At 62.1% G+C, this 61,194-nt stretch overlaps 3 protein-coding genes across 9 annotated transcripts in view; 2 read left to right on the forward strand and 1 right to left on the reverse strand.

The window, feature by feature from the left end:
* GPR4 (G protein-coupled receptor 4) overlaps positions 1 to 9,413 on the forward strand; it is a 23,257-nt gene extending 13,844 nt beyond the window's left edge. For all 5 annotated transcript variants that reach the window (XM_074937202.1, XM_074937204.1, XM_074937203.1 and 2 more), the window contains one exon: positions 7,745 to 9,413. In XM_074937202.1, the coding sequence (XP_074793303.1) occupies positions 8,039 to 9,142 (1,104 nt within the window). In that variant the 5' untranslated portion in view covers positions 7,745 to 8,038 and the 3' untranslated portion in view covers positions 9,143 to 9,413. The remainder of the gene's footprint in view (positions 1 to 7,744) is intronic.
* An 8,016-nt stretch (positions 9,414 to 17,429) lies between these two features.
* Positions 17,430 to 19,342, forward strand: OPA3 (outer mitochondrial membrane lipid metabolism regulator OPA3). Its single transcript, XM_074937245.1, has 2 exons — positions 17,430 to 17,642; positions 18,791 to 19,342. The coding sequence occupies exons 1-2, from the start codon at positions 17,501 to 17,503 to the stop codon at positions 19,117 to 19,119; spliced, it is 471 nt and encodes a 156-aa protein (XP_074793346.1). The 5' UTR covers positions 17,430 to 17,500; the 3' UTR covers positions 19,120 to 19,342.
* A 7,618-nt stretch (positions 19,343 to 26,960) lies between these two features.
* Positions 26,961 to 39,221, reverse strand: VASP (vasodilator stimulated phosphoprotein). 3 transcript variants are annotated; one of them, XM_074936992.1, is made up of 13 exons: positions 39,138 to 39,221; positions 33,020 to 33,191; positions 32,022 to 32,190; positions 31,716 to 31,779; positions 31,130 to 31,167; positions 30,448 to 30,683; positions 30,032 to 30,156; positions 29,629 to 29,689; positions 29,335 to 29,386; positions 28,988 to 29,033; positions 27,973 to 28,048; positions 27,365 to 27,422; positions 26,961 to 27,095 (listed from the first exon to the last, which is right to left on the reverse strand). In XM_074936992.1, exons 1-13 carry the CDS (start codon positions 39,140 to 39,142, stop codon positions 27,058 to 27,060), a joined length of 1,140 nt encoding a protein of 379 aa, XP_074793093.1. In that variant the 5' UTR covers positions 39,143 to 39,221; the 3' UTR covers positions 26,961 to 27,057. The 3 variants fall into 3 exon arrangements, with proteins under 3 accessions (XP_074793093.1, XP_074793094.1, XP_074793092.1); XM_074936993.1 differs by having other exon boundaries at positions 29,335 to 29,383; positions 30,032 to 30,159; XM_074936991.1 differs by having other exon boundaries at positions 30,032 to 30,159.
* Positions 39,222 to 61,194: the final 21,973 nt, after the last annotated feature.

Here is a 61,194-nt window from a genome sequence, read left to right on the forward strand (position 1 = left end):
GGGGAGGTGTCGGGCTGCTGAGGGGCAGGGAGTGTCAGGCAGCGGGGAGGTGAAGGGGGTGGGGAGCGTCAGGCAGCCGGGTGTGTGTGTGTGTGGGGGGGGGGGTTGGCAATAGGGGGTGGGGTGAGAGTCAGGCAGCCAGGGGTGTGGGGGGGGTGTTGGACAGTGGGGTGGGGTGAGAGTCAGGCAGCCGGGGGAGTGGGGGGGTGTTGGACACTGGCGGGTGGGGAGTGTCGGGCAGCCGGGGGAGTGGGGGGGTGTTGGACACTGGCGGGTGGGGAGTGTCGGGCAGCCAGGGGAGTGGGGGGATGTTGGGTAGTGGGGGGTGGGGAGTGTCAGGCAGCCGGGGAAGTGGGGGGGTGTTGGACACTGGCGGGTGAGGAGTGTCGGGCAGCCGGCGGAGTGGTGAGGTGTTGGGTAATGGGGGGTGGGGAGTGTCGGGCAGCCGGGGGAGTGGGGGGATGTTGGACACTGGCGGGTGGGGAGTGTCAGGCAGCCAGGGGAGTGTCAGGCAGCTGATGGAGTGGGGGGTGTTGGGTAGTGGGGGGTGGGGAGTGTCGGGCAGCCGGGGGAGTGGGGGGGGTGTTGGGTAGTGGGGGGTGGGGAGGTCGGGCAGCCAGGGGAGTGGGGGGGTGTTGGACACTGGCGGGTGGGGAGTGTCAGGCAGCCGGAGGAGTGGGGGGTGTTGGACACTGGCAGGTGGGGAGTGTCGGGCAGCCGGGGGAGTGGGGGGATGTTGGGTAGTGGGGGGTGGGGAGTGTCAGGCAGCCGGGGGAGTGAGGGGGTGTTGGACACTGGCGGGTGAGGAGTGTCGGGCAGCCGGGGGAGTGGGGGGGTGTTGGACACTGGCGGGTGAGGAGTGTTGGGCAGCCGGGGGGAGTGGGGGGATGTTGGACACTGGGGTGGTGGGGGGTGTCAGGCAGCCGGGGGAGTGGGGTTGGGGGGTTGGGCAGTGGGGTGGCGGGATGGGTCTGACTGGGAAGGAAGTGGACAAGTGGCCAGTTTCCTCCCAACCCTGGAAAGTCCCAAAATCTCCAAGGAAGGCGGCGGTCGGGGGTGGGGGGAGAACCAGAATTCTGGAGCAGCAGCTCAGTTACCCCCTCCTCCACAGGGCTGGGGGCTGGATAAGGGTGCGGCCAGACCAGAGCCCCCAGCCCTGCGGTTCCCCGTCCTACAGCCTCCAATGGCCAAGCCCTGCATCCCACAGCTTCCCTCCCCACTGGCCAGGCCTAAGCCGGGTCGCTGGGGTCAAGGGCAGAAGGTACATATCGGCCCCTAGCTCAACCCAAGGGCACTCCCTGCCTTCACCCCAGGTGTCCCTGGCAATGTTCCCAGGGAGTTTCCCACCCAGCAGGGTCCCCCTTTGTCCCACAGGGCTGCCCCCAATGCCCAGGTGGGGGCATCAGGACCCAGGCGTCCTAGCCCCAAGATGCGGTCCCTCCTCAGAAATGGGTCAGGGCTCCCCATCTCCTCCAGTCAGCCCAGAGCCAAACCATGGACCTCACTGGCCCCATGGCCAATCCACCCCTCAGGAGCTGTGTGCCTGGGGCAAGCCAAGTGCACTGTGGGCCATTCCCTCCTCCCCTTGTGTGGGGGCAGGCCAGGTGCATTGTGGGCCATTCCCTCGTGCGGGTGGGGGAGGGGGGAGGCCAGGTGCATTATAAGATATTCCCTCCTCCCTTCATGTGGTGATGAGCCAGGTGCATTGTGGGATATTCCCTTGTCCCTTCGTGAGGGGGCAGGCCAGGTGCACTGTGGGCGCTTCCCTCGTGCCCGGGAGGCCAGGTGCATTGTGGGATATCCCCTTCATTGCTCTTGTGCCCAGGGCCCCCAGCCCTCCCGAGGAGGCCTCTATATCTGGATATCCGCGTTCTATCCCCAAACCCGTTTACAACCCTTGTTAGTGGCGTTGGGGCTGCAGCCCCTAGGGGGGTCTGGCCATGAGATAGGGGGATTGTTACGTTAACAGCCCAGCTGGCACCAGGGCCTGAGCCCAGGGATGAAGCCCAGGGGGCACCTGCTCCAGCCAGTGGGTGAGGGGTGAAGCATTTTCCTTTGTTTCAGTAAAAATTCGGTGTTTTTATTGGAATCTGACCAGCAGCTTCCCTGAGGCCCAATCACCAGGTCCTTTTAGAGACACCCCAACCCACTGGGTGCCCCTCTCCTCCCTGAGCTGGGACTAGAACCCAGAAGTCCTGACTCCCAGACCCCCCAGCTCTAACCACTCACTTTAACCCCCCTGCTTGCTTTATGCCACAGGAGTTTGGGAGCCATGACTCCTGGTTTCTAACCCAGCTCTGTCACCCACTCACTTGATGCGGATCCCTTCCTGCCAATCAGTGCCTCAGTTTCCCCATCTGTGATGTGTGGAGAAGGACGCTGCCCCCCTGCCTGAGTTTGGGTACTCTAAGATCCCCCGCTGGAGGAGGCCAGCCTGGCCAAGATCCCAGCCTGCCCTACCGCAAGGCCCCAAACAATGGGAGCAAAAGCCCCGCAGCCCAGCCCCACAGCCAGTAACCGGGATCAAAGGTACAGGGTGTGCGGGGATGGCGCTATCTAATCAGGCATGAATTGCGATGCAAATAAAGCGCCCATTGCCAGGGAACTGGGTCTGGCCTTGGTTGGCAATAAGAGGGCTGGGACTGGGGGCAGGGACAGATGGAACCACCCCTTCCCCTCACCCTGGTGCTGCTGACCCCTGATCCCCACCAGTCTTCACCCTCTGGTCACTCCATGCTATGAGGAGGGGAATTTCCCCTTCCCAGCCAAGCCAGGTCCATTGGCTTGTGCCCCCCCCCCCCCAGTGCAGATGCTCTCAGACATGAGCTCTCTGTCCTTAGCCCCAGCCAAAGGAGCCAGGTCATGCCACTAATTTTTATTCTATCAACCCTGGGTGGGGATAGAACCTGGCACCGAGGAGCTGCCAGCTGGCAGCAGTAGTGGGCTGTTACCCACCCCAGGGAGTGGCCTGGGGCTGCCGGGCCCTTGGAGAGGAGCCAGGACAGAACCATCAGGGCTGTTGTTGGGATGGGGGGGTGGCGAGGGGCTCTGGCAGGATTGGGCCCCGCTGGGGGTGTGTGGGGCTCTGGCGGGATCAGGCCCCGTTGGGGGGGGATCCGGGGCTCTGGCAGGATTGGGCCCCATTGGGGGGGCTCTGGCGGGATCAGGCCCTGTTGGGGGGTATGGGGGGGCTCTGGCAGGATCGGGCCCCGTTAGGGGGGATCTGGCAGGATCGGGCCCTATGGGGAGGATGTAGGGCTCTGGTGGGATCGAGCCCCGCTGGGGGGGGTGCAAGGCTCTGGTGGGATCAGGTCCCTTGGGGGCAGTACGAGGCTCTGGCAGGATTGGGCCATGTTGCGGGGGGCTCCATCGGGATCAGGCCCCATGGGGAGGATGCAGGGCTCTGGCAGGATAGGGCCCCGTTGGGGGAGCTCCAGTGGGATTGGTCCCGGCACTGGCGCTCTGGGGCCAGGGGGTCCCGTTGGGGCTGCGCTGGGCCCTGGCATCTCGTCTCACGCGGCCGCTGGCTCGCTTGCCTTTGCCCTTTGGCGCCCGGCAGGGGCGTTCCGGGCCGGCCGGGGGGATTAGTGGATTAGAGGCCTTGAAAGGTCGCGCTCACCTGCCTGTGGCTGCTGGCCCCAGCCAGCGCCACTGGGCCCCTTGCGCTTGGCCTCAGCCAGCCCCGCCCTCCTGGCCCCCAGCCATCACCCCCCAGCCTCCTGGCCCCCGGCCACCACCCTCCAGCCTCCTGGCCCCCAGCCCCTGCCCCCAGCCATCACCCCCCAGCCTCCTGGCCCCCGGCCACCACCCTCCAGCCTCCTGGCCCCCAGCCCCTGCCCCCAGCCATCACCCTCCAGCCTCTTGGCCCCAGCCCCTGCCCCCAGCCATCACCCTCCAGCCGGCCCCCACCCTGCCTGGCCCCCTGGGTCCCAGCCTCCACCCACCACTCTCCAGTCCCCCCCCCCCACTTCCAGCCAGCTCCGGCCCCAGCCTCCTGGCCCTCATCAACACCCCTCATTCTCCCAGCCATCACCCCCCAAATCCCTGGCCTAGTCCCCAGCCTGATGCCCCACCCCCTCTCAGCTCCCATCTATTGCCCCTCCTGACTCCTGGCCTCCAGCCTCCCCCGCCGGCTTCCAGCCATCGCCCCTCCCAGCTCAGCCCCTGGCCCCACCCTCGGGTGAAATTCACTTCCCCTTACATTAACTCCTTCTCCTGCCTTGATTCTGAACAGGCCGGAGCCTCCCAGCAGAGCTCTTTGCAGCCTTAACTCTGCCCTGGGCACCATCCCCAGCCGACCTTAACTTTGCCCGTCCCACTCCACTCTTACTTCTGCCCCTTTGCCCCCCTGGTTCCACCCTTAACTCTGCCCCCTGGCAGCTGGCACCTTCCCCAACTGACCTTATCTGCCCCTTCTCCCCGCTCCATCCCACCCTTAACTCTGCCCCCTTCACTCCCCTCCCTGTCACCCCTTGACTCTGCCCCTTCACACACCCCCACCCTTGACTCTGCCCCGGCACTGTCCTGTCAGTTGGACACGCTGTGGTGACATGGCTCCTGGTTTCTGGCTGGTGCTGCTGCCTCGCGGGGTGCCCCCACCCAAGGCGCAGTCAGGTGCCAGCGGAGGGGGATCTGGAGCAGGGTGGGGGTGTCGGGGTGCCTGGGGGTGCCAGGGCCCCGGGGAGGCAGGAAGCCATCGGGAGGGCAGCCCCACACTGCGCCCAGCTAATCCGTGCTAAAGATGCTCGTGCCCATGGTCAGTGGTTCCGGTTTTCCTCCAGCAGCCACACAAGCTGCACCTGATCAGTCCCGGTGGCTCCCCCCCCCACAGTAAGGGGGAGCTGTGGGCAGGGAGAGCCTGGCTGGGGGGAGGACGCTGACTGGTGGAGGGGGAGGGAAGCTGGGGATGCTGATGTTACTGGGTGACAGGTGGTGCTGGCTTGGGGGGGGAACTGGCAGGGGCAGGGGGGGACTCAAGCTGGGGGTCTGTCTGGAAGGTGGCTTGGGGGGAGGAGGAGCTGGTGGGACACGGGGGTTGGCAGGGGTGAGGGGTTCTGGTGAGGGACAGGGGGCTGGCTGGGGGGTTTCGTGGGGCAGGGGGGAATCTAGCTGTGGATTTAGGGAGATCTGGCAGGGGCAGAGGGGGGCTGGCTGGAGGCAAACTATGGGGTGGGGGGATCAGGCTAGTGGGGGCAGGGGCATCTGGCTGAGGATTTGGGGGGTCTGGTGCAGGGCCGGGGGTCTGGCTGTAGGATTGAGGGGGTATGGCAGGGTCAGAGAGGGCGCTGGCTGGGGGGAAGAGGCAGTTGGCTGAGGGTTTAGGGGGGTCTGGGAGGGGGTCTGGCTGGGGGGCAGGGGGAGGTTGGCTAGCGGGTGAGGGTCTGGCTCGGATCCCCGGCCCCAGCCACGCTCCGGGATCCCGTGCAGTGATCAGGTCATTAGCTGCCAGGCCACTGAGGAGAAAGGAGGAGCGGGGAGGCGCCACAGCCAGGGGGGGCAGACGTTTGAGTCGTGCCCGGCCCCAGCCCTGCCCCTCTGTTTGGCCCCGGCGTGGGCTTGCCATCACCTGCCCCAGTGCCCCTCCCCTGCCTCAGTTTCCCCTCCATGGCTCACGGGACGCCCCCAGCCCCGAGAGCGACTGGCCTCCGGCCTGGCCCCGACCACAGCTGGGACACGGGACAGGCCCAGACCCGCTAGTGCCATGTGGCAGCAGCCCGGCTTGTGGGCCCAGCGAGCGGGTGCCATGCTGGGGCTGCTGCGCCATCCAGCCTGCCCTGCGGGGGTGCGCTCCCAGCACAGCCAGGGGGCTGGCGGCTGGCCAGCCTCCCACCCTGGCAGCCGGGTCACGCTGACCCATGGACCGTCCTGCCACGCTCGCTCCCAGGCTGTGTGTGAATGGGCCATGGGCCAAGGGGGCCGGTTGCAGCCTGAGCCCTGGACGTCGCTGCATTCCTGCTTGTGTAAATAAACCCGGGAGGGCTCCACCACAGATCTGCTTCCGAATGGAGAGTGGCTCTGAGGCTGGGGCCCTGCAGTGCCAGGCAGGGCTCGGCTTTGTTATTGTAGGGTCTTCCACGAGTGCTGGGCTCCATGCTGCTCTGTTATTGTTGGGTCTCTTGGGAGCACTGATTGGTTATGGTCGTGTGTCCCACGAGTGCTGGGCTCTGCTATGGTTTGTTATTGTAGGGTCTCTCAGGGGCGCTGGGCTCCACACTGGTCTGTTATTGTCGGGTCTCTCGGAAGCGCTGGTGTCATGGATCCACAGGGTCGGGGCTATGCCCAGCTTTGGAACAGTCTCTGGGAAGCCCCATCAGTGCACCAGAGCCCCTGGGGGTCTCACTCTTCCTCCGGGGCAGGCCCCACGGCTTCATGGCCTCTCTAGGCTGGACCTCTGGGCTGCCAGCCCCCTACTTCCCTTTGTGAGCTCCGCTCAGCAAGACCCACTGAGTCAGGCCCCTGGGGGAGACTCGTACAGACTTGGGGAGCAACGGGCCAGCCCAGAACCCTGGCCCTTTGCCCGCCCCGGTCCAATTCAGGTGTGTGCCCCCGGCTGCTTCCTGCAGCCCACACTTCACCCCTCCCCGCCCCAGTCCAGTGTCCCCCAGCTGGGCAAACCCGGCCAGCATCCCACCAAGAGGGGCCAACCTTGGTGGTCAGTCGCAAGGTGTCAAAGTCCCGGTGACTGGGTTTGCCATTGTCTTCATGGATTCTCCACTGACATGGGGATTAAGGCCCATGTAGTCCCAGCCAGCTGGGTGCCGCTCAGACCTGGGTTTTAGCCTGCCCAGGGAGCCAACAGACCTCCATACCCTCCCCACTCCCCCCTCCCCCAACTAGGTAACAATGCAGTTATAGGGAAACTGAGGCACACAGAGGCTTCATAAAATATTACAAAATTCCCACTTCATCACAGCTGGACTCTGTGCTGGTCCGTTATTGTTGGGTCTCTCAGGACTGCTGGGCTCTGTGCTGGTCTGTTATTGTAGGGTCTCTCAGGAGCACTGGGCTCTGCACAGATCTATTATTATAGGGTCTCTCAGGAATGCTGGACATGGTGCTGGTTTGTTATTGTAGGGTCTTAAGTGTCTGCCTGTGGGGTAGCCATACCAGTGCAGTGCAGGGGACGACCCTGGGGGTTGGCTGTGGGATAGCGGGTAGGGGATCTGCTCAGAGACTCCCAGGTAGATCTGGGGCGTGGGGGGTGGGCAGGCAGTGACTAGTGCGGGGCACATGCCAATTACCAGGCAGAATCACGCGTGACCTGGGAACCCCCAGCGTGGGGGGTCAGGGCTGCCAGAGTGGGGGTGAGGCATTTCCCAGAGCAGGGCAGGCTGACCTCTCCCATGCACAGGAGGGCTGGTAGGGGTGGGGACCCTCGGGCATGGGGCACAGTGCAGCCTGACCCTCACTTCCTGGTCAGGGTCTGGAACCCGCTGGGGATGGCTGGTCAGGGGGCTATCGGGGGTCATTGACAGGGGGTGGGGAGCTGGAGTAAGGCCCTATGAGGGGAGGATGTGGGCAGCTGGTGATGGTTAGGGGGTCATGTGGGGGGGTGGCTGGGGGCAAGGGGTCTGGGGGGGCCAGGAAGCTGGCTGGGGGGTCATGTGGGGGGCTGCAGACAGGATCCCCTGGGGGGCTTGGCAGGGGGTGTTGAGTGAGGGGCCATGGGGAGCTGGCTGGGGCTATGTGGGGCTGCACATGCCCTGGTTGGTACTCCCCCTAACTCTCTCTCCTCCTTTCCCAGGTGCTGTGTCCCAGGCTCCCCACCCGTGGGGCAGGCAGCTCCTCTGACCCCCTGGATCATCCCTGCCAGCTAGACCTCCCACGAGCACCCAGGGCTGCTTCTCTGAGGAGGGCGGATGGGGTTGGGGTGAGGGGGCCCCACAGCAGGGCCCAGCCTGGGGCTATGGAGACCCTGCCCCAGTGCCACCCCCGCAGGACGATCCGCTTGGTCCTGTGGGAATTGCAGGCCCTGCTCTGAGCGGAGCCCCCCCACGCCCGCCGGACTCTCCACGCCGGGGACCCGCTGGCACTGAGAATGTGCAACACCACCCTGGTGAGCTGCAACGTGGATTCCAAGATCGACCACCTCTTCCCCCCCACGCTGTACATCATGGTCATCACCATGGGGCTGCCCACCAACTGCATGGCCCTGTGGGCCGCCTACCTGCAGGTCCGGCAGCACAATGAGCTGGGCATCTACCTGCTCAACCTGTCCGTGGCCGACCTGCTCTACATCGCCACCCTGCCCCTGTGGATCGACTACTTCCTGCACTATGACAACTGGATCCACGGGCAGGAGTCCTGCAAGCTCTTCGGCTTCGTCTTCTACACCAACATCTACATCAGCATCGCCTTCCTGTGCTGCATCTCCGTGGACCGCTACCTGGCCGTGGCCCACCCGCTGCGCTTCGCCAAGGTGCGCCGGGTCAAGACGGCCGTGGCGGTGAGTGCCGTGGTCTGGGCCATCGAGATCGGGGCCAACTCGGCCCCGCTCTTCCACAACGAGCTCTTCCACGATCGCTACAACCACACCTTCTGCTTCGAGAAGTACCCCATGGAGGAGTGGGTGGCCTGGATGAACCTCTACCGGGTCTTCATCGGCTTCCTCTTCCCCTGGGTGCTCATGCTCTTCTCCTACCAGGGCATCCTGCGGGCCGTGCGTGGCAACGTCTCCACCGAGCAGCAGGAGAAAGCCAAGATCAAGCGGCTGGCCCTCAGCCTCATCGCCATCCTCCTCTTCTGCTTCGCCCCCTACCATGTCATCCTGCTCTCCCGCAGCGCCGTCTACCTCAGCAAGCCCTGCGATTGCAGCTTCGAGGAGAAGGTCTTCATGGCCTACCACAGCTCGCTGGCCTTCACCAGCCTCAACTGCGTGGCCGACCCCATCCTGTACTGCTTCGTCAACGAGGGGGCCCGCAGCGACGTGGCCAAGGCCCTGTCCACCCTGCTGCGCTTCCTCACCAGCTCCAAGCCCCAGGAGATGGCCACTGCCTCGCTCACCCTGGACACCCCTCTCTCCTCCAAGAAGAGCAGCTTCTGCCGGCTCCCCATGCTCCCCCAGCCCCCGCCCCCGCCCCCGCCCCCCCTGGGCCCACCTGACGAGGAGCTGCAGATGAAGATCTTGACTTTCAACCCATGAGCGCTCCCCAGTCAGCACCACGGCCCTGGATGCAAACGAGATGTAAATACAGTATTGTTCTTAATGATAATAATGCAGGGGCCCAGTGCGGTACGGCCATGCCCAGTGAGGCCCCGGGGGGACGGCGCGGGAGGGGGCTGCTTGGCCTGACGGGGGCTCTGCCAGGACTGCCGGACACCTGGGTGCTGCAGGCACGTGAGAAAGGGGGAATGGCCGAATTATGGCTAGGTCCTGGGCAGGCTAGAGGAGTGTCAGGGTAGACAGATGGACAGACAGAGAGGTGTGGTGGGGGGGAGGATGGAGGGATGATACAAACGGATGTTTGGTGATGGATGACTGTATGGGATAGACAGATTGACAGAGGTGTGTGTATAGGGATGGATGATGCAGGGTGTGTATGGCAATGGATGGAGGGGTGGGGGGGGCTGGAGGCATGGATATGTGGGGCTGGAGCAATGGATGGAGGGGTATATATAAGGCTGGGTTGACCCAGAGGCTGTGAAGAACGATGGGTGGACAGAGCCACTGGATAGACGGAGGGTGTGACTGGGGATGGATGGATGGATGGAGAGTGTGACTGGGACTGGATGGTGTCACTGGGATGGGGGGTTGGAGGGTGTGACTGGGGCTGGATGGCTGGAGGATGTGACTGGGGATGGATGGTGTCACTGGGATGGGGAGGGTTGGAGGGTGTGACTGGGGATGGATGGTGTGACGGGATTGATGGATGGAGGGTGTGACTGGGGATGGGGCGGGATGGAGGGTGTGACTGGGGCTCGATGGAGAGTGTGACAGGATGGGGAGGTTGGAGTATGTGACTGGGGAGGGATGGACGGATGGAGGGTGTGAGTGGGGATGGAGGGATGGGGTGTGTGACTGGGGACGGATGGAGGGTGTGACTGGGGATGGATGGAGGGTGTGACTGGGGATTGAGAGGAGCCGTCCCGCCATATTTCAGGGCAAAGCTCCTGGCCCCTTCCCATTAATAGCCCCAGACTCAGCCCCACCCCTGCCCCCGTGCCCAGGCTGGTATGGGATGGGGCACTGCAGAGCAGAAGCATCTGGGCAGTGCCCGGCTCTGCTGTGGCTTTTCCTAGTGCCCCTGCCTGGCTGCATCCCACCCAGAGCCGATTTCTCCTACCTCTGCTCTGGAGGCGGGGGCTGGGGCTGCCTGCCCAACTGGTACAGTGCCCCCTGTGGCCAGCCAGGTGAGGGCGCTGCTGTGCAGCAGGACGAGCTCCCAAACACGCACCCCGGAGAAACCGCCGAGGGCACCACGCAGAGCCCAGCGATGCACGGACCGGGGCTGCTGATCAGCCTAGAGACTACCCTGGCATGGCAGACGTCCTCAGCTACAGGAACTGGGCCCTGCTTCCGTGCTGCCAAGGGGGCTCTTCGGGGACGGATGAGTCCCCTGGTGTGGCTGGTCCACAGAAGAAAAGAGCCTACTACTGCAGCCGGCTGAAGGTGCACCTAGGTGGCAGGTCGTGGGTTAGCGGGGAGCCCTGTCCGCAGCGTGGATAGCAGAGGGTGCCCATCCATGCCGATGGGGCTGTCCCGTGCCAGGCAATGCTGCTGACCTGATGGTTAATTAGGGTTATTTATTTCCTGGGGGGAGGCTGGAGGGGCCCCACTGAAGGATAGGGGGCCTCCGTGGGGGGATCAGGGCCCAGACGTGCCAGGCACTGTACATTTCTGGAGCAAATAGTCCCTGCCCCAAAGGGAGCAATTTTGCTGCTAGATCTGGCTATGCCAGGGGGCAGGCAGCGCTGGCCGGTGTGTGGAGGAATGAACAAAGTGGTGTTTTAATTGAACACTTTCAGACTCTTCCTCCCTCATAAAGAAACCAAAGCAAAGGGCACAAGCCCCAAACCTCCCAGAATCCCTTGCAGGTTCGGCTAGCTGGGCGCGAAGGTGGGTCATTAAGGTCCCCCAGTCTGTCCCAGGGATCCCACGGCTACCACCAAAACCCCACAGCTAAAAGTCAGCATGTGGACGGGAACAGCTGCCCCGTTGGCATTCAGTGGGCACAGAATCTCCCTGGGCAGAGCCAGGGCCGACCCAGGCACTTCTCCAATCTACCTGAACTGGGTTTCTAGCTGCCCTGGGGAGCCAGGACACCTGGGTTCCATGCCTGGCTCGGCCCAATGTGCTGGGTGACCTTAGACCTTCCCTTCTGTGAGTCTGCCCCGTGTCCATCCAGCCTGGGAGCTCTCCTGAGCCAGGCTGTCTCCCCCTCAGTGTCTGGGCAGCGCCCGGCCCATGGGGCCCCATTTGGGGTTGGTGCTACTGCAGTCCCCATGGCCTGAGGGCAACCTGAGACAAAGCTGAGGAGGGGTCTCGAGTCTGCCACAGGCGTCTCTCGGTGCCCCATGCTGGCGTCTCCCCATGGCCCCAGCCAGCGCCAAGCCCATGTTGGCAGCAGACGTGGGAACCTCGCGTTGGCACTGGGCGGGCGCTTTCGTCAAGGCCCAGCGAGGGATCGCGCTGGCATCAGGCTGTTTCCGGCTCTCCCGGCTGGGGAGAAAAGCTGGGAAAGGTTGGGGGGCTCAGGCCCTGCAGGGAGAATAAAGACCCCCCCCCACACACACACACACACAACGGTTTGTGGCTCTCCTGATTTCGGAGGCAGTCTGGCGAATGGGGGGCCTGGCTCTGCTCTTCGGGCACCAGCCGGGAGCGTCCGCTCGGCGAGGCCCGGTGGGAATTGGGAGCCTAAAGAGCTTGGCGGAGCTGGGCTGAGCTCCCAGAATGCACCACAGTTGGCAGCATCCCTGGCGTTGGGGTTGGAAGGGGGCTTGGGAACGGGAGGGGCTAGGCGGGGGGGAGGCAGCTGTGCCCACGCATGTCCCCCGGAGTGGAGTGTGCTGCAGGGCACGGTGTTGGCCACTCGTGGGATTTCAGGGGGTGGCTCTGTGCAGCGCTCCCCCAGCACACCTGCTCAGCCCTCCCCTGAGAGAGCCCTCCACTGGGTTGTTATTGTAGGGTCTTTCAGGAGCGCTGGGCTGGACACTGGTTTGTTACTGAGAAAGGAGGCTGCAGGTCTGGCCCATCTGCCCTGGGTGCTGCTCCCCGACCCTGCTCCAGCGCCTGGCTCCAGGTTCCAGCAGACGGGTCGTTAATGCGACAGGGAAGGCAGATGGATGCTGGAGGGGCAGGACGCATCTCTGCAAGGGATGAGAGGGGGGCACCGTGCGCCCAGGCACCAGCCCCGCACCACAAGGCTTCGCGTCCTGGCCCCAGGCCCTGAGAGTCAGGTCAAAGGTCACACAAGAGTCCTGGCCCCCAGCGCCCCCCCCTTCCCCCACTAAACCCTACTCCTCTCCCAAAGCTGGGCGTGGGAACCCAGGAGTCCTGGCTCTCAGCCCCCGTGCTCTAACCTATATTTCTATATTCTGTCTAGACCCCACTCCCATCCAGGAGTCCTGGCTCCTCCAGCACAATTACCAGCCCTCAGACCTCTCCCATAGAGGGGACAGAGAACCCAGGAGTCCCGACCTCCAGCCCTCCCCTGTTCTACCCCCTGGACCCCACTCCCCTCCCTCCACTGCCTTATACGTTGAACGAGGCCCGTGAGCCATCCTGCCTGGTTCTCCCTTCGCTGGAGCAGCCCAAGGAGCTGGTGCAGGAGGCGCAGCGATGCCCCCCCCCACGAGGCTGCTCCCTACCCCACCAGTGGATGGGGGCTCAGGCACCGAGTGGGACCCAGCAGCCACCGAGTGGGACCCAGCCATTGTCATGGGCTGTTCACCCCACGTGAGCCACCCAGCCCCGGCTATGCGCAGGGGCCAGGCCAGGGCCCTCTTTGTCAGAACGGGGGGGGTGGGGGGGCAGAAGAACCAGGGTCCTGCACAGAAGTGGGGGGCAATGGCTGGGTTGGGCCAGGGTTCTGGTCCCAAGCGTGTCCCAGATGTTTCCTTGCCCTGCTGTTGGGACTCCTACACTGCCCACAAAGGTGCCACCCTGGTGCTGGCACTCAGCATGAGCTGTGGGTCATGCCTTCCACACTAGACAGGCAGCTGTATCTCGGCACTAGGCACAGAGCCCCTGTATAAACGGCCCCCGTGCCCCACCCCAGAGGTGGTTGTATCTCAGCACTGCATAACAAGCCATTCTTCGGTCTAATCTTAATAAATCCTCCTTGACCTTGAGCTGACTGGTAAAGGTGCCCCCTGTGCCCCCCGCTGCCTCTCCCGGGGGCGGGGTGAGAGGGTGACAGGCAATGACCGCTCAAGCAGCGGCTGCCTGACCCCGGCGCTGCTCCCCACGTCACCGGGCAGGGGGCTTCGCAATGGGAACATTCCCAGGAATAAACAGGAAGCGCTCAGGCCCAGGAATCTCCCACGCTCCCCGTGCCAGGTGAGGCGCCCCCTGCTGCCTGGTGTAGGGAGTTACCCCACCCCCCTGCTTGCCCCCATGACCCCTTTGCAGCAGCGGTTTCTCCCTGCGTGGTCCTGAGTTGGGGGAAGCGCGGCTGGGACACCGGCGACCTCGGCGCTGCTTCAGCCAGCGTCTTGGCGGTGGAGTCAAAGGGGGAGATTTTCCCTTTGCCTGTTTGTTTAGTTTTCTCTCTTGCCTAATTCCACTTGATCCTACCACCCACCCAGCTTCCCTAAGGTCAGTGCCCTCCCTCGCCCCCAGAGAACCCAGGAGTCCTGGCTCCCAGCCCCCACAGTCGGACTGCCCTGTATGGCAGACACACTGCCGGGTCTCCAGCTTCTGTTGGTGCTGCCCAGATCCGGCCCAGGGCAACGGTGACCCCATCGTCCTCCTCCCCCAGCTGCTCCCCTCAGAGCTCTGCACCCCACCCAAGAGGGCAAGGAACCCCACACAGGCCCTGACGGATTCCTGCAGCCACAGCAGAGAGCCCAGCAGCCAATGGGCCATGGAGCCTGAGCTCCCCACCCACTCCAGGGGACCTCCAGGGCTGGAAGGGGGGCACTGGCCCTGCCATTCCTCTGCCCAGACCTCCTCTGGGTTCTATTCCCAGCTCTGGGGAGGGAAGGGTGTCTAGTGGTTAGAGCAGGGGGGGTTGGGAGCCAGGATTCCTGGGTTCTACCCCTGGCGTGGGGAGTGGGGTCTAGTGGTTAGAGCACAGGGCCTGGAAGGCACAACTCCCGGGTTCTATCCCTGGTTCTGGGAGGGGAGTAGGGTCTAGTGGTCAGAGCAGGGAGGGCTGGGAGCCAGGACACCTGGGTTCTATTCCCATTTACCCTGCCTGTTTCCCTTCACGCACTGGGGGCTGGGGAATTTGTTCAGTGCTTGGAGCTCCCCCAGGGAGAAAAAACCTGGAGCTGAGCCAATGGCTGCGGCCAGCTGGGGGCGGGGAGCCCTGCCGTTCTTCACTTCAACCCTGCTTCCGCCCAGCCCTGCAGCTCTCTCCAGGCTGTTCGCACGGCCCTGGTGACATGGGGCCAGCCCTGAGCAGCCCCCGGCTAGGAGCCACCTGGCCTGGCTGGGCCCTTGTCCTCACATGAACTCCGTGACCCCAGAAAGGGGGTGAGCAGCTGGTGGGGAGCCTGGGTGAGACTGTGCAGCGCTGAACACAGCTCAGCCCCATAGATAGCCAAGCCCCACGTCCTGTGCTGGGGGTTCGGTCTGGGGGAGGGCCCGGCTCCGTTCTGATCAGCCCCAGCAGACTCCAGGCTGCAGCAGCCAGGGGCAGCGGAGAAGGACCCTGTGATGGGGGTGATGGATGGGAGCAGCATGCCCCAGGGAGGCCGGTCCGATCCGGGGCGAGACTCGGGCCGGGAGGGGGCCCATGAGTGCGGGGGTGAGAGGGGAGTCAGGACTTGGTGGGGCAGGGGGCAGAGTGGTCAGTTGGGGGCAGGGGCTTAAGAGGATAAACCCACCAGGGACCCTCCTTTTCCTTTTGTCGCCCTGGGCCCCCAAGGTCAGGGAAGCACCGGGGGGTTCATTACAGCTCATCAGGGGAAGAGACCCCAGCCATAGCTCATGGGCCTCCCCCCATACTCCTTCCCGAATCATAGGGAAACCTCCACAATGCCCCGCAACCCTCCCCAGCCACCAGGGGGCAGTCAGGAGACACAGACCCCACTGAGCCTGTGGGGAGACACTGTGAGTCCAGGGTCCTTCCCGTCCCTGCACACTAGGGAAGGGCCCCAGAACGCCTCCCGCACCACCCCCGGGGCCCTCACCCAGCACCCACATGCAGCCCCCTCTGGGGAGAGGCAGCGGCTCAACAGCCCGGCCCGACAAGGAGTTAGGGAGAATCTCGAAGCCAGGGGAAGTGGCCGAAGGCGGGGTGGGGGGGAAGAGCCGTGGGAGGGGCCTCTGCAGGGCAGAGTCAGGAGCTGTTCTACGGCTCCTATCAAACGCAGCCCCCAACTGCACAGGGCTGGCGGGCTGCGTGGAGCAAGGGGGCCAGCGCTGACAGCCGGGGAGACGCCCCCTGCCGAGCCCCCGGACCCCGCTCCATGGCGGCCCCCCCCAGTCCCCCTGCCGAGCCCCCCGCCCCGCTTCACAGCGTCCCCCAGTGCCCCTGCCCTGATCCACAGCGCCCCCCCAGTCCCCCTGCCGAGCCCCCGGACCCCGATCCACAGCGCCCCCCCCCAGTCCCCCTGCCGAGCCCCCGGACCCCGATCCACAGCGCCCGCCCAGTGCCCCTGCCGAGCCCCCGGACCCCGATCCACAGCGCCCCCCCCAGTCCCCCTGCCGAGCCCCCGGACCCCGATCCACAGCGCCCCCCCCCCAGTCCTCCTGCCGAGCCCCCGGACCCCGATCCACAGCGCCCCCCCCAGCCCCCCTGCCGAGCCCCCGGACCCCGATCCACAGCGCCCCCCCAGCCCCCCTGCCGAGCCCCCGGACCCCGATCCACAGCGCCCCCCCCAGTTCCCCTGCCGAGCCCCCGGACCCCGATCCACAGCGCCCGCCCAGTCCCCCTGCCGAGCCCCCGGACCCCGATCCACAGCGCCCCAGCCAGTCCCCCTGCCGAGCCCCCGGACCCCGATCCACAGCGCCCCCCCCAGTCCTCCTGCCGAGCCCCCGGACCCCGATCCACAGCGCCCCCCCCAGCCCCCCTGCCGAGCCCCCGGACCCCGATCCACAGCGCCCCCCCAGCCCCCCTGCCGAGCCCCCGGACCCCGATCCACAGCGCCCCCCCCCAGTCCCCCTGCCGAGCCCCCGGACCCCGATCCACAGCGCCCGCCCAGTGCCCCTGCCGAGCCCCCGGACCCCGATCCACAGCGCCCCCCCCAGTCCCCCTGCCGAGCCCCCGGACCCCAATCCACAGCGCCCGCCCAGTTCCCCTGCCGAGCCCTCGGACCCCGATCCACAGCGCCCCCCCCAGTTCCCCTGCCGAGCCCCCGGACCCCGATCCACAGCGCCCGCCCAGTTCCCCTGCCGAGCCCCCGGACCCCGATCCACAGCGCCCCCCCCAGTTCCCCTGCCGAGCCCCCGGACCCCGATCCACAGCGCCCCCCCCAGTTCCCCTGCCGAGCCCCCGGACCCCGATCCACAGCGCCCGCCCAGTTCCCCTGCCGAGCCCCCGGACCCCGATCCACAGCGCCCCCCCCAGTTCCCCTGCCGAGCCCCCGGACCCCGATCCACAGCGCCCACCCAGTGCCCCTGCCGAGCCCCCGGACCCCGATCCACAGCGCCCCAGCCAGTCCCCCTGCCGAGCCCTCGGACCCCGATCCACAGCGCCCCCCCAGTCCTCCTGCCGAGCCCCCGGACCCCGATCCACGGCGCCCCCCCAGTCCCCCTGCCGAGCCCCCGCCCCGCTCTACGGCGCCCCCTCCCAGTCCCCCTGCCGAGCCCGCGGACCCCGATCCACAGCGCCCCCCCCAGTTCCCCTGCCGAGCCCCCGCCCCACTCCACGGCGCCCCCCCAGTCCCCCTGCCGAGCCCCCGGACCCCGCTCCACGGCGCCCCCTAGCGCTCAGCCCTGACTACCGGGGACACGCCCCCTGCCAAGACCCCGCCCCGCTCTCCTGGCCCCGACCCCAGGCTCTGACAAGCCGCCAGGCGCCGCGCTCCACCTCAGCTCCTGGGGGTGGGCGGGAAGTGGGGTGGGAAACACGTGGGGTGGCAGCCCGTGCTCTAATTTGCATATCCATGAGCTAATTTACATACTCGGGCAAGGATTTGCCTATACTCGGGCGCCGCACGTCTGGAATGCATACCCAGCTATTGCATATTCATGACTTATTTTGCATACCAACCTTCTAATTTGCATATTGATTAGACTTCTCCGGCGGACGCACGGCGCAAACTCGCATATTCATGAGCATCGTTTGCATATTATGCGCCCCGCCCCTTCAGTCGCGTTGCAGGCGACGGGGGCGGGGCTTGCGCGCTGACGTCACGGCGGCGCGGCGCGGGGCCGCCGGGAGGGAGGATGGTGGCCGGCGCGTTCCCCATCGCGAAGCTCCTGTACCTGGGCGTGCGGCAGCTGAGTCGGCCCCTAGCCGCGCGCATCAAGGCAGGGGCTCGCGCCAGCCCCTTTTTCCGGGCCTACGTGTGCGGGCCGCCCGCGCAGCGTGAGTGACAGGCCGCGTGCGGGGCGCTGAGCCAATGGGGCGGGGCTTCCGGCCAATGGGGCTCCGGAGGGGCGGGGCTGCGAGTACAGGGAGCCAATGGGACGCATGCGGGGGCGGGACAGAGAGCTTTGCGGGCCAATGGAGGCGGTGCGGGGGCGGGGCTGGCTCTCTGCAGGCCAATGGGATTGTTGCGGGGGCGGGGCAAAGAGCCTAGCTGGGCAATGGGGGCGCGGGGCGGAACCGGAGTCCCTTGAACCAATGGTTGGAGACTGAGGGCGGGGCGTGGGTCCAGAGGGCCAATAGGCGGAGCCCATGGGCGGGCCCACGGCTCACAGTGAACAGGCACCCGCAAAGCAAAGCCGTGAAGTGACCCTTGACACGCCCCCACACAGCTCCCTGATTGGGCCGGGCCTGTGGGGGGCTGCGGGTCGGGAGCGAGGGGCACCGGCAGGGCTATAGGGGCGGGTCGGGAGCGAGGGGCACCGGCAGGGCTATGGGGCCGGGCCTGTGGGGGGCTGCGGGTCAGGAGTGAGGGGCACCGGCAGGGCTATGGGGGGGGGCGGGCCTGTGGGGGGCTGCGGGTCGGGAGTGAGGGGCACCGGCAGGGCTATGGGGGGCCCGGGCCTGTGGGGGGCTGTGGGTCAGGAGTGAGGGGCACCGGCAGGGCTATGGGGGCGGGTCGGGAGCGAGGGGCACCGGCAGGGCTATGGGGGGGCTGGGCCTATGGGGGGCTGCGGGTCGGGAGCGAGGGGCACCGGCAGGGCTGGGCAGAGCCCGGGGGTGGGCTGGTCGGGAGCGAGGGGCACCGGCAGGGCTGGGGGGGCGGGGGGGGGGCTGGTCGGGAGCGAGGGGCACCGGCAGGGCTATGGGGGCGGGTCGGAAGCGAGGGGCACCGGCAGGGCTATGGGGGGGCCGGGCCTGTGGGGGGCTGCGGGTCAGGAGTGAGGGGCACTGGCAGGGCTATGGGGGGCCCGGGCCTGTGGGGGGCGGGAGTGAGGGGCACCGGCAGGGCTATGGGGAGCCTGGGGCTGGGCCGGTGGGGGGGCTGCGGGTCGGGAGCAAGGGGCACCGGCAGGGCTGGGCAGAGCCCGGGGGTGGGCGGGGCTGGGCTGGCAGCCCCCCCCCACTCATGCCCCTCCCCCCTGCAGTGTACCACTGGGTCGAGATGCGAACCAAGATGCGGATCATGGGCTTCCGTGGCGCCACCATCAAGCCCCTGAACGAGGAGGCGGCAGCAGAGCTGGGCGCGGAGCTGCTGGGCGAAGCCATCGTCTTCGGCGTGGGCGGCCTGTGCATCTTCCTGGAGTACGCGCGCCAGGCCTCCAACACCCGGAGGAAGGAGGAGGAGCAGAGCAGCACCCTGCTGGGCCTGCAGGAGCAGGTGGCCGAGCTGGGCCTGGCCGTGGAGACCCTGGACGCGCAGCTGCGCGAGGTGAACCGCCTGCTGCTGGACGTCTCCACCAGCGCCAAGAAATAGGGGCCCCCTGGGACGGGCTGCCAAGGAGGAGCCTGGCGCATGTGGGCCCTGCCCCCCGGTGCCAGGGCGCGGAGCTGGCTGGGGCCGGGAGGAGCCTGCGCTGGACCAAGCGAGCGAGACAGGCCCCCGTGTGGGCTGGGGGGTCCCGGCTCATGACCAGCCTCGGCTCCTGCAGAGTCTGAGTTTTCTACAGTGTAAATAGTCATCCATTAAAACCCACCTGCTGCTGAGGACGCGGAGCCATGATTGGGGCAGGGCTGGGGAAAAGGGGCAGAGCCATAGGTCTGCCAGCAGCACTCCTTTGCGCCCGGGGCTCCCCTAGAAAGTGGAGCTGGTCCCAGCTCATCCTTCCCCGGGGTCTGCGATCGGCCCCTTTCCTAGGGCCTGTCATGGCTCGGGCAGCAGGGGGCCCAGCCAGAGCCACCTCCCTTCCGGGTGCCTGGCCGAGGGTGCACTCCATGGGGCGGGGTCCATGGGGCAGCCTGGCCAGAGTGATTCCTAGGGGGAGCCACTGGGCGGGGCTGCACGGGCAAAGCTGATTAATGCAGAGGGGCAGGGGTTGGAGGGCTCTATGCGCCCCCCTTCCATGCAGGCCCAGGGTCCCCCAGCTCCTCCAGTCCAACAGGACCCACATGGCCAGGCCCTGCTGCTGGTCTAGCAGGGGCTGCCCTGGACACTTTCTGCCCTAGCCCAGAGAGGTGGGGCTGCTCCCCCAGGATTCCCCCGTGGCTGGTGTTAGCGACGGCATCCTTGGCTTGGTCCAGGGATTGAACCAGCCTGGGCTGGCTGCTTCCTTAGTTTGGCTCTGCCCGGAGACGGAGGAGCCACGGGGAGGGAGGCTGGGAGGCCTGGTTCTGGGAGATGGGTGGGGAGGGGGAAGGGATGCTGGGGAGGCCCGGTTCTGGGGCGGGGGGAAGGGGTGCTGGAAAGGCCCACACTGGTCCTGGATGGTGCCGAGGGCTTCGGCAGTGCGGAGCCCCAGCCCTGGGAACAGAACCCAGGTGTCCTGTCAGCCCCACCACTCTGGACCTTAGCGAGAGCCTCCTGGCACTGCTGACGGGGAGCCATTTGCTGGCCATGCAGCCCATGTTGGGGGCAACACCTGCTCACAGGGCCTTGAGCAAGAAGGGTCCTGCCTGATGGGCAGCATGGGGTTGAGAGTTGGAGGGAGGGATGTCAGTCCTGGTTGCAGTTGATTCAGAGGCCTGGGGCTGGTTTCTGAGCCATGCCCAGGGCATGTGCCCCCCATGGGAGCACCCTGCCCAGGGACCTGCCCCACACGTCAGCCCTGCTGGCCCTCCCCTGCAGCTGCAGGGAGCAGGGCTGGGGCAGGCAGATTTAGGATAACTTTTTGCCAGCCCCCCCCCTCCCCCCCCCGCCATGGCTGGGCCTGGAGAAACCGGCCGACAGCTGCCCTGCTGGAGTGAAGCGCTAGGGTTTGCCACCCGCTCCCCATCCCCACCTGTCACAGAGTCCCTGAGTGATGCTCTGGAACTGCTCCCCATGAAGCCAGTCAGGATTCTGGGGCAGTCGCCTTCCTCTGAGCAGCCTGTCTGCAGGACACACAGCTCACATGGCTTCCACCTTCCTGGGTCTGACCTCAGAGCATTCAGCCTCCTCTGCCCCTCCGTGCGCTTCCCACAGCGAGTCCGTTCAGGCGGGGCTCAGGGGAAGCCAGAGGGTCCTGCCCCACAAATTTACAGTCAGACATGACTCCCAGCCAGCCAGTAAAACAGAAGGTTTATTAGATGACAGGAACATGGTCTAAAACAGAGCTTGCAGGTGCAGAGAACCGCACCCCTCAGCTGGGTCCATATTGGGGGGCAGTGAGCCAGCCAACCACGGCTGCACTTCACTCCATGTCTCCAGCCAGCCCCAAACTGAAACTCCCTCCAGCCCCTCCTCCTCTGGGCTTTGTCCCTTTCTGGGCCAGGAGGGCACCTGATTCCTCTGTTCTCCAACCCTTTAGCTCTCACCTTGCTGGGGGGAAGGGCCAGGCCATCAGTTGCCAGGAAACAGGGTGTCGGCCATTCTCTGTGTCCAGACCCCTGCACGCACCTGCCCTCTAGGACTCTGAAATGATCATACACCCTTATCCCGCCATAGACACTTAAGAGCTGCATAGGGGAAACTGAGGCACCCCCACGCTATTCAGAGGAAACATTAAGAACAGTCCCACTTCATCACATCTCTCCCCCCTTCGAGATCGAACTGAGCGGGGTCACTTTAGCCAGTGACCTGGGGAAGTTCGAAGCCACCAGCGTTCCCATGGATGCCCCAGCATCTCTCCCATTCCTTGGTAGGAGTTACACCAGGCCCTTCCAGTTTCACGCCCTCCCTTAGGTTGGGGGTGGTCGATAGCACTTGCAGGCCACATGTGGGAAGGTTTATGCAGCCCGTGCCCTTTGGCCACCCCCAAAACCCCAGGGGGTCAAACTGGGATTGGGTCTTCTCCCCAACAAACTGGCCAAACACAGCCACTTGGTTATGGGACTGTTTAACTTTCTTAACAGCTTTCACTCCATCTGAGACCTTCTCAAAGCTATCCACACTGGATCTTTCAACAGGAAAGTCAGTGGATCCGTTCACAACAGAAAATTTCTGGCTGTTAGGAACTGAAACTTTCTTGATTAAATCACTTTCGCACCCTTCAGTTGCAGTAAACTGCTTGCAAAGACTCCATGAGGATTCCTTTCCCGAGGGCTTTTCTATGCAACAATTCACCCCTCACAGAAATTCTGCTCTTACCCTCTTCACCTAGGGCTTGCTCTAGAGAAACACGTTCCTGAGCAACAACAGACTCTTTCTGGGTCTCCCTTACATCCAGAATCACCTCTGGTGCGTCAGGCGGATTCCTACACAATCCCCTTTCAGGCAAACTGACAGACTTCCTAGATAACAGGTCAGAAGCATTCTCCTTCCCTTCGCCACACACAAGTTCAGGACAACTCTGAGACAACTGCACTACCCTCAACCATCACAAGCTGAAAGGCCCCTTCTGTCTTCTCCACAGACAAAGAAGAGCCGGACACACTTTCTCCTTTCCCAGACACACAGCTTGGGATCTCATTCCCCTTGTCCCAGCACACAAGGCTGGTCACAGACAACTGCTTGGAGATCAGGGTAGCTCCCTCCATAGGCAAGTCAATACCCCTGACAGAGACAGGCACATTTCCTTCACTGTCACAATTCTCCACCCAGCTAACAGGTAAGGTCCAGGGACACTCAGCTTCCACTCTCCTCGCCTTCCCCCACTGCTGACTAGACAAAGCCATCAGCTCACAAGGCTGCCTAGGCTCATCCAAACTTTCCTTACCAAGCACCTTGCCACTCCCAACAGATCCCCTGCCCTGCCTGTGTCTCCCCCCACCCCTCTGCTGGAGTGTCAGCTCCCACTGTGCTCAGCGCTGCCCTTGCTGTGCCAGTGCGGGTAGGCAGCGAGCTCGCTGCTTTCCTCACTGCATCAGAGCCAGTGTGAGCCCCCTCTCCATTGTGCAAGGGGGGCGGGGAGCATCTCTCTGTCCCTCCCAGCCCCAGGGGTCTGGTCACAGGCAGGCAGGTAGCCTGAGCCAAGCCGCTCCTCCCCCCCTGACAGCCAGGTCATCTGCATTTTCACTGACCATTTCCCTCTCCACTGATTGGTTCCCTGGATTCAAATTCAAACCCTCGGCCGTTACAGGAGCAGGGCCTGGATCCTATCCCAAAGAGAGACAGTTGCCCCACAACAGGGTCTCGCAGCTGGTATCCTGGAGCACCCCAAAGACCAGCCAGCCCCACCCCTCCTGTGTCTGCACAGGGATCTGGGCCATAGGCAGGGCGAGGGGCTTCGTCCCTGGGACCCTCACCCAGCTCACCCAGCCCCTCAGCATCTGAGGCTGCACCACCCAGCGCCTGACAACAGTTCTCTCTGTCCCAGGATCTCACCACCCCAGGAATGTCTCCCCATTGACCATCACCTTCCGCTCCCACTGGGGGTCCGAGGGGCCTGGCCCCAGGAAACTCCACACATATAGGTTGGGACCAGGAGTGGGAGCCTGTCCACCTCTCCACCCATCTGGCTGATGGAGTCTACGGCCTTGGGACCCAGCAAGGGAGCTAGACACCGGGGCTTTTCCGCAGGGTCCCCCTGGTTCAAATCGCCAGCCTGCTCAAAGGCAGTGAGGTGGGCATCCACATCCCCCCCTCCTTAACCAGGGGCAGCAATTTAGTCTCGAGGTTCCCTGCGGAACTGGCCCCCCGGGGTCTATCCCCACTCACCCCGGGGAGGTCCCCTAGGCCTCTCCGCTCTGCCACCCGCCAGTTCATGCTGCTGCTGCTTCTGCAGCTCTTTCTCGGGCTCAGCTCCAATCCTGTCCGTCTCCAATCCCCCGATGGGGAACCCGATCGTGAAGACCCCCGTCTGGTCGGGGACAGGAGTCTTGGGGATGCCTGGATCCCACTCCAGCTGCTCCCAGATCCTGCTATAGCCCCATTTGGGGTCAGGAATCTGTTCCTTAGAGCGGTCATCCTCCTCCAGCTGCACGATTAACTGTGCTTTGGTGAACTTTCTAACGTGTAACCCTCTCTTTCTGCACAGGGTTACAATGTCCTTCTTAAGAAGATGGTGACAGACCATCACTCCGCTCTTCCCAACTTGTTGTGGACTCATAGGCCTGTGTGCTCTCAGCTCCCCACGGTTTCCAGGGAGAACCCCTCGTGTGCCAGCCCTTCTCGAGGTCACCACCTCTTTGCCAGGGTCGAACGGCAGACGACTCCGCCCCTGGGACCGTTCGCTGCAATCCCCCGGGGGACCCTGTTACTGCAAAACTCCTTCTCTCTGGTCACACACTCCCAGGGGTTAACCGCCCCCTGAAACCGCTCCTCTCTGAGCCTTCAGCACGCCTGGTCCTCGTCAATCCCCCTTCGTTTTACTGCTCCCCAGTCACTCACTGCAGGAAGCGCCATCCACGGGGTGCAGTACATCCCACCTCTGCCACTAGTTGTCACGGAGTCCCTGGGCGATGCTCTGGAACTGCTCCCTACGAAGTCAGTCAGGACTCTGGGGAAGTCTCCTTTCTGTGAGCAGCCTGTCTGCAGGGCAAACAGCTCACACAGCGTCCACCTTCCTGGGTCTGACCTCGGAGCATTCAGCATCCTCTGCCCCTCCGTGTGCTTCCCACAGCAAGTCCGCCCAGGCGGGGGTCCTGGGGAAGCCAGAGGGTCCTGCTCCCCAACTTCGCAGTCAGACGTGACTCTCAGCCAGCCAGTAAAACAGAAGGTTTATTAGACGACAGGAACATGGTCTAAACCAGAGCTTGTAGGTGCAGACAACAGGACCCCTCAGCTGGGTCCATTTTGGGGGGCAGTGAGCCAGACAACCACATCTGCCCTTCACTCCATGTCCCCAGCCAGCCCCAAACTGAAACTCCCTCCAGCCCCTCCTCCTCTGGGCTTTCCCCTTTCCCGGGCCAGGAGGTCACCGGATTCCTTTGTTCTCCAACCCTTTAGCTCTCACCTCGGGGGGGGCGGGGGCGGCCAGGCCATCAGTTGTCAGGAAACAGGGTGTTGGCCAGTCTCTGTGTCCAGACCCCTGCACACACCTGCCCTCTAGGACTCTGCAAGGATCATACACCCTTATCCCAGCACCTAGAGACTTAAGAACTGCATAGGGGAAACTGAGGCACCCCCAGACTATTCAGAGGAAACATTAAGAACAGTCCCACTTCGTCACACCCCACAACTGTGTGTGGGGAGGGGGTGCTGGCTGGGGCAGGCCTGGCCAGGGGGCAGAGTTCAGGTGGCTGGGTGTGGGCCTAGCTGGGGCCAAGCAGGGAGAGGTTGGCAGGGGGTGGGCTGTGCGTCTCTGCCAGCTGGCACCTGGTGAGGGCAGGCACGAAAATGTCATCACCCCTGCAATTTGCCCAGCAATGGCAGCTCCTGGGCAGCAGGAGGTGCTGGACCCCAGTCAGGGTCCTGCACCCTGCTCCCCCCCCAGCCCCCGAGGGAGATGGATTTCCCCACCCCCCCCCACCAAGTTGGTCCAGGCCTGAGCCTGCCTGCAGGTGGCCAGGTTCAGGGAGTGTGGGGGACACGACTCCAGCAACAGCCCAGCTTGTGTCCCTGGCAAAGCCCCGGGGGGGGGGGGGGGGCTACACCCCTCCACCCCAACCTGGAGCCAGGCCAGCCCACTCCCTGCTCCCACCCCCCAACCCCAGTTCCGCCCTTCCTAGTGTTTAATGAGAAGGCCAGACGGTGACAAAGCACCCAGCTTCCCCTGGCTCCGAGGCGGAGGGTGTTGGGGGGCAGGACCCCTCCCCAGGCCTTTGCCCAGGCCACAGCTGGGTTGTAGTGGGGCCCCCCCAACTCCCGCCCCTGTTGGTGCTGGGGGTGGTTCCAGGCAGAGCGGGGATCCCCTTTATGGCAGTTACAACCCCGCAGCCTCCTGGGGCTGCCCTGACCCCCTCTCCCCACCCCACCCCCAGGGCACCTGGAATTTATTCTAGTCCCAGCCTTTGTGGCCTCCCCGCCCCATGCACCCCAGCCTGGCTGGAGGCAGCAGCAACGCCGCAGGTGCACCCCCCAACCCCTGCTGTCCCCTTCCTCTCACCCCGCCAGGGTGAGTGGGGCTCCGAGGCAGGCACCTGGCACAGGCAGCTCTGGGAGGGCCCAGGTGCCCAGCTTGGCCCTGCTGCCAGCCCGGGGGGATGGGTACAGCGGGCAGAGGATGCTGAGGGGCGTATGGGGGGCCCAGGCCCAGCCCTGGCTGATGGGGCTAGTGAGGCACTCGGTGGGGGATAATTGGGGTGTCGCTCAGGCAACGACGCTGGACTCCAGCAGCCCCTCTGTCCCCCATCGGCACAGGCTGGGAGGGAGGGTTTGATGCAGCCCCCCCACCCCTCCACAAAGGCACAAACTATCTTTGAGCAGAGCCTAGTGGCCCTGCTGTGACCCTGAACCCCCTTCCAACACCCCACTTTAACCCCCAACCCCCACTCCCCTCCCCAAGCCAGGGATAGAACCCAGGTGTCCTGCCCCGCAATGAGACAGAGGGAGGAGTGTAACTTACAAAAAGGAAAGGTTTATTCCAGAACTGGGTACCAAGGGTCCGTGCCCAGTGCCAGGCGGCACGGCGCAGGGGAGGGGAAAAGCATCTCACCCTGGTACTGGGCACAAATGCCCCAGAAATCAGTAAAAAACCAACAACCCAAAAAAATAAAGTGAACATTAACAGCCGCATAGAAAAGAGCGGAGAGTCTGCCCCTCCCCAGCCAGGGGTAAAGGATCAACTCCCCCTCAGGACAGTTCCTGTCACTGCCCAGATGGGGGCCCCCACCCCCAAGATAAAAAAACTCCCCCTCCCCCCCGTGTAAAAAAATATAAAACAAGCTGAACCCAGCAGAGCTGGGGGCCAGGAAGCAGTGAGTGGGCGCCGGGCGGGACTGGGGGGGGGGATCCCCGGGGGTGGTGTACAGCTGGGGGGATCCCTGGCCCTCCAATTCCTGGCAGGGCAGGGGTGTTTCAGGGAATCTCTGCATCATGCCAGGCCCCCAGGGGGAGGCAGCTCTGCGGCTGCTCCTGGGGGGCAGGAATGACGCCAACTCCTCCCGCAGACCCCCCAAGCCCTGCTGTCTGGGGGGGAGGGCCCTTTGGTAGGCAGCAGCCTGCAGGGGGTGCTATTGCTCTGCTCCTGCCCCAGGGGTAAGGCACAGCCTGGGAGCTCCCGGGGCAGCCCCAGAGGGATTGGGGGTGGGGGGGGGTGGGGGATCTCCAGGAATTTGGGCCACCCCCTGGAATTGCACAGTGGGGCTGGCGCCCCGGTAACCATCGGCCAGAGGAGGGGGTGCATGGTGGAGGGGCTTCAAGTGTTAGGGGGCGGGGCGCGTGTCAAAGACGATAAACCCGTGGGTGGCGCAGGAGCCTCGGCAGCCCTGGGACCGCCGGCCAGGTGGGATGGGGGAGCTAGGGCGAGCCCCGCTTCCTCAGTTCCAGGACGAACGCTGCAGAGAGAGAAGGGGGGGGGGTAAGTGTCCAGGAGCCAGATGGGGGGGGAGAGGGGGAAGACATGCCAGGCCAGGCAGCCCCACGGCCACCGGGAAGCAGCCAGGGGGCTCCGATCTGAAGCAGCCCTTGCTCAGGAGCTGGGGCATCTGCAGGGGACTGGGGCCGCGCACAGAGAACACACCCCTCCCCCTGGATCCCTCATGCCACGGGCCCCCCGCACCAAGCAGGCAGGAACCGAGCTCAGCGACCCCTACAGGTGGCTCACCCTCGATGATCTCCTCCTTCAGCTTCTGCAGCTCCCGGCGCACCTCCTCCAGCAGCTCCTGGGTGAGGGCGCAGTGTTAGGGGCGCGGCCCACCCTGCACCCCCTCGTGTACAACCCTTCCCCCACCACCACCCCTGCGTGCAGCCCTGCCCCTCTCCCCTGGCACCCCCTCACATGCACCCCACCCCCAGAACCTCCCCAGCACCCCCTCCTACGCACAGCCCTGCCCCCTCCTCTGGCACCCCTCCCCCCCAGAACACCCCCCCGCACCATCCCCTGTGCACAGCCACTCCTGCCCCTAGCACCCTCTCTTCCCCCCAGTGTCCCCCCATGCCCCCCCACATACAGTCTTGCAACAGCCCCCAGCATGCCTCCCCCCCCAACACCAGGCACTTGCACAGCTCCCCCCACTGCTCCCCCATGCAAACCCCACCTCCAGCACCACCACCCCTGCACCCCTCCCCGCAGCAACAGTCCAATCCAGACCCCCACCTCCATGCTCAGGGTCATGGGGTCCTGCTCCAGTCACCGAGCAGAGTCCCAGGGTTAGGAACGAACCCCATGTCACCCCAGGGCCGGGTTTCCTGGCTCCTCCCCCACCCTGGTACCTGTTTGATCCGCTCCAGGTCAGACTCATCTGTGCTGGCCGGGGGCTCTGTGCTGCTAGGGGCAGCTGATTTCATCCTGGGGGGGGGGAATGGAGCAGGGGTTAGGGGTGAGAAGCTCCACGAGGCTCTATGTCCCTCTTTGGCAGGGATCCCACCCCTGTCCGAGAGCCTTGCCACTGAGGGGGCTCCACAGCTTGGGGTGACACACAGACAGCATTAGGTTCCAGAGTTAACAGGCTGCCCACTTACGGGAGGGGCATGAGGATTCCTGGGCTCTTTCCCCACCTGTATTAGTGTGCTCTTTGGCAAGTCCCTCCCAAGCCTGGTGCCTCAGTTTCCCCACGTGCAATTGGGGTGGGGGGGCGGGAATATTCACGGTAGGCCTGAGGTATCACGCCGTGGCTATAAGGTCGCAGCAGGGCGAGGAGATATTCAGAAGGATCAGGGGAGGCCAAGCCCGGCGGTATGGCTGTTTGCTGCCCAGCGGGTACGGTGCCAGGGAGCCGCAGCCCCACCCAGCCCTGCGCCCTTGGGCTCTGCATCGCCCCTGCCCCCAGCAGCGCATGCGCCGCCCCCCAGCCAGACCCATGCCCAGCTCCACAGGCTGGAGCCTCAGGGACAGCTCTGGGCCCTGGCACCACTGCCCAGCCGGAAAGCCCCTGGCCATGGGGTCCCCATGCACCCCCCCCACACACACACACTTCCCTCCAGGGGCCCTCCTGCTCCACCAGCCCCTGTGTCCAGGATACCCGCCGCCTCCTCCTCCCTTGGAGCAAGGCCTAGTGCCCCCCCCCCACCGCTCGGTCTGCCCCATGGCCTCGGTGCCCCAACCCACGCCCGGGCACTACCCCGAGAGGCTGGTGCTACTCCGGGCGGAACTGGGGGATTCTCTGCTCTCCTGGGTCTCACTACGCCTGGGGGGAGGAGAGAGGCAGACAGACCCCCAGCCCGGCCCCTCCTGGCTCCAGCCGCCTGGACCCCCACCCTCCCCATGGCCCAGCCGGGCAGCACCCACCTGGGCAGGGTAGAGCTGTTCTTCTCCCAGGGCCTCCGCACCGAGTCTGCCAAGAGAGGGGAGAAATGAGTGCCTGGCGCTTTCACTGGGGAGGTCCATGGGGAGAGGAATTTGGAGAGGGGGCCCTCAGACACCCAGCCCCCCCCACCGCAGCAGAGAGTCCAAGGTGTGAACCACCCCCCCAGCCAGTGCCAGGCAGCACAATGCCCAGGTGAAGGGCTGCCCGTCCCCCGCTCCCCTGCCCCCCCTTCAGTCAGCTCCCAGCATGCCCTGCTCCACCTGTCCTCCCCCTGGGCATGCTGGGAGACAGGGGTCTCTGGGGCTGGCCGGGGCCCCCCAACACTCACCGCTCTGCAGGCTCGAGGTCCTAGTACCTGAGGGTTCGGCGGTGTCTTGCTGCTGGGGGCAGAACGAAGGGGGGGGGTGTCAGTGGGTCTTGTGGCCCTGGGCGAGCTCCCCTTTCTCCCCCCAAGGAGCCCCAGGGGAATCTCCTTCCCCCCAAGAAGTGGGGCCAGCTCCCTCCTGCACTGCTGGGCAGATCCAGGACTCAGCACAGACCCCGCCAAGCCTGGCCAGGCCCCAGCCCATCTGCCCCCTCCCCAGGAACAGGCCGCGGGACGGAGAGGGGGCAGGACACTCACGCTGGAAACGTCCTCATCTTTCTTCGGCCCAGGCTTCTCGCCCGGCAGCGTGGCTTTCCGCCTGCGGGGGGCGACAGGGAGAGCAGGGTTAGCGCCCACCCAGGCCTGCCCCGCCCCGAGAGCCACCCCCACCCCCGGCCAGGAGCCACAGATCCCACTCGGGCGAGCCCCTGACCCTCTGGCAGGGCCGAGTCAGCACTGGGGACACGTCTGGGATCTCCCCCCATGCCCCAGCCCCACACCCACAGGGCAGCACCTCCTGCCCCCCGGCACAGAGCCCCCAGCCTCCCAGAGCAGAGCCCCGTCCCCCACCACCACCACCCCAGCCCCACAACACAGAGCCCCCTGCTCCCCCCCCCCGACATGGAGACGCAGCACGCACACACACCCTGCCGCCCCTCACCGTCTGGCCAGCATGGCGCTCATCTCCTCCATCAGGCCCCCGCCCCCCCCGCCGCGGCTGGCCTCATTCTTTGGGGCCGTCCCGGGGCTCGGGCTGCCCCCTGCCGGCCCAGCGCCATCCTCCTGCTGCTGGGGGACAGGGAGCAGAGTCATTACCAGGCCCAGCACCGCAATCCCACCACCACCCCCCCCCACACACACACACACACACTGTCCCCGGTTCTAGCCCTGCTCGATGCCTTGGGCCCCCCTTCCGCAGGGACCCCCGCCCCCCAACAGGCCAACCCACCTCCAGTGCCAGACCCAGCCTGGGCTGGGGCCGCCTGACCCCTACCTTCTTCCAACCCCCCCACCCCTCCCCCCACCTCCGCCCCCACCCCACTCCCCGCCGCCCCAATCCTGCCCCTCCCCACCCACCTTGGCGATTTTCCTGAGTTTTGCGCTTGCGATGGCAGCTGCCAGGCCGGAGGCCCCCCCGCCTCCCGCCCCCGGGCCCTGTGCAGCAGGCAGAGGAGGGGCGGGAGGTGGCCCCCCAGTCGCAGGGGGTGGCCCCCCAGCAGCAGCGGGCAGGCCAGGCGGCGGAGGCGGCCCTGGCGGGGGTGGCGGTCCCGGGGGCGGCGGGGGGCCTCCCCCCGAAGGGGTTGCTGGAGCTCCTGCCACACAAGACCAAGGGGGGTTAGAGGGAGCTGCAGCACCGGGGGTGGGGCGGGGGGGAGGAGTAGAGGTCTAAGCAGATGCTACTGGGACCCTCTTAGCCAGGCAAGACCACCCTGGGGACTGGGGGCCCCACGCACCCCCCTCCCCCGGCACCCAGAACTAATCCCCACTACGTGAATTGTTGAAATCCCTGAGGACCCCCCTCCCGCCGACACCACCACTTGCAGCTACCCTGCTGGGCTGAGGCAGAGGTGGGGAGACACCCCCCACGCTCCCATGGGCACAGTCCTGTGGGGGTAGAGATATGGCGGGGGGGGGGGGGGGCTGATCGTGTGCGACAGACCAACCCCGACTCCCAGTGCCGGAGCTGGGCCACCTGCCCCCCGACTCCCCACCGCCCGCCCCCCGACTCCCCCCTGCCTGCCCCCACCGCATTACCCACCTGCACTGGCCACCCGGCGCTCCTGTTCCTGCTGCTGCCTGGGAGACAAAGAGGGGTGAGAACTGGAAGGGGGGGGACACAAATACCCAGGGACCCCCCAGGGCATCTCCCCCCCCCAGTCACTCACGTGCGTGGCGAGGCCTGGGGGGACCCCGGGTCCAGGATCCCTGACACCACGAACCCACACATGCTGGGCAGCCGCTCGCCCCGCCAGTCGCAAGCCGATTAGGGGCTGAGCCGGCAGCGCCCGCTCCAGCCGCTCAGGGGCTTAGCCGGGGGGTGGAGGGGGCGGGGGGAGAGGTCACTTCAGTAATCACCTGGGGCACGGGCGTCAGCGACTGGGCAGCCCTCACCGAGGGGCCCAGGATGGGATGGGGGAAGGGGGGAAGGTGCCTTGTACCCCCGACCACCACCCCGGGGCCACCCTGACTCCCCCTTCACCCCCCAAGCCTGAGAGACCCTTCCTGCTAACGGCTCCTGCAACTGCCCACCCCACCAAGCCCACCAGGGGTCTGGGAAGGGGGTGGGGGACCTGGTGGGAGGGCGCAGGTGGGGGGGGGGCAAGGGGAAGAGAGAGACACCATACCTTTTCTGTTGCTCCATCTCATCTGGGGAGGGGCCGTTCTGGGGTGGCCCAGACGGAGCCAAGCCTGCACCGGGACACACAATGGGGGTGGGGGTCAGCAACAGGTTCCACCCCCCAGCTTCCCCCCACAGAGATCCGAGCGCTGGCTCCCCACCCCCAGCCACAGCTCCAACAGGGCGACCCGCCCTCCAGCCCCCCAAACCCTGGCACTGCAGTGGGACCAAGCCCCCACATCTCCAGCCCGAGCCCCCACCCACGCCGTGCCCAGCCCCCTGGGCGATGGGGGCAGGGCCGGGCGCCACTCACCCGCCTCCAGCTGGTCCAGGGCGAGCAGCATCCCACTGGCGAACTGGCTGGCGTCCTCCTTGGTGCTGAAGTTGAGGCCCCAGACCTGGCGGGCATCGCGCCACTGGTGGAAGTTGGGCGTGGCCTGGTTGTACTTCATCCCCTTCATTACTGCACAGTTAATGACCACCTGGGGGGGGGGGGTAGAGAGCCGGGTCAGCAGGGGGCCCATGGGATCCCAGCCCCCCCAAGGACCATACCAAGGCCACGGGGGGGCGAGGGGAGGTGAGACACAAACAAGAGCAGCTTCCACCCCAGGGACTGGCCTGGGTATGGGGATGTCCCTGTTCAGAGGGCAGGAGGGGCTGGGGCCAGGACCCCAGGTTCTTCCAACCCCAGCTCTGGAGGGGAGCTATGGGGGGCAGGACCCCTGGCTTCTCACCTGAGTTTGGGGGGGCGGGGGAGAGCATCAAGGGTAGGATGATTTGGCCTGCCCCTGCCCAGACCACCAGCCCTGGCACCGGCTCTGCCAAGCACAGCACGAGGGGCTGGCAGTGCCCTCCGGCACCAGAGGGAAGCCTACAATTCCCATAGCAGGGGGCTGCAGAAGGTGCCCCCCCCCCCGCCCAGCTCCTGGACCACCCAGTCCTCAGCTCTGCGGGGGCAGCTCCCAGGTTGAGCCCCAAACCCACAGGTCAGGGCCCAGCACACATTTCCTGAGGGGGAGGCAGCCTAGGGGACAGGACAAGCTGCAAACTCTGGGGACAGGGCACTTGGAGAGAACCGGGGCGGGACGACTGGAACACTGGCCAGGAGAGCCAGCCCCACAATGCCCAGCTTTGCCTCACCCTAGGGGGATCCAGTCCCCCTCCCCCCAGCCAGGACCCCCACAAGGGCAGATCACAGGGGGTGCAGGGCCCTGGGGCCACCCTTTCCGACAGCCCCTCTCCTGGGGCGCAGCCTGAGCCCCTGATGCCTGGCTGGTCCCAGGGCCCCCCCTCCCAGCCCAGCCCCCGCACCTGCTGGTCCGACTGCATCTTACGGCCCACCACGCGGAAGGTGTTGGTGCCCGGGTTGTGGAAGATCTGCACCCAGCTGACAACCTGGGGGCCGCTCCCCGCCGTCACCCACTTCTTGTTGGCATCGTCATACAGCATCACTGTGGCACGGGTGGCGCAGACGACCGTCTCGCTGCGGAGGGAAAGGGGGTGAACGTGGGGGGAGGAGCTCCTGCAGGCCCCTCCCCGCGCCAAAGTGAATCAGCTGAGCCCCCCCCAAACCCAGCCGACAGCTCACCCTTTAGCACCAGGGGAACCCCCAGTGCACTCCAGGCCCAGACACTCAGGGGGGCACCGCACCCCAGGGGACAGGGATCAGCCCACTGTACAGGGGAAACTGAGGCACAGGGAGGGGAATGGAATGGCAGAGTCAGGCACAGAACCCAGGAGTCCTGACTCCCACCCCCCCCCACATTAACCCCTAGACACCCCCCCCCAGAACCCCAGCATCCTGGCTCTGCCCCCCCAGCTCAGAGTTGGTGGGATCAGTCACAAAATCCCAGGAACCTTCACAGCCCCCAAACCCCAAAGTGTGTGGGTGGGAGCCAGCTGGGGGACCCCTCTCTGGGGAGGCTGGGAAATAGCCCCCTGATGTAGTTCAGCCCCCCCCTTCCCCCAGTAGGGCTTCAGGTCCCACTCCCAGCCCAGGGTCCCGGCTGGGCCGCCAGGGGATATTTGGTTTGGGTGTCCCTGTGCCTGCTGGGTCCTGGGGACGGGAGGTGCCAAAGGCAGCACAGGTGCCAGTGGTGGGATCCCAAGGGGGAGAAGCCCCCCCCGTGACACCCCTTCCCCCCCACACACACACTGCCTGGGGGGTAGAGAGAAGCAGGCCCAGGTCCCTCCTGACTGAGGGCAGGGAGCAGAGAGACCATCCCTGGGGTCGCAAAATCAAAGCTCCTGGCCCCGAAGCCAGGCTGCCCAATGAGGGAATGTCCCACCCCTGGGCACAGAAGCCCCCCCCCCCCCCAAGATTGCTGCCCTGCCCCCGGCCCACAGCAGTGCCCAGGGGAACTAGCGGCACCTCCACCTTCAGCTGTTCTCCCAGCCCCACACCCCCAGCCCCGCTGGGCACCGAGCAAGGGTGTCCGCCCAGGACGTGCATCCTGGGGCCCTGGGCCTCCCCCACTGCTGAGCAGCTCCCCACCCCCACTATACACAGAGCGTGCCCCCCCCCAAGCCCCCTGCCATCGCTGGTATCACTCCAGCAGGCAGCAGGGGGCAAGAGCCTCACATAGGCCCCCAGCCCCGTGGGGCACTGGCTGACCCACCAGGAGACACTAGCCGCTAGGGCGGGGGCTGGGGGTTTCCTCTGCAGGAAGATTACGCCAGGCACAGGCCACCGCACAGGAACCGAGTCACGCGAGGCCGGCCGCCCTGCACATGGGCCCTGCTGGCAGGGGGGGCACCAACAGCCAGGGAAGGGGCCGCAGGGAGCACCCAGCATCCTGCCTGTGGCCTGCCCAGCCAGCTCCAGCCTGCCTCACCTACCCCGGCTCATCTATGGCCCCGTCTCTGAGAGGGCTCGGCAGGCAGGGGGCTGCGGGTCAGGAGTGAGGTGCGGTGTCAGAGTGGGGGGCAGGGCTAGGCTGGCAGGGGGCTGCAGGTCGGGATTGAGAGGCACCAGCAGAGTCGGGGGACAGGGCAGGGATTGCAGGAGGCTGCAGGTCAGGAGTGAGGTGCGCTGGCAGAGTGGGGGGGCAGGGCAGGGATTGAGGGGCGCTGGCAGAGTGGGGGGGGTGACACCAATTCACACCCTGAGTCGCTGCTACTGGAGGCCCCTGAACACTCCCGCTGTCCCCAGGAGCTGGGGTACCTCCCCCCCACCCATGTTCTCTGAGCCTGACAGGGGCACCTGGGATCTTGGCATGTCTCCCACAGGAAGGCCAAGGGGAAGCTCAGCCGCCCTGGGGGCCCAGATCTGCCCCCACCCTTCCCACAACGAGCGTCAGGGTGCCCGACAGCTGGGGGGGGGGGGCAGCCAGACACATGTCGCCAGCTCCCAGCCCCTCCCCAGCACCCGCGGGCCAAGCGGAAGCAGCTGCCGCTCCCACAATCCAAACAGGGCGCGGCAGCCCCAGGCCTGGCCCAGCTGCTGCGGGGGAGGGGAGGCCAGGCCATGCCCAGGCTGCTGACTCCTCCCTGTGCCCCAGGCCCTCCCTGCCCGGCTCGTGACACCCCAACACTGGGAGCCTGGCAGCTCCCCAGCCAGCAGCACCCCGAGAGCTGCTGGGACCCCCGGGGCTCCCTGAGACCCCCCCCCCACCCGGCACTGCCCATCCCGGAGCGCTTCGCATGCTGTCTGCTGGGTGGCAATTGACCAACAGGCCCTGACCACGAGCCACTTCCACCAGTCACTGCTCTTTCCCAACGTCCTGCGGGCATGGGAGGGGGAGGGGTTGGCAGCCAGGACTTCTGGGTTCTACCCCCACTGGCTGTGTGACCTTGGGCTAGTCCCTGCCCCTCTGTGCCTCAGTTTCCCCCATGCCAAGAGGAGAACGCCACCCCAGCCGCTGGTGGGGGGGGGGTGGACACAAGGCCCATCTGCACCAGGATCCTATGGGGTGCCCAGCTGCCCTGGGAGTGGTGGCAGTGGCTGCCAGGCAGCGGGTCCCAGTCAGCTGCAGCGCCCGACCAGCCGGCCCAGAGACTGAGGCAGCGCTGGCTGTGGGCCAGGGACCCGGCTCAGACAATTCCCACCCCCCCCCCCCTTCGTGCTTCCCTGCCTTCCTGACTCCCCAACCACCACCACCACCAGGCTTCCCTGCCTAACCTCCCCCAGGCTCCTCCCAGCCCCCCCCCCAGGACACCAGGGGGTGGAGCACCAGCCCGGAGGCAGCACCTGGGGGGGCCAGACTCTGGAGCAGGAAGAGGTGGGGGAGCGGCTATCTGTGACCATATAAGGGCAGGTTTGAAGGCCAGAGCCTGTTTGTCTCAGATGGGGTGGGGGGGGGGGGGGGGAGGAGGAGGAGGAGGGGGGAATGGGAAACAGGCACAGCCCCCCACCCCCATCACCCTGTTCGTGGGGGGTCAGGAATCCACCCACCCCCAAAACAAACTAGAGGAAGGGTTGAGATCCTGCAGCCCCCAACCCATCCCCTGGCCCCCCCACAGGCAACTGGTCACTAGTGGGGTGGGGGGCTGGGATCAGGCTTGGCCTGACCTTCAGGGAGGCACCAAATCTGGAGGGAGAGGCAGCTGCCTCTGGGGAGGAGCATGCCAGTGTGCGGAAGTCAGGCCCAGGGCAACCTTCCCTGCTCCTGGGCTCCCACCCTGCAGCCCCTGCTAGCCCAGCCCTGTGGGGTGGGGGCGGCCGGAGGCCCCATCTCTGCATCTGGGTGGGTTTGGGGTGAAGGCAGGCCTGGGTCTTTTGGCTTCGACCACCCCCAGAGTCCAGAGGCTTCGGCTTTGGTCAAGCTGGGGCCTGAGTTCAGGAGCCGCCCCCCACCCCCACGGGACTGTCCCTGTTCCCCAGCCCCCACCCACTTCCTGGGTGAGACCCTGAGTCACTTCCTGCTCGCTGTGGTACAGTGTCTGGGGGAGGGGGCTTTCTCCCCAGGCTGGCCATGGGGGTCAGGGGACAGAGGGGACCCACTTGGACAGACCCCAGAGCTGCATCAGGCTGCTCTGGTGTAACAGACCCTCCCCACCCCCACCCACAGTGCCTGCTCTGAGGGCACCATGGGGAGAGCCCCCATCTGGGGTCCCGCTAACCCCGCAGTAGGGCTGGGTGTGTCCGCAGGCACCAGGGGTGGGGTGGGGGAAGGGAGACCTCCATTCACCCTTCAAATACCCCACGAGACCCTCCTGGCAGCATCTCCTGCCCCGGGCCAGACAGCAGCCAAGGGGTCCCCCCCCCCACACAGTCTGCTGCTGCAGCAGCCAGATACCTGTGGCCCAGGTGGGAGCAGACAGCCTGGCCAGGCCCCCCCCGGAACCAGCACTGGCCACTGCAGCTGCTCCCAGCACCAATGCGACCCCCCCACCCCATGCTCCCAGCAGCCTCTGCTCCCAGCACACGGAGACAGGAGTGCCCAGGATCCCAGCATGCACCGGGTGGGGGTCGGGCCCTGGTGTTCATGAGCAGGGCCCCAGTGCACTGGGGCAGGGAAGTGCCAGGGCTCGGCCCATCTGGGGGGCACAGCCCCAGGCCCTCCCGAGATCACCCCTCCTTTTGCTCTAGCTCAGGGTCAGCAGCCCAGGCTGCCTCCAGGCCCGTCACCCATAGGCCAGCCCCAGGCCAGGGGCCTGTGGAGAGCCCCCCACCGGGACACCCCCCCCACACACAAACGGAAGGGAAAGCCAGAATGTGCCTGTGGCCATTTCCTGCTTTTTAGCAATATGCAGACACTGCGGCTCCGGCACCCTCCAAGCTCAGACGGGCCCCACAGTCGGCCCCACGGCCCCTGCACCGCCCCAGGCCAAACCACAGGACAGAGCTGAGGCACCAGACCTGGGAAGATACCATGTCTGCCCTCCCCCCGCTGCCCCTCACTGCCGACTCGCAGCCCCTGCCAGCCCATCCCTGGGCTTCCCCCCACAGCCCCTGCCAGCACCCTCACTCCCGAGGCTCCCAGCCCTGGGCTCCCCCCCGCCCCGAGCTCTGCCAGTGCCCAACCCACGCCCCCCCCCGTTTGTCCAGCTGTTCCAATCGCTCTAAGCCGACTTGGGGACTCTGCCCTTTGATCTCAGGGGGTCAGGACCCTCAATCTTGTCAGGCTGCTGGAGCCCAGGCCTGGGGTCAAAGGGCAGCTCAGGAACGGGTCCACCCCCTCCCACCCAACAGAGCAGGAATTCAAGCACCAGGAGCATTTCTCCCCCCCTCCACCCATGCTGGGTCCCCCCCGCAGCCGCTTGGGAATGTTTAGCACCAACAGCTGAGCCCAGCCCCCAGGTGCCGGAGTGAGGGTCACCCTCCAGGCAGCCCCAACCCCCCCTTGGCACAGACACTTGGGGCACGCTTAGCTGCGGAGCACGGGAATGGGGGAGGGGGGCTTTCCTGGGACGACCCCCCCCCCCATAAGCACAGTTTGAGCACTGGGGGGGGGCTGTTTCCAAAGGCAGGGAGGGGGCTGCCCTGCACAGGGGTTGCAGGATCCTCATCTCTCCCCCCCCCAGCCGTAGCCAGGGTAGGGTAAGTTCCAGCAGCTGGAGACGCAGCTGTGGCCCCTCTCCCCACACACACACACCCGTCCCACACCACCTGCGGGGGGGCAGGGGGGGCTGCATCCACAGCCAGCATCACGGGGACAATGAGGTACAGGGTTAGACTCCAAGTGCAGGCAGGGGAGTGGGGTCTTGTGTGTGGCTGGGGTGCTGGGAGCCAGACTCCTGGGAGCAAGGTCTGGAGGTTGCGCGGGAAGATGGGAGCCAGGACTCCTGGGTTCTGTCCCTGGTTCTGGGAGGGGAGTGGGGTCTAGTGGTTGGAACGCAGGGGACGCTGAGAGCCAGGACTCCTGGGTTCTATCCCCAGCTCTGCAGTCGTTAACCATGACATCACAGCCCTGAGCAGGTGATGTCATTCACTCCCACCACAGCGAGCTGTGACATCAGAGACAAGCCAGCCCCTGCCCCACAGGATCCAGCTCAACCTCTCTAGGTCTCCTGAGGGGGGAGAGACACAGGGAACCAGGCAGAGGCTGCCCCAGGAGCGATCCGGGGGGGGGCCCGCAGCTGCCCGCCCCCCAGGACACGCTGGCAGCACAACACCCACCCCACCCCACCCCCGGACGCCTGGGTTCTTATGCTCCCCTTGGGCCAACCTCAGGCTCTCAGCTACTGGGCGGGGGGGGGCCCGGGGATGGGCTCAGGGGGGCCAAGTCCCTGCCAGGAGCGCTGGGGGCTTGAGGCCCCACGGGAGGCGTCTCCCGCCCCCCACGGTGGGTGCAGGAGAGAGGCCGGGGGAAGGAGGCACCTGAGTGATTCCCAGGGTGACCCGGGGACCCCCCCCCCGCCGATCTGGTGGCTCCGGGCTCCGCTTCCGGCCAGGGCCGCGTCCTCAGCGCCGGGACCCCCAGCCCCCCCCCCTCCGGGACCCCCAGGCCGCGGACAAAGCGCCCCGGGCGCACGACCTGGCTCTCACCTCATGGTGCCGCTCGGAACCGGGCCGGGGGGCGGCGGAGCGGGCGGGGGGCGCGAGGGCCGGGCTCGGGGCGCTCACTCCCGGCCGCAGCGGAGGCGGGGGCCCATGGGCTGACTGCGGCTCCCGCCTACCTGGGCCCTGGCTGCCCCGGCTCTGGGGGCGCATGGTCCCGGTCCCGGCTGCTGCGGGCTCCAACCCCCTGCTGCGCTCCGGCGCCTCCACAATGCACCGCTCGGCTCGGCTCGGCTCGGCCCGCCCTAGCCGCCGCCCTCTGCAAAGGGGAAGGGGGGAGGGCTGGCAGCCAGGACTCCTGGGTTTCTGCCCGGCTGGGAGCTAGGACTCCTGGGTTCTCTGCCCACCTTAGCGCTGAGAGTGGGGGGCTGGGAGCCAGGATTCCTGGGTTCTCTGCCCAGCTGAGAGCGGGGGGGGCTGGGAGCCCGGACTCCTGGGTTCTCCGCCCTGCAGAGTGCGCGGGGGGCTGGCAGCCGGGACTCCTGGGTTTTCTGCCCGGCTGGGATCTAGGACTCCTGGGTTCTCTGCCCAGATTAGTGCTGAGAGCGGGGGGGCTGGGAGCTAGGACTCCTGGGTTCTCTGCCCACCTTAGCGCTGAGAGTGGGGGTCTGGGAGCCAGGATTCCTGGGTTCTCTGCCCACCTTAGCACTGGGAGCCAGGACTCCTGGGTCTCTGCCCGGCTTAGCGCTGAGAGCGGGGGTCTGGGAGCCAGGACTCCTGGGTTCTCTGCCCAGCTGAGAGCTGGGGGGCTGGGAGCCCGGACTCCTCAGTTCTCTCTTCACCTTAGCGCTGAGAGCGGGGCCTGGGAGCCAGGCCTCCTGGGTTCTCTGCCTGGCTGGAGGCTAGGACTCCTGGGTTCTCTGCCCAGCTTAGCACTGAGAGCGGGGGTCTGAGAGCTAGGACTACTGGAATCTCTGCCCTGCTCAGAGAGGGGGCGGGGGCTGGGAGCCAGGACTCCTGGACTCTCTGCCCTGCTGAGAGCAGGGGAGCTGGCAGCCAGGACTCCTGGGTTCTCTGCCCAGCTTAGGGCTGAGAGCGGGAGACTGGGAGCTAGGACTACTGGAATCTCTGCCCTGCTCAGAGAGGGGGCGGGGGCTGGGAGCCAGGACTCCTGGTTTCTCTGCCCGGCAGGGAGCTAGGACTACTGCGATCTCTGTCCAGCTTAGTGCGGAGACTGGGGGGTTGGGAGCCAGGACTCCTGGGTTGTATTCCCAGCTATACCTATTTTTAACTCAACATAAGACTGTCCACACTGGGTCAGACCAATGGCCCTACTGGCCCGGCATCTTGTCTCTGAGAGCGGCCAGTGCCAGATTCTTTACAGGGAATTAATAGAACAGGGCAAATTATTGAGTGATCCATCCCCTGTCCCAGCTTCTAGTAGTCAAAGGTTTAGGGACACCCAGAGCATGGGGTTGCGTCTCTGCCCATCTTGGCTAATAGCCATGGATAAACCTATCCTCCATAAGTTTATCTAGTTCTTGTTTGAACCCACTTAAATAGTTTTGGCTTTTGCAACATCCCCTGGCAGCAAGTTCCACAAGGTGACTGTGCATTGTGTGGACAAGTACCTCCTTGTGTCTGTTTTAAACCCGCTGCCCATTAATTTCCATCAGCTGACCCCTAGTTTGTGTGTTATGAGAAGGAGTAAACAACACTTCCTTCTTTACTTTCTCCACACCAGTCATGATTTTATAGACGTCTATCGTATTCCCCCTTAGTCGTCTCTCTTCCAAGCTGAAAAGTCCCAGTCTCCTTAATCTCTCCTCGTACGAAAGCTGTTCCATCCCCTTCTCTGTGCCGTTTCCAATTCCAGTACACCCTTTTGGAGATGGAGTGACCAGAACTGCACACGGTAGTGCAGGAGTGGGCAATAGGATATGTACTGTCTTATCTATCCCTTTCCCAACACTGTTCGCTTTTTTGACTGCCACTGCACATTGAGCGGGTGGTTTCAGAGAACGATCCACAATGACTCCAAGATCTCTCATTGCGACCCCGTCATCTTGTAGGTACAGTTGGGATGATGTTTTCCAATGTGCATTCCTTTGCATTTGTTAACACTGAATTTCAGCCGCCATTTTGTTGCCCAATCACCCAGCTTCGGGAGATCCCTTCGCACGCTGCTTTGGACTCGTTACATCACAGCCCCGACCAGATGACACCATTTCCTTCCACTGCGTCACACTGTGAAATCAGAGGCCCATGCTGGGTTTGTCCCTGGGGAGCAGCTGTCAGGACCCCACAGTGTGTCCCTGGGATTTGAATCCAGCTCCACTGGGCAAGGGCTAAGGGGGCAACCCCGTGAGCAGGGAGCAGCACCCGCTTCTCACGAGGGAGCTGTGTGTATCGTGACAAAGTTCCTCGGAGACCTTGGTGGGTCTTGCGCTTATTGGCGGATTTGCTCACCTTGGAGCTTCATGGCAGCCCTCAGCTTGGCCGTTTTTCTGAACCCACAGTCCAGGTCGACAACTCCTGCGTCTGACCAGGAGTTGGGAGGATTTGGGGGGAACCCGGGCCCGCCCTTTACTCCGGGTTCCAGCCCAGGGCCCTGTGGAATGCAGCTGTCTAGAGTGCCTCCTGGAACAGCTGTGCGACAGCTACAACTCCCTGGGCTACTTCCCCATGGCCTCCTCCCAACACCTTCTGTATCCTCACCATGGGACCTTCCTCCTGGTGTCTGATGATGCTTGTACTTCTCAGTCCTCCAACAGTCTGTGTTCTCACTCTCAGCTCCTAGTGCCTCTTGCTCCCAGCTCCTCACACGCACACCACAAACTGAAGTGAGCTCCTTTTTAAAACCCAGGTGCTCTGATTAGCCTGCCTTAATTGATTCTAGAAGCTTCTTGATTGGCTGCAGGTGTTCTAATCAGCCTGTCTTAATTGTCTCCAGAAGGTTCCTGATTGTTCTGGACGCTTCCCTGTTACCTTACCCAGGGAAAAGGGACCTACTTAGCCTGGGGCTAATATATCTGGCTTCTATTACTCTCCTGTAGCCATCTGGCCTGACCCTGTCACAGTATGCATACACACGGGCGGGGGATGTGCATGCACACACACCGTACAAGGGGACATGCGCACACAGACACATGGAGAGGGGGGATGTGCGCACACATACACAGAGTGGGGGTTCTAGATTTTATTCTAGAGGAGGTTCTCGATTTGGTTATAAAGGTTCTAGAGGCTGTTCTAGATTTGGTTTTGACAAATAGGGAAGAACGGGTGGAGAATTTGAAAGTGGAAGACAACTTGGGTGAAAGTGATCATGAAATGGTAGAGTTCGTGATTCTAAGGAATGGTAGCAGGGAGAACAGCACAATAAAGACAATGGATTTCCAGAAGGCAGACTTTAGCAAACTCAGGGAGTTGGTAGGTAAAATCCCATGGGAAGCAAGTCTAAGGGGAAAAACAATTGAAGACAGCTTACAGTTTTTCAAAGGGACGTTATTAAGGTTACAAGAGCAAACTATCCCACTGCGTAGGAAAGATAGGAAGTATGATAAGAGACTACGCTGTCTTTACTAGGAGATCTTCAATGATCTGAAACTCAAAAAAGAGTCCTACAAAAAGTGGAAACTCGGTCAAATTACAAAGGATGAATAAAAACAAATAACACAAGTCTGTAGGGACAGCGTTAGAAAAGCCAAGGCACAAAACGAGATCAAACTAGCTAGAGACATAAAAGGAAGCAAGAAAACACCCTACAAATACATCAGAAGCAAGAGAAAGGCCAAGGACAGAGTAGGCCCGTTACTCAATGAGGGGGGAAAGACAATAACAGAAAATGTGGAAACGGCAGAGGTGCTTAATGACTTCTTTGTTCCAGTTTTCACCAAGAAGGTTGGTGACAACTGGACATCTAACATAGTGAATGCCAGTGAAAATGAGGTAGGATCAGAGTCTAAAATAGGGAAAGAACAAATCAAAAATTACTTAGACAAGTTACGTTTCAGAGTAGCAGCTGTGTTAGTCTGTATTCGCAAAAAGAACAGGAGGACTTGTGGCACCTTAGAGACTAACAAATTTATTTGAGCATAAGCTTTCGTGAGCTACAGCTCACTTCATCGGATGCATCCGATGAAGTGAGCTGTAGCTCACGAAAGCTTATGCTCAAATAAATTTGTTAGTCTTTAAGGTGCCACAAGTCCTCCTTTTCTTTTTTAGACAAGTTAGATGTCTTCAGATCACCAGGGCCTGATGAAATGCATCCTAGAATACTCAAGGAGCTGACTGAGGAGATATCTGAGCCATGAGCGATTATCTTTGAAAAGTCATGGAAGACGGGAGACATTCCAGAAGACTGGGAAAGGGCAAATATAGGGCCCTCCTATAAAAAGGAAAATAAGGACAACCCGGGAAATTACAGACTGTCACGGAGTGTGGGGGAGTCCGGGCCCTGCACCCCTCTTCCTGGGTTTCACCGTGACTCTCAGCCAGCCAGTAAAACAGAAGGTTTATTGGACAATAGGAACACAGTCTAAAACAGAGCTTGTAGGTACAACCAGGACACCTCAGTGAAATCCTTCTGGGGGGCAGGGAGCTTAGACCGCAGCCTTGGGGTTCCCTACGTTCCACCACCCAGCCCAAAACTGAAACCCAAACCCCCACAGCAGGCTCTCTCCTGCAGCCTTTGTCCAGTTTCCTGGGCAGAGGTGTTACCTTCCCCTCCCCCTCCTGGCTCAGGTTACAGGCTCTCAGGTCTCTCATCCCCAGTGAAACTCCCCCACAACATTCCCAGGTCAACACTCCCCCCTCCCTGCTGCGTCACACAGACCAGTCAGCTTAACTTCTGTACCTGGAAAGATAATAGAAGAAATAATCAAGCAATCAATTTGCAAACACCTAGAAGCTAATAAGGTGATAAATAACAGTCAGCACTAATTTATCAAGAACAAATTGTGTCAAACCAGCCTGATAGCTTTCTCTGACAGGGTAACAAGCCTTGTTGAAAGGAAGGAAGTGGTAGACGTGGTATATCTTGACTTTAGTGAGGCTTTTGATACTGTCTCCCATGACTGTCTCATAAACAAACTAGGGAAATGCAACCTAGATGGAGCTACTCTAAGGTGGGTGCATAAATGGTTGGAAAACTGTTCCCAGAGAGTAGTTATGAGTGGTTCACAGTCATGCTGGAAGAGCATAATGAGTGAGGTCCAGTGGGGATTGGTTCTGGGTCTGGTTCTGTTTAATATCTTCATCAACAATTTAGATAATGGCATAGAAAGTACACTTATAAAGTTTGCGGACAATACCAAGCTGGGAGGGGTTGCAAGTGCTTTGGAGGATAGGATTAAAATTCAAAATGATCTAGACAAACTAGAGAAATGGTCTGAAGTAAATAGGATGAAATTCAATAAGAACAAATGCAAAGTACTCCACTTAGGAAGGAGCAATCAGTTGCACACATACAAACTGGGAAATGACTGCCTAGGAAGTACTGCAGAAAGGGATCTGGGGTCATAGTGGATCACAAGCTAAATATGAGTCAACAGTGTAACGCTGTTGCAAAAAAAGCAAACATCATTCTGGGATGTATTAGCAGGAGTGTTGTAAATAAGACAGGAGAAGTAATTCTTCCGCTCTGCTCTGCGCTGATTAGGCCTCAGCTAGAGTATTGTGTCCAGTTCTGGGCACCACATTTCAGGAAAGATGTGGACAAATTGGAGAGAGTCCAGAGAAGAGCAATAAAATGATTAAAGGTCTAGAAAACATGACCTAAGAGGGAAGATTGAAAAAATTGGGTTTGTTTAGTCTTGAGAAGAGAAGGCTGAGAGGGGATCTGATAACAGTTTTCAGGTACACAAAAGGCTGTTACAAGGAGGAGGGAGAAAAATTGTTCTTCTTAACCTCTGAGGCTGGGACAAGAAGCGATGGGCTTAAATTGCAGCAAGGGCGGCTTAGGTTGGACATTAGGAAAAACTTCCTAACTGTCAGGTTAGTTTAGAACTGGAATAAATTGCCTGGGGAGGTTGTGGAATCTCCATCATTGGGGATTTTAAGAGCAGGTTGGACAAACACCCGTCAGAGATGGTCTAGAATAGATAATACTTAGTCCTGCCTTGAGTCATGCAGGGGACTGGACTAGATGACCTCTCAAGGTCCTTTCTAGTTCTATGATTCTATTACACACACACACACACACACACACACACACACACTGCCCTGCACCCCACAATGCCAGGGCTCCTGCTCTACTCCCGAAAGACTGCCTACCCCATCCCCTAAAGCAGTCCCTGCCCGACACCCCACAGCGCCCCCTCCCACATCTCCTACAGTGCCAGGGCTTCTGCCCCTCCCCCTGCCCTGCACCCCACAGCACCCCCTTCCCTGCCCCCACAATCCCAGGCTTGTGCCCCACACCCTACAGTGCCTGCTGTCTACCCCCAACTCTGACTATGCCTGGCTTGCACCCCCCCAGTTCTGACTGTGCCTGGCTTGTGCCCTTCCCAGCTTTGACTGTGCCCAGCCACTCCCCCCAGCTCTCACTGTTCCCTCCCTGTGCCCCCCCAGCTCTGACTGTGCCTGGCCTGTGCCCCCCCCAGCCCCAATTGTGCCCCCCCAGCTCTGGCTGTGCCTGGCCAATCCCGCTCCAGCTCTCACTTCTGCCTGGATTGTGTCCCACCCAGCTCTGTGTGTGCCCAGCCTGTGCCCCCCAGCTCCAGCTGTGCCCAGGCACCCCCCACCCCGCCCACCAGTTCTCAGGACCACCCAGCACTCCCAGGGGTCTCCAGAGCTAGCGGCTGCTGGACTGGGGGGGGGCACCAGGTTCCCCCCCAACTCCTCTCCCAGGCTGCCCCAGGGCCCTGTTCTGAGCCTCCCCTGGAGCTGAGCAAACCCCTCCCATTGCAGTGTTGGGGGCTCCCATCTCCCCCCATTACCACCTGGCTCAGACCCCTCCCACAGCAGGGGTCAGGCGGGGGCTTCCCCAAACCAGCCCGGTCCCGCACCGTTCAGTTGGGCCAGCCTATGGGGAGCCATAGGCCAGGCTGGGCCTGGGGAGGGGGTGTCGGCTCCCTCCAGGACGGGGCCCAGCACCAGGGCCTGAATCTGCAGCCCCTGCAGCCAGGCCAGGCGGCCCCCACACCTGGGGAAGAGCAGTGGGGAGAGGGCAGGGACTAATGGGGTGCTGGGGTTAATGGAGGGCCGGAGCTCATGGGGATGTTGATTGGGGGGCCAGGAGTTGATGGGAGGCTGGAGTTCAGGGGAATGTTGATTGGGGAGCAGGAGGTTGATGGGGGGGCTGGGTTTCATTGGGACACTGATTGCGGGGCAGGGAGTTGATGGGAGCCAGGGTTCATGGGGACGTTGATTGTGGGCGAGGGGCCTGATGGGGGGCCGGGTTCAGGGGGATGTTGATTGGGTGGCAGGGGGCTGATGGGGAGCCGGGATACTTGGGGACGTTGATTGGGGGACAGGAAGTTGATGGGTGGCTGGGATTCAAGGGGACATTTATTGGGGGTCAGGGAGTTGATGGGGGCCAGGTTTTATGGGGATGTTGATGGGGGGCAGGGGGTCAATGGGGGGCTGGGGTTCAGGAGAACATTGATTGGGGGGCCAGGAGTTGTTGGGGGCTGGGGTTCATGTGGATGTTAATTGGGGGGCAGGGAGTTGATGGGACTGCCGGGGTTAAGGGGAATGTTTATTGGGGGGCAAGGAGTTGATGGGAGATGATGTTCCTGGTCACATTGATAGGGGGGTAGAGAGTTGATGGGTGGCCGGGGTTCAGGGGAACGTGGATTGGGGGGCAGGGGGTGGTTGGGGTGGGGCCGGGGTTCATGTGGATAATAATTGGGGCCCAGGGTTAATGGGGACGAGTTCAGGGGAATGTTGATTGGGGAGGCAGGAAGTCGATGGGGGACCGGGGCCACGCGAAAGTTTATTGGGGGGCAGGGGATTAATGGGAGCTGGGGTTCAGGGGGATGTTGATTGGGGGGAAGGAAGTTGATACGGTGGGGCCGGGGTTTATGGGAATATTTATGGGGGAGCAGAGGTTTGATGGGATTGGGGTTCAGGGTAACAATGATTGGGGGTTGGGAGTTGATGGGGCCCAGGGTTCATGGGACATTGACTGGGGGGCCGGGAGTTCATTGGGGGCAGGGTTCAGGGGAACATGAAATGTGGGGCAGGGAACAGTTGGGGGGGCGGGGTTCATGTGGATGATAATTGGGGGCAGGGTGTTGATGGGGTGGGTTTCAGGAGAATGTTAATTTGGGGGATGGGAGTTGATGGGGGGTCGGGGTTCAGGGGAATGTTGATTGGGAGGCTGGGAGTTGATGGGGCCCAGGGTTAATGGGGACATTGATGGGGGTGCATGGGGTTAATGGGGGCCAGGGTTCAGGGGATGGGGAGCTGAGTTCAGGGGAACATTGATTGGGGGCAGGGAATTGATGAGGTTCTGGGGTTCAGGGGAACGTTGATTGGGGGACCGGGAGTTCATGGTGGGGCTGGGGTTCAGGAGAACGTTATTTGGGGGCCAGGAGTTGATGGGGGCTGGGGTTCATGTGGATGTTAATTGGGGGACATGGGCTTAACGGGGGCTGGGGTTCAGGGGAACATTGATTAGGGGGCAAGGGGTTGATTGCGGGTCGCGGTTCAAGGGGATGTTGATTGGGGGACAGGGGTTGATGGGGGCTGGGGTTTAGGGGAACGTTGATTGGGGAGCAGGGAGCTGATGGCGGGTTGGCGTTCCTGGGGACATTGTTTGCGGGGTAGGGAGTTGATGGGGGCTGGGATTCATGTGGATGTTAATTAGGGGGCAGAGGGTTAATGGGGGTGGGGTTCACGGGAATGTGGATTGGGGGCCATTGGGCAGTTTGGGGGGGCAGGGTTCATGTGGATGATAATTGGGGGGTAGGGTGTTGATGGGGTCTGGGTTTCAGGGGACTGTTAATTGGGGGTCAGGGAGTTTATGGGTGGGTGGGATTCAGGGGAACATTGACTGGGGGAGCAGAGAGCAATGTGTTCCAGAGGAGAGCCCAGAGAAGGGGCCGGGGACCTCAGAAACCACTAAGGTGGGTGAGGATTCCTGTGACTCTGTAACAGAGGGACGCAGGGGGCTTCCCAGCATGGGAGGGGCCGAGACTAGCTCCTTTCTGGCAGAAGGCAACATGCCCTCGGGCGCAGGGGCAGGAGAGGTGTTGTCAGTGGTTAAGGAAACTGTCCCAGTTGTTAGCTGGGAGATTATTGCAGCTGAACAAGAGATAGAGCCCTTCCTTGGGAGCACAGAGAAATGTGTCTCAGGAGGGGGCCCAGGGGCATAAACTGGGGAAGGAATAGTGGGTGTACAGGAATGTCTCCTCACTGGTCACTTGGGGCGGGATGCCCAGGACTCTAGGAGGATGGCTGGGTCAGCCTCTATGCACCCAGGCACTCAGCCTGTGACCCAGGTTTTGAGAGGGAATTGTGTAACCAGCCTCCTGGAGGGGAGCAGCTGACTTCTAGGGGATAGAGAAAGGGGTGGCGGAGGGTACCCCAATCCAGGTCCTAGTTTTTCAGGATGCTATTTCTGATAAGGTTTTGGAAGGTAACTGTGTCTCTTTACATCAAGATGCAGCTCCAACGCCTGTGACGGCAGAGGAGTTGAGACCAGGACGTTGCCAGGTGGTGGTTTGTGAGAACACAAATGACTCAACTGACAGAGAGGGGGGTGTTTCCCCCCAGGCTGGTGAGAAGCAGGGAGCAGTTATGGGAAAGCTGCCGGGAAAAGGTGAATCTGATCGAAGGGTAAACACCTAGCCCAGAGAGCACCAATCACAGCCCTCTAGGGGGCAGGGGAGGACTCAGTGCTGGGAGGGAGAAATACAGGGTAACCCCAAAAGGGGAGCTGGATTTTCTACATATGTACAGTCCTGAGGTTGGGAGACTGCTCCCCAAAGGGCCAGCCAATGTGCAGGATCCCCCTGGACCCTTATCTTGCCAGCCCCTGAGATATCAAAATGCCAGAAACATGATTAAATTAACAGCCCACACAAAGGGAAACACTGGAGGGAAAGAGAAGTGATTATTCCCCCCTATTCGGCACTGGTGTGGCCACACCTGGAGTATTGCATCCAGTTTTGGTCCCCCCACTACAGAAGGGATGTGGACAAATTGGAGAGAGTCCAGCGGAGGGCAACAAAAATTATCAGGGGGCTGGGGCACATGACTTATGAGGAGAGGCAGAGGGAACTGGGGTTATTTAGTCTGCAGCAGAGAAGAGTGAGGGGGGATTTGATAGCAGCCTTCAACTACCTGAAGGGGGGTTCTAAAGAGGATGGAGCTCGGCTGTTCTCAGTGGTGGCAGATGACAGAACAAGGAGCAATGGTCTCAAGTTGCAGTGGGGGGGTTCTAGGTTGGATATTAGGAAACACTATTTCACTAGGAGGGTGGTGAAGCACTGGAATGGGTTACCTAGGGAGGTGGTGGAATCTCCATCCTTAGAGGGTTTTAAGGCCCGGCTTGACAAAGCCCTGGCTGGGACGATTTAGTTGGGGGATTGGTCCTGCTTTGACCTGGGGGTTGGACTAGATGACCTCCTGAGGTCTCTTCCAACCCTAATCTATGATTCTATGATTCTAAGCCAGTGACTGATTACATGGGAGAGAGTCAAAGGACACCATGAGTAATGAACAAAGTAACCTCAAATTACACTAACTGAACAGAGAGTGTGGTATCATAAAGATACTTGTAAACGCACAGCTGGGATAAAAATTTTGGTGTTAATGTTAAGTTGGGGTAAGTATTTTGACACAGATGTTAAACCTTATGATAATGCTACTTCTCAGTTAGTACCTGTAAACAGGTTTAAAGCTTATCACGGTAGAGAAACCATAAAAACCTGTTTTATTGTGTGTGAATGGGGAATCTGAGGCATGCTGCCTCATGGTCTTAATGGCTGGATGCCAAGAGAACGATAACAACAAACTGCCTTCGAGATTGTCAGTGACTAACCCTCTTGCAGTAAACTAAGAGGGGAGGTGTGATGCTCTGTGCCTCGGGAGAACACCCTACACCCCATGTCCATCTTCATAAAATGATTGTGTGGTATCCAATGCAAAGTTAGTCATGTCAGGTGTCTTCGGAAGGTTCATGATGCCCGGAGCATGGTTGTTATAGTAATTGTTACAGTAATGTTATAGTGAGGTTATAGGTTATAATTTCACGTATATAGTTATAAGGCTGAAAATGTATCCTCACGGCCTAAAGCGAGCCCAGACAAAACTCTCCAAGAACAGAGAGGCAGTTCACAACTCATCAGGGCATGGATGGGACAAACCCAGCCCAGCCTCACAGGAACAATGGACACTGGCTTATGCAGCAACAAAAGAATCTGTTAGACCCTTGAGCGAGTCACCCCCTTCCTTTGGGCAGTTTGGGACTGCGATGAGGTAATACTCACCTGACTCTGGAAGGGGTGGGGGGCAAAGCCAAGAGGAAAGAAAGGGCATGATAAAAGGGAGAGACGTTTGCCATGCTCTCTCTTCCACCTACATCTACAGACACCACCACCACCAAGTGACTGAAGCGCTGATCAAAGGGGAGAGCCTGACTGAAGAGCAACCAGCCAGCCTGTGGTGAGAAGCATCTAAATTTTTAAGGACATTGAAAGTGTTAAGGTCAGCTTATTTCATTTGACCAAATCTGACTTGTTATGCTTTCATAGATTCATAGATACTAAGGTCAGAAGGGATCATTATGATCATCTAGTCTGACCTCCTGCACAACGCAGGCCACAGAATCTCACCCACCCACTCCTGCAATAAACCTCTCACCTGTGTCCGAGTTATTGAAGTCCTCAAATCATGGTTTAAAGATGTCAAGGTGCAGAGAATCCTCCAGCAAGTGACCCGTGTCCCATGCTATAGAGGAAGGCGAAAAAACCCCAGGGCCTCTTCCAATCTGCCCTGGAGGAAAATTCCTTCCCAACCCCAAATATGGTGATCAGCTGAACCCTGAGCATGTGGGCAAGATTCACCAGCCAGATACCCAGGAAAGAATTCTCTGTAGTAACTCAGATCCCACCCTATCTAGTGTCCCATCACAGGCCATTGGGCCTATTTACCATGAATAGTTAAAGATCAATTAATTGCCAAAAACGCTTTGACTCATAATCACTTAAAATCTACCTTTATAGTTAATAAATTGGTCTGTTTATTCTACCTGAAGCAGTGTGTTTGGTTTGCAGTGTGTCAGAGGCTCCCCTTGGGAGAACAGGCCTGGTACATATCAATTTCTTTGTTAAATTGATGAACTTATATAAACTTCCAGCGGGCATAACTGGACCCTGCAAGACGGCGGTTCCCAGGGTTGTGTCTGGGACCGGAGATATTGGCTAGTGTCATTCGGTTGCAAGCAGCTGGGAGCAGCTGACATGCCAGGGGCTCTGCGTCAACAGCCCAGGAGTGGGGGTTCTCACAGCAGAGCAAGGTCAGGCTGGCTCCCAGAGTCAAGGACTGGAGTGACCTAGCAAATCACCAGGTCCAGATAACCTCAGAGGGGAACGTCAGAGCGGTGCAGTGAGCAGGGTGTATGTGTGGCTTGTTACTCCAAGTGAAGTTCCCCTTTAAGCACTGATATTTGTGACTCTAAGTGAGTCTTAAGTACAGTGGCTAAGAGCAGTCAGGAGGAGGTCACAGATTTGTTATTTGCTGTTTATTTCGGGAAGGGGAAGTAGGAAGAGAAAAGCAGGAAAATGACAACCAGTGAGGAAGCTACAAACCTAGAGCTGGCCAGACTGGAGGCGGAAGAGAAGGCAAAGGACCGGGAGTATCAAATGTGGCAGGCAGAAACGAGGCTCAAAGAAGAGGAAGCTGCATGCAGAAGGGCCATGGAAGAAAATGAGAGAAAGCAGGAAGAGAGAGAGAGTGAAAACACCAACTGGACCTGGTAGAGAAGCAGAACCAGAACCCCCCAACCCCGACGACTCCCATCACTCCAAAAATTCGCAAATGGGAACACTTATGCCCCGCATAGAGTGAGGATGATGATATTGCTGAATGGGGGGCAGAGATTTGATGGGAGGGCCAGGGTCAAAGGGAACGTTGATGGGGGGAAAGTAGGTTGATGGGGGCCAGGCTTCTGGGGAACGTTGACTGGGGGCAGGGGGTTGATGGGGGACTGCGATTCTGGGGAGTGTTGATGGGGGGGCCAGGAATTGATGGGACAGGGTTCATGGGGACGTTGATTGGGGGGGGCAGGAAGTTGATGGGGGGCCGGGGTTTATGGGAAAATTGATTGGGGAGCAGAGGTTTGATGGGATCAGGGTTCAGGGTAACAGTGATTGGGGAGTTAGGAGTTGATGGGGCCCAGGGTTCAGGGGGACGTTAATTGGGGGGCAGGGAGTTGATGGGAGGCCAGGGCTCAGGGGGACATTCATTGTGAGGCAGGGAGTTGGTGGGGGGCCGGGGTTCAGGGGAATGTTAATTGGGGGACCGGGGGTTGATGGGGGTCTGGGTTCATGGGGACATTGATTGAGGCACCCGAGCCCCTTCTGTGATGCCCCCCTCCCCCCGCCCCCCAGACTCTGCTGGCTCCGGGCCTGGCCTCCCTCAGCCCCCCTAACCTGGCGGGTCCCTCCTGTTGATCTCTAACACAGCGAGCAGTAGAGAGCAGCTGCGGGCCAACCCCTGCCTACTGCCCAAGGCCCCCCTCCCCGCCAGCTGCACCTGACTCCCCCGCTCACCCTGGCTCTCTGGGGCATGAGGAACAGCCTCCCCCCTTCATCTACCGTTTGGGGGCCCCCACCCTGATTCTCACCCCTCCTAGAAGACAGCTCCTAGGGTCCCCCAGGCCCCACCACCACCTGGCCCCACAACTGTGACTGGGGGCTTCCCACCTCCCCCCCCAATCCAAGATGCCACTGTGGGCTGGGTCATTAGGGGGGATGTCTGCGCCCTCGCTGCTTCCCAATTCCTTAGTGGGGGTCAGTGCTGGGACATTGGTCACCCTGACCACCCACCCTCTGCTCTGGGGCCATGTGGGTCCCTGTCTGCCCCCCCCCCCCCCGGCAGGCCCACACTCACCCCCCCCCAGCTCCCCGCAACCCTCACCACCCAAGTCAGGGGAGATGGGGGTGTGGAAGGCTGGGGGGAGGGATAGCTCAGTGGTTTGAGGGTTGGCCCTGCTAAACCCAGGGTTGTGAGTTCAATCCTTGAGGGGGCCTTTAGGGATCTGGGGCAAAATTTGGGGATTGGTCCTGCTTTGAGCAGGGGTTGGACTAGATGCCTCCTGAGGTCCCTTCCAACCCTGATATTCTGTGATTCTGTGACTCCTGACAGCAAGGGGGGCAGGGCAGATGGGTGAAGAGGATGGTGCCCAGCAGGAGGTGGATGAAGGCCCCTATTGGTTCCCCACCCCCGAGACAGAGTTCTGTCCTGCGAAGACCAGCCTGACCCTCCCCCTGATCCCTGCTCAGCTGGTGGGGCCCTGCGGCACCTGGCCCAGGGGCACCTGCTCCAGCCACACTCCGGCCTGGCTCAGAGGGGGCTGAATCCTGCACCCCCCAGCCCCCAGCACAGGGCTCGGCCCAGGGACGTGGCCAGCAGAGTGTCCCTCCCCAGACACAGCTCTGCTGATGCCTTTCACTCCCCACCCACAGCCCCCTGCCAGCCCAGCCCTGGGCTCCCCTCCTCCAGCTCTGTCGGTGCCCCTGTGACAAAGTGGATTTTTCCTCCTTATTATGTTGTATGGGAGCCTATGTGAGTCTTACTGTTTTGCATGATTACTGTGGGTGCCTCAGTTTCCCTGTGTGCTGCACCAATGCCTCGGTGGTGGGCATAAGTGTGGGTGACTTTTGCTAAGACCCTCGGCGCCAGGCGAAGAGGCTCCAGCTGTTGCTGGCTGTTATGGCCCCACAGCGGCCTCTGGTGGGCTAAGGCGGTTTCCCCGTGCGCTGCGTGTGTCACGAGGTGGTGGCGGAGGGTTTGTTGTTGCAGGGGACCAGGTGTGACCTCGCCTGGCAGCCGGGACCCCGGACAAACGACCTGGAGACTGGGGACCCCAGCGACAGGTGACTGGGAGGCCCAGCCCAGACCCGCTTGGGAGCCAGCAGGTTCTGGACAGTGGGAGGACAAAGGGCTGAGGAGAGAGGGCCCCAGCGCCCTGTTTACCTGGGACGGAGGACAAAGGACAGGGGAGGAGCTGTTGGGGGAGATGATATAGGATGGTCGGCTGGAAGGAGGGGGCTGCTGGACTGGGAGAGAGCAGCCAGAGCCCCCCTGGAGGCTGGACGGACCTAGATGTATGGTGCTGAGGGAGGCCCTGAGAGTTTCCTGTGCTGGGTTCAGATGCTCAAAAGACCCTCCTGTTTTACGCTGGCTGAGAGTCGCTCCGGTCTAGAGAACAGGGGGGCATTATTCCCTCTGGGAGTGGAGGCCCCGGGGGTCCAAAGCAAATGGACTCCCTATGGGGGCCCACGGCGAGAGACAGGCGCGCTGAAGGCTCAGAGAGGTGCAGTTCCAGGAGGCGGAGGGGCTTAATCCCCGAGGGAGAGTGGACCCCCGAGAAGGGCTGTCGCACTGAAGGGGGTTCCCCCCAGGGACCGCACGGAGCTGAAAGAGCACGAGGGCCTGTGAGTCCGTGACAGCCAGTTCGTCAAAGGAAATTCCCCGAGCACGTCAACCGAAAGCACACTGTTCTAGGTAAAATATAAAACAGATTTATTAACTCCAGAAAGACAGATTTTAAATGATTATAGGTAGCAAGTGAGAGATCCAAGTTGGTTACATAAGAAAAAACTAATTTGCAGTGTAAATTCTACAGACTAAGCAAGATTTGAATTAAGCAGTCTCTTGCCCTCATAGATGTTAAAGGCAGCTCACAGGTCTCAATACACAGGCTGGGTTCCCTGCCAGCCTGGGACCAATCTCCCCAGTTCAAAGTCTCTGTCTTCCAGGTGTTGAGATGGGGGAGGAGAGAGGCCAAGTGGTGATGTCATCGATCCTAACACCAGCTCTGTGTCTCCACCACTTGATGATCCACGGGCTCCCAGCACCTTCACAAAACTGTGTCTCCAACGGACACCCCGAAGCTGGTCCAATTCCTAGAGCTGGACGTGCCTTGAATATCGCTGCAGATACAGGTTCCCTGTCCTGGTGCTGCGAGTCACACCCTCTGGGGAAGGCCCTTTGGTGCAGCGCCAAGTCGGAGTACGCGCCCCAGGTGTGCACCCCAAAACTTTAGAATGCGCAGAACATATCGACCCTCCTGTGTTCCTGTCGCTTTGTCTCTGGCCCCCTGGCTCAAATGGACCCCAATTTGCCCCACTAACCTCCCCTTGGCCCTGGTGCGGCCCAGAAATTTGCAAAACTGTCTGCATCAGCGGGTGAATGTTAGAGCACCATGAAGCATGGGTTCGTACCCTAAGGCTGGTGCAGTGAGGGCCAGCCCACAATTTCTCTGCTCAGGTACCCCAGGGAGCTCAAGGTCAGTTGGTTCACCGGGACACCCCCCCACACACACACACTTCCAGAGTCGCTACTCCTGAGAGGGTGATCCCCATCCCGGCCGCGTGACCGACAGCCCCGGTTCCTAGACGTGACCTGGCATTTGGCGGTGAAAACACAGCTTGGCCCCATGTGATGCCATCATTTACTGCCCCGGCTACTGTGGCATCTGCAGCTTCCCCCAGCTACGGGTTGATATTTTCCTCCTGATCATTGATCAAGACACTGACATGCGTCCGGCTGACACCCAGTCCCTAGTAGACGTGCCCCACAGGGGACAATTCCCCCTTTCCCGTGTCTTTTTGAGCGCTAGCCAACATATAATCTGGACTCTGTGGCTCCCGGAGCGTGGAAATTTTCCATCATATGGAGTCAAGTGCCTGACACAGGCTGACCCTCTTCTGCCAACACAGTCACTTTTAGCTTTTAGCACATTTATAAGCTCATCAAAAAGCCATAGAAGCGTTTGCCAAGCCCTATGTCCCATGTGCTCCCTGTTCATTACACTGACGCCCTTCAGTGCAGTACTGATCGTCTCCTGGATCAGCCTTCCCAGGATTTTGCCCAGGATCAATTTCCCACTGTGACGAAGTGGGACTGTTCTTAATGCTTCCTCTGAATACTGTAGGGGTGCCTCAGTTTCCCCTGTGCAGTTCTTAAGTATCTAGGTGGTGGGGTAAGGGTGTATGATCGTTGCAGAGCCCTAGAGGGCAGGGGTCTGGACACAGAGAATGGCCGACACCCTGTTTCCTGGCAACTGATGACCTGGCCTTTCCCCCCTGCAAGGTGAGAGCTAAAGGGATGGAGAACAAAGGAATCCGGTGACCTCCTGGCCCGGGAAAGGGACAAAGCTCAGAGGAGGAGGGGCTGGAGAGAGTTTGGGGCCTGCTGGGGACGTGGAGTGAAGTGCAGATGTGGTTGTCTGGCTCACTGCCCCCCAAAATGGACCCAGCTGAGGGGTCCTTTTCTCTGCACCTACAAGCTCTGTGTTAGACCATGTTCCTGTCCTCTAATAAACGTTCTGTTTTACTGTCTGGCTGAGAGTCACGTCTAACTGCGAAGTTGGGGGGCAGGACCCTCTGGCTTCCCCAGGACCCCTCATGGGCGGACTCGCTGTGGGAAGCGCACGGAGGGGCAGAGGATGCTGAATGCTCCGAGGTCAGACCCAGGAAGGTGGAAGCTGTGTGAGCTGTGTGTCCTGCAGACAGGCTGCTCACAGAGAGGAGACTTCCCCAGAGTCCTGCCTGGCTTCGTAGGGAGCAGTTCCAGAGCATCGCCAAGGGACTCCGTGACACCCACTAACCGGCCTATTAGGCAAATCATCCCAATTATAATCATGGCATTTCCCCAGATCCCTGGACCTTCCCCAGAAGGTCAAAGATCTGTTAGAAAACCCCACTAATGGTTCTGAGAGCTCCTCAGCCAACTCTTTGAATACTCTTGGGTGCAAGTTATCTGGTCCTGCCAATTGAAACAGATGTTTGACTTCAGTTCCCGCTGGAATAGGATGGTCTCCTCATCATTGTAAGATAGGGAAGCCCCATACTGATTCTTCCCAAACCACAAAATATGTACGAAACACATCTGTTTTGCTGTGTCAGGGCTGAGAATGTCAGTCCCCAGGATCCCTTCAGTTCCAGGTCTAAGCTCCCAGATGGAGCAGGAATCCACCCACTCCCTGCCCCCAGACAGGCAAAGTCCCAGAGCCCCCACCCCGCCCTCCATGGCATGAGCCCATCTCTCTCCAGTCTTGTATCCATCCCAGAAACCCCTGGTGCCCCAAGCCCCGTCTATTGCACTGTGGGGAGCTTTGGCTGGGAGACAGACACCCATGGCTGGGAACTCTGGGTTGGCACGTCAGGAGCCATGGAGCCAGCGCCCGAGTCCAAACAGGTCCTGTATCTCATGCCCCAGCACCAACTGCATGGCCCTTCTGCCTAGACCTTCCCCTCTCACAGGGCAGGGAAAGGACCCACCACCCTGGGCTGCTGCCAGCTGGCCTGGACCCTCCTAGGAGACAGCGCCGACCCTCGGCAAAGGGAAGGGTACGTGGGATGGCCGAGCCAGGTGAGCTCAGCCCTGTGGCCCCAGGGCCCCACCCCGCGGCCTCCCAGGCCATGAGTTGGGTGGGTGGTGACCCCAGCATACGCTTCGGAGCACAGGACTATATGTTACAACCCCCCCATCACACAGCCCTCCTGCCACGCACACATGCCCAGCCCCCCCATGCACACGCTGCCCCCATGGGCCCATACACACACACATCCAATCCCACACCATGCACGTGCTGCCCCCCACAGCCCCATACACACACGTCCAATCTCCCCCATGCACGCGCTGCCCCCCACGACCCCCATACACACCCAGCCCCCCCCATGCACGTGCTGCCCTCCACGGCCCCCATACACACACACAACAAGCCCCCATGCACGCGCTGCCCCCCACGGTCCCCATACACACACACCCCAAGCCCCCCATGTACGCGCCTCTCCCCACAGCCCCATACACACACACGTCCAGCTCCCCCATGCACACGCTGCCCCCCACGGCCCCCATACACACACACACACAGCCCCCCATGTACGCGCTGCCCCCCATGACCCTCATACACACACACACCCAGCCCCCCATGCATGCGCTGCCCCCCATGACCCTCATACACACACACACCCAGCCCCCCATGCACGCGCTGCCCCCCACGGCCCCATACACACACATGTCCAGCCCCCCCATGCACACACTGCCCCCCCACAGCTCTCCACTCACACCCAGCCCCCCCACATGCACGCGCTGCCCCCCACAGCTCCATACAAACACACAGCCCCCCCGTGCATGCACTGCCACCCATGGCCCCCGTACACCCACACAGCCCCCCCATGCACTCCCTACCCCCATTATCCCCGTACACACATGCCCATCTCCTGACATGCACACTCCCTCACATGCCCCCAATACACACACATCCGACCTCCACGTGTACACTGTGCCCCCCCCCACAGGCCTCCCCACACAGACACCCAACCGCCCCCCCGCATGCGCAGACATGCTCCCCCCACAGGCACCCTCCCCGGTGTCACAGACGTCCCTCAGTGGGTCATACCACCCCTCTCGCTCGGCTGTCCTGATTGTTACTCAAAGGGCAGCATGTAACATAGCACTGGGAAACTCACCACATACCAATGCTTCGGCGGGGGGGGGGAGGTATAGGATTTATACGTGTGTGTGCGTGCGCAGGGTGTGTCTGTAGGTGCGTATGGTGTGTGCATGTATATGGTGTGTGGGGGTGTGTACATGTGTGTATTTGGGGTGTGTGCAAGTGTATGTATAGCATGCTTGTGTACAGGGTGCCTGTGTAGTGTGTGTGTGTGTGTGCGTGCGTGCATACAGGGTGTGTACATGTGTGTGTGGGGTGTGTGTGTGTGTATGGGGTACGTATGTGTTTGTGTGTGTGTGTATGTATAGCATGTGTGTGTGTGTATACAGTGTGTGTACAGGGTTCATGTGTATTGTCTGTGTGTGAACGGGGTGTGTCTCTGTGTGTGTGTGTGTATGGGGTGTGTACGTGTGTGTGTGTGTACAGTGGGTGTATGTATACAGTGTGTAGGGGTGTGTGTGTGAACGGGGTGTGTCTCTGTGTGTGTGTGTGTATGGGGTGTGTACGTGTGTGTGTGTGTACAGTGGGTGTATGTGTGTGTGTGTATACAGTGTGTAGGGGTGTGTGTGTGTGTGTGTGTGTGTACGGGGGGGTGCATGTACAGCCTGTGTAGAAAGAGTTCTGTATATGGGCTACAATCACATGCTTCAAATGTATTTGGCAACCAATGCGCGAGCTCAGGCTGCCCGAGCCCCAAGAACCTGAATTTGCTTCTCTGACCAACCCGCTCGTCAAGCAGAGCCTGCCGAAGGCCTATTCTACCGCTGAGGGAAATCTGAGCCACTGCGTGTGCGCAGAATTCATGTCCCCCGCAGATTTCTTTGCTTCCCCACAGAATAATGACTTTCTGATGGGGAGGCAAAGGGAATCCATAAAAGCAGTCATGTGACCCTCTCCAGCAGTATGTTTTGGGGGCCCAGGGCAGCCGGCAGAGAGGTAAATCACTGTGGGGCCAGAGGGCAGGACTGGGGAACACCTGGCACGTGGTTCTTACCCTGTGCCAGGCTCAGCTGCGAGTCCCGGCTGGGCTGGGGAGGATGGGACTTCCTCTTCCCCTGCACAGCATCTGGGGCCGGGTCAGACCCACCCCCAGATTTCTCCCCTGGCTGCAGGAAGCTCTGCAAACACTCCCCCCCCCCCACTTCCATCGCTCGTCAGCTGCAGGGGAGGGATCCCTGTACAGGAAGCTGCTCCTGCATCTGCCCAACCCCTGTGCATCCAGACCCCTCATGCCCAGACCCTCCTGCCAAGCCTCACCCCCCTGCACTCAGAAACCCCCCTGACGAGCCCCACTCCCTCTACGCCTGGATGATCCTGACGAGCCACCTGCACCCGGATTCCCAACTTCATTGAGCCCCGACCAGCTACACCTGGATCCCCACCCCACTGAGCCCCACTCCCCCAGCATCTGGACCCCCCACTAAGCCCCCCACACGCAGACCCACTTACCAAGCTCTATCCCTCCACTCTAAGCCCCTCCACACTTCGATCCTGCCGGGCTGAGCCTGCCTGCTCACACCTGGTGCACCTGGCACAGAGGGGCAGGGCCCTGGGGTGTTTCTGGGGCAGGCCCGGTCCTTGCGCTGTGTCAGGGTTGGGTACAGCAGAGTGATCTCCCACCTCTGTGCAGGCAATGGCCTGTTGCTCCCCAATGCCATGCTGGAGCTGCCATATTTGACAAATAAAATTTGCAGAATCTTGCAGCATTTTAAAATATCGTGCGTAGAATTTTTATTTTGTGGTGCAGAAGGCCCTCAGGAGGACCATTTACACAGCAGGTAACCAGAGCTCTCGAGCCGGGGGAGGAGCCAGCTGGACATCGACCCAGCCAGAGAGAACAGCTTGGTCTGCATTTTCCTTTCCAAAGAATCCACTGCAAAGGGTCACTGGGCTATAAAGCCAGGGACTGACCCTCGAGCGACCAGCCGTTGCAGCAGCTGGCTGCGTGCAGAGTTACTGGGCTATAAAGCTGGGGGTGGTGTTACCGGGCCGTCAAGCTGGGGGCGATCCTGGCTGGGGGGGGCGGCGTTACCGGGCCGTCAAGCTGGGGGTGATCTTGGCTGGGGGGGGGCGGCGTTACCGGGCCCGTCAAGCTGGGGGTGATCTTGGCTGGGGACGGCGTTACCGGGCTGTCGAGCTGGGGGCGATCCTGGCTGGGGGGGATGGCGTTACCGGGCTGTCAAGCTGGGGGTGATCTTGGCTGGGGACGGCGTTACCGGGCTGTCGAGCTGGGGGCGATCCTGGCTGGGGGGGATGGCGTTACCGGGCTGTCGAGCTGGGGGCGATCCTGGCTGGAGGCGGCGTTACGGGGCCGTCGAGCTGGGGGGCGATCCTGGCTGGGGGGCGGCGTTACCGGGCTGTCAATCGCAGCGAGTGCAGTCGGTTCCGAAAGCCGGGGCAGCTGGTGAGGAAATATCCCTGTGCCGGGGCTGTATTCCCGCTGCACGGGGAGCTAGGGACACTCACCGA

Source organism: Natator depressus, chromosome 23, assembly GCF_965152275.1.
Source record: "Natator depressus isolate rNatDep1 chromosome 23, rNatDep2.hap1, whole genome shotgun sequence".
Classification (NCBI taxonomy): Eukaryota; Metazoa; Chordata; order Testudines; family Cheloniidae; genus Natator; species Natator depressus.

Coding starts and splice junctions, on each gene's coding strand:
- OPA3 (XM_074937245.1), top strand. CDS start 17,501: ATGGTGGCCGGCGCGTTCCCCATCGCGAAGCTCCTGTACCTGGGCGTG. Junction 17,643..18,790: donor GTGCGGGCCGCCCGCGCAGC/GTGAGTGACAGG, acceptor TCCCCCCTGCAG/TGTACCACTGGGTCGAGATG.
- VASP (XM_074936991.1), bottom strand. Junction 31,168..31,715: donor GAGATGGAGCAACAGAAAAG/GTATGGTGTCTC, acceptor TTTGTCTCCCAG/GCAGCAGCAGGAACAGGAGC. Junction 29,387..29,628: donor AAGATGAGGACGTTTCCAGC/GTGAGTGTCCTG, acceptor TTCTGCCCCCAG/CAGCAAGACACCGCCGAACC.